We start from the raw sequence: 72089 nt of genomic DNA, 5'->3' as shown, positions 1-72089 counted from the left end.
TCTAGTCTTCGTTATCAGTTTAATGACGTGATAATGCAATTTATAATAAAAGCAAAAGTCACATTGTTTCTGTCCTGTAGGCGGCATACACCTCAGCAAAATGATCAAGGCCCAAGCTCGACTTTTCACAAGAAATATTAAAGAGCAGGGCGCAACGTTTGAGTATGTGGTGTTTGTCAATAAGGAGGAGAAGAGATGTGTTTGTGTGTTTCAGGCAGGACATTTACTAGAAGGTGCACCTGGGTAAGGAGTAGCTCTATTTTACATTTATTGCCTGAAAGTATACCCGAAATTAAATTACACATTTACATTTGTGAAGAATGGGAGAACAGGAAATGATGTTACACCTGTTTCCTTTTTGGCAGGTATGTACATGGTGGAGCTATAGCCACCATGATTGACACAGTGACTGGCACTCTTGCCGGTTTCCTCTCAGGACCTATTATGACTGCCAATCTCAACATCAACTACCGCAAGTGAGATACAGTCTTTCAAAGGCGGTTTACATAATTTGTTTTACCAATTGAGACTTGCTTTGGTTATCTGTGATCTCACCTGTTGAACTCTATTCTCCTGTACAGTCCAATGCCTCTGGGTAGTGTGGTTTTAATTCACAGTGCTCTGGATCAGATAGAGAGGAAGAAACAATTCATCACTTGCAAAGTGACCAGCACTGATGAGTCCAAACTCTACACTGAAGCCACAGGTAGAGAACGTAAACACTCAAACCTATGAATATTATGTATGTTTGTAAGAAAACAAACAGATTCATTAATGCAACAAGCGTGAAAATATGCATATGCAATGTCCGTCATCTCTTTAAACCACATGATGCAAATGTCCTCGTAGCATGCTGGTATACCAATTAGATATTTATCACGTGTTTTTTTATTTTATTGTATTATTGTTTTTGTCCTGTGTAATCTTACCTTCCAATTTTGACAAAACTTTGAAACGAATAACCTAACCAATAGAAAATGTAAACATTATTGAATAAAAGTATACAGTCAATGAAAAATATGAACAAATAAAAACATTACAAGTAATATAATGTAGCAAAGATAAAACTGAAATAATTGGTGCCTTTAGTTTCTCCTGTAGGTACAAATTCAAGAGAGTAATCAAATGTAAAACAACACTTCACAATCTTCACTTTATATGTGAAATGGTCATAAATGATTGTTAAAGCTACAAAAGTTATTCAGTCAAGAGCAGTGAATGATTCTCACTTTTTCTTTTGTTGTTTTATTAATATTAATGACATATTCCACAGCAGGTATTGAACAGTATATTAGGCTGCTGTGACCTGGTCCACAGATACAATAAAATGATACACATCCAATTTTATCCCAGCTGTATAAATTCACTTAAGATATAACCAGCTGTGTTTGTGAGCATACTTGCCAAGACAGGATTTTTGAGTTGATTTGTTTATTCAGAAGCGATAAGAAGAGAATGCATTGAGAATTTGTTGAGGATCTATCAGACAGCGTGTGAGTGTCTTTTTGCACTTGAAGTGGTATAAATTTGCTTGAGTGTTTAAACTAGTAAAAGTTAAAAACACTGGCCAATCTGGCCCTTGACAATTTTGCACTTTGGAAAAGGAGCAATATCATTTCCTCATTATCTTCAGCTGTGATGTTGACAGCAGATTCACAGATGAACATCGACATAAAAACAATATACATTTAATGGTTTAAAAAGTTTTATATATATTCGTTTTTATATATTATATAGCATATTTTTTAAACATATTTAAATATAAAATGTATGTTTATTTGCAATGGTTATGCTAACAACAATACATTACAAACATTTATAACAGTAAAACAGCGACATCTGCTGACGGACACGTGCTGCGCTGTCACAGGAACATGCCAGCTGAAGATAATGAGGAAATTATGTCGCTCCTTTTGCAAAGTGCATTTTAACGACTACTTAATGGCAACACATGCCCTATTCACTCCAAAGTCCCCACTCCAAGGGGATAGGGATGATCACTTCCATTTGGAATTTGCCCAGGAACCGTTCGGTACCGATACTAGTACCGGCACACCCCTAATATATACTATATTTTACTCTTCATATATCTCACTTTCTCCTTTTCCTCCTCTTTCTTGCATTGCAGCTCTGTTTGTTTCAATAAGTGTGGACCATTTATTTGGATCACAAAACTGAATCGATCACGAAACTTCCTGGAGCCCGACACGGTGTGTCATGGTGTGTGTGCACACGCGAGTGAGATTATGGAGTGTGTGTGCAATGAACATTAGATCAAGTTAATGTTTTTCCTCAGCTCTCTGAATGAGCTGTTTTTTTTAGAGTGATGCACTACATATGACTGCCTTATATTGTGTTTTTGTAAAATTAAATCATATTAACCCTGTATATTTATTGATACATTTTTGTTGCAAACACATTTATTTTCTTGAAAAGTATTATAAAAGGAAAATCTCTGTAATATATTTTTAGCAGTACTATTTTACATATTGTGTTTAAGAGAATTTCATTTAAATACATTTTGTTATAAATGTAAAAGGTGTGCCTTTAAATTGTTTTATTTCTAGTGAATAACAAAACATTTATAACGATCTTCATTCATGCCATTAAAGACAGTAAAGAGCCAGTAATCAAAAATGTGTGCTTCTGTTCTGAAATTTCTTTTTGTTTCTCTGAAAAATTACAAAATTTACACAACCCGTTGTGATAACACTACTATTGAATGAATGCAACTATCTGTTGATATTATCCTCTGTTTAAATCATCTTTATTCCTTGTTTTTTCATCGTATTGTTTTTTTTTTTAATGATTAATAATATTGTTTTATGAATAAGGTCAATCCAATCACAGCTGCCCAAGGAATGTCATAGAAAGAGATCTATGGGACCAGGCAGGCTTTGTCCCAGGCTCAATGACTTTGATTAGGTCCATTGAAACATTACTGGAACATTACTGGGCAAGAAGTTCATGCTGGCTATGATGGTTCACACACATATTAGCATCAATGGTTCTATAAATAACCTTTACCATCCATGGAACCTTTCCAGTCCAAACATTATTATAAGTATAAAAAAATATATATTTTAAGAACAGTTAACAGAAAGATTATTCTGTCAGAACAGATCTAACAGAAACCCAAAATTGTTCTTCTATTGCAATACAATGAACCTTTTGGAACCTTTATTTTAAAAAGGTGCACAGAGTTAAGCTTATACAGAATTGAGAACTCTTCCCTACAGTTAACATCAGTGATTTACTAAATTTGAATTATTATTTTGGTAGCACTTTATTTTACAGTCTTGTTCCTCATGTACATACTATGTACTTATTATAGTAATTACAATAACTATGTAATAACTAGGAATAACCCTGAACCTAACCCTAATCCTAACCCTACCCCATGTAGTTACCTTGTATTACCAGAACTTTCTTAGATAAATACACTGTATGTACACTATAAGTACATGTTTGTACACATACTGTAAAATAAAGTGCAACCATTATTATTATTAAGGATATCCTCTAGTCTAGATCCTTATACCTTTTTACTAACCACAAGTAAAGCAGGAATAAAACTAAGCTGCTTTAGATTTCATCACCTGTTCTGCGTGATATACTGTACTGTACCTGTATTCCTGCATTAAACCGCGCAAAATGATCAAATAATTCAAGGTGTTGCTATAACTAACTTTCCTTGTTTGCTGCTGTTTTACTCTGCTTCCTGTTAATTGTGTCTGCGATCAGTTTTGCACCCGCTCCTCCTGCAAGGGTTGCACCTCCTGTGATTAAAGCAGCAGGTAGAGCCAATCCAGTTCCCGCTGCCAGTGCTACACCTCCAATCACTCCTCCCACTCCTGCTCCCACCAACGCTCCCATTTTAGCAGTCTTTACAAGTCTCTTTTGTTCATCCTTCCTTATACTGGTCTCCTCTTCTTGCCTTAATCTCCTGTCCTCCTTTCTCTGACTCTCTTCTTCTTCCCAGATTTTCCTTTGAGCTTCCCGGTACATCTGATTTGTGTAATGCTCTCCCCCGTTGTCCTTCACCAGTGTGTCTACCTTCCATAACAGCTCTCTAACCTGTGCTTGATCTTCAATCGTGTTATCAAAAACCTGATAACCAGCTTTACACTGTTTGGTTAGCTCATTCATCTGCTTGTTTGTTGTCAGAAACTCCTCTATAGATGTTTTCAACTGATCCCCTCTAGTGAAAAGAATGATGGTGTAATGTAAAGCATCTTCTCCAAAGTTCTCCTGAATCCATTTCACTGTGTATTGCTCCTCAGCTGTGAATCTCACATCCAATCGGATGACCAGTAGAAACGCATGAGGACCAGGAAGAGACATTTCTACACATCTCACTACTTCGACCTTCAAGTCTCGTTCACACATTGACGTGTCACACACCCCTGGAGTGTCAATCACTGAGATGATTCGACCTTCTACCCGCCGCTGATACTGTTGGCATTTTCCAGTCACAGATTCAGAACAAAATTCTTCTTTAAAAGCTTTTTGTCCCAGGATGGTGTTTCCTGTCGCGCTCTTTCCAGCTCCAGTTTTCCCCACCATCACAATTCTGAGATCTGACAATGATTGAAGAAGATAACTTGTGTAAACAAATGCAATGTGCATTATAATTAATTGATTTGCCCACTATTTTTTTTTTTTATTCAGTGCTTGCAGAGTTATGCATTGTTATTGTTTTCTGTCAATAACTCAAGCAACAGATATTGGAGTCTAAATAGATTTCTGAAGTTAATTTATTGCAATTACTTTATTTGCCTCTGTAATTTCAACATGTCACATAGTCTATGATTGTCAACAATAATATTTTTATGAATAGATGTGCCTTACACAAAGTAGTGAATTCTTTAGTTCTGGGTCAAGATATATTATATTATTAAGATTTATAGACATTAGTCTAGATTCTCACCTGCTTGGGTGTTTCCCAGGTCGCATTTTCCTATACTGCTTATTTTCCAGCTTTCTGTTTGTTTTTGGATCTCATTTACTTCTTCCATTTGTTCATATGAGAATTTCACTGATCTTACTAATGATCCACTATCACCCACTTTAACATTCTCACATTCCTGAAAAACCCATTCTTCATCTTCGTGAGTTTTCTTTGTTTTTCTCAAATGAGAAATAAGAGTTTCCTTTTCTTGTTCGATGAAAGTATGTGTTATGCGTTCCTGTATTACACTTTTAAACGTCTTCCACACAGTTTTACTTCTTTTGTCTCTCTGTGTGTGTTGTCTTGTGTCTTCCTTTTTTTCTTCCAGTTTTTGCATTACCTTTTTAATCTTTGTTGGGGACTTTAAGTGAATGTCAGTGTTGTAATGCTGGTCACAATTCTGTTTGACGATGTCGTCAATCTTCTGTAGAAGCTTTGAGATGTGAGTTGCGTTGATTTCATTTATACTGTCGATTGCGTGATATTTATCCCTGCAGTGTCTGACTAGCTCCTGAAATTTTGTACTAAGCATAAACACCATCCATTCTTTGTTGGACATTTGTTCTCTTCCAATTAACAGAAGAAGGGTGAACTTAAAAGCCTGTGGTCCAAAGTTCTCCTCAATTTGTTCCACAAGGATCCTCTCGCCCTCTTTCATGTTCTCCAGATTGATCATCAGCAGGAACACGTGAGGTCCAGGGTGACAGAGAGAAACACTCTTTATCATTTCATGATGCAGCTCTTCATCGGTCAGTTCAGTGGTGAAGAATCCCGGAGTGTCAATGACTGAGATGATTCTGTCCTCTACTCTTCCTCTCTGTATCTCGCTCACTCTGGTTCTGGTCTCTTTAAAAGCCTTTCTGCCCAGTATTAAATTTCCTGTTGCACTCTTTCCAACACCAGAAACACCCAACAGCACAATTCTCAGCTCAGGCGAGTGAAATGTTCTCTCTGATTCTGCGTGAAGATAAAAAACAGTCACATAGTTCTGGCCTTTCCTACAGCAAGAGCTACAGTATTGCTCACACACAAGTAATACATTGTAAGGGGGGGTTGGTACAGGCTGATAAACATATCATATTTCCAAATACAAACAAACCCAAAGTTCACATTGCATAAATACAAAATGGGCTTTCAAAAGTGAAAACCATTTTGTATAGAAATGCCGGGATACATGAACTATATCACGCTGTAAATTCATGTAAATTATTTATCCTTATTTATCGATCTATGATGAGTTTATCTTAATTAAATACAAAATTTCAGCACCTTTTTAAATCATACTGCAAATAGTTGCATGTAAACAACATTTTAAGTTGTACTTGCAAACTCATTTTAAAAAGATACAAACGTATACAAGTACCTAATAGTGAAAAGTGCTCAAACATAAAAGTGCTCAAACATACTGTACAATAGGCACTGTTTTGCTGTATGTTGAAAATGTAGCTCACCTGGATATCTTGGTGGTGTTTTATAAAACCAGCAATCTGCAGTCTCCATGCTGAACTTCTAAACCCACAACAAACATTCCCTGAAAAAGCAATATGAATACTGTAGCTGTAAGGTGTTTTATTCAAAGTCAGCTGTTCACTCTCCAGTGTTGTTGTTTAATGTGTGTTGTGAAATCTCTCCAGAATTCATTGTGTGGATGTTTGCATGTGAGCTTGACTTATTTAACCAGAATCCGGTTCATTGCTCTTAACCACAACGTTTTTTTTTTCTTCTTCTTTAACAGCTTTGTAAGCAGAGTGTCACTGTTGGCTTAACAAGTATTATTTGCAGTATTTTAGATCACCTGTATAATATACCTGTAGTATATACTTTTATTTTATACATTTGTACATAATTTATATAGCTGCATGAAACAGAGTTGATAGTTACAGTATGCAACAGCTGTAAAACCTAAATGTAAAAAGTGAAACCAAGATAAATCATGTTGCATTTCCACTGTTAATGTGATAACACATAAAAACATAATAATTGATAAAAGACTTGCATTTTTAAGCAAGATATATTTAACTGGTTGAACTTTCTTGTTTTGTGCTTCTGGTTCGATCTGGTATGTGCACCTCTTGTGGTTCAGTGCCCACAAGTTACTAAGAAACCGTTTGTGATCCTCACACCAAAACACAAAACAAATGTGTGCTTCATATGGGAATCCTATATAGTGCTTCAGATTTTTGGCCATTTTTTATTTGTTATAAACATCTGGTACTGAAATTATCCAAATTTAAGATGTATTTATTGTGTGCAGAAAAACGTATAATTTCCTTTTCAAGAGAGACAGGATGTGGCACTTGTGTTTTTACATTTTGCTCAAAAAAACAAACAAAAAAAAATTCCTTATAAACAACAAAACTTTATTTTAAATCCTTTAATGCCAACTATCAGTCTCTCCAGTAATATACCATTAAGGAAATACTGAATTTCTTTTTCTTTTTGTAATTGTTGAATAGGAGTTACAATACAAGTTAACCTTTTTTCACAATACTTTTCACTAAATCTTTCATTTGAGCCATTTATTGCACGTTTTGAGGTAAGTGATCCTGATTTGGAATGTACTAAGGGGTGTACAAATCATTATAACTTTTAGGACATGCCCCTCTTGCTTTCAGAAATTACTATATTTGTTCTTATCTTCCTAAAAAACATTTAAACTGCACAGTGTTGTGATGAGAGGCTGATCTGATTTAAAATCTACCCACCACCCCCCACTCCCATACCATTGCAATACCTAGACTTGTGGTCTTCGTACTTAATGTAATGTAAGCAGGGACAAGATGATGTGAGAATCCTAATGCAAGCACAGATTTATAAAAAAAAACACAGACCTGAAACAAGAATACAATCCACAGACAGGAGGCAGGAGTTCAGAAATTGTCTCCTTGACCATAACAAGACAGGCAGTGTATTCAGAGATGGCCTCCATGGCCATGACAGGATAAGCAAAGGGTTCAGGGATGGCTTCCTTGGCCATTACAGGGCAGACTGAAAGTTCAGGGACGGCCTCTTTGACCATGACAGGACAGACAGTGGGTTCAGGGATGGCCTCCTTTGCCATGACAGAAAAGAGCTCAGAGATGGCTTCTCTGGTCATGGCAGGGAAGGCAGAGTGTTCAGAGATGGCCTCCTTTAGGCAGGACAGACAGAGAGTCCAATGATGACATCCATGGCTGTGACAGGACAGGCAGAGTTTTCAAGTAAATCCTCTGTGGCTGTAACAGGGCAGATTGAGGGTTTAGGCACTACCTCCATGGCTTTGATAGGACAACTATCTGTGGGGCTTGAAAGTGCAGAGGCTGCAGGACTGCATTCCTCCTCCATGATTCCCACAGTATAAATGCAAAACTGCTCAGCTACAGTACATGGTAATATAATGCTCCAGTGTCCAGTCAGGATGCCACAGAGACATACATGAACTGATCAGCTCAGATAGCCCTTGTCCATTTGTGTCAGGTGTGCCAGCTCCAAAAAATCCATGGCATCCTCTATAAAATTAGCTAATAAAGGGAATTAAATATGTTACAAACCTGATTCCAAAACAGTTGGGACACTGTAGAAATTGTGAATAAAAACAGAATGCAATGATGTGAAAGTTTCAAATTTCAATATTTTATTCAGAATACAACATAGATGACATATCAAATGTTTTAAGGGAAAAATAAGTTGTTTTTCTATTTTTATGGCATCAACACCTCTCTAAAAAGAGTGGGACAAGGCCATGTTCACCACTGTGTGGCATCCCTTCTTCTTTTTATAACAGTCTGCAAACGTCTGTTGATGCAGTATGTGGTCTGGCATTGTCATGTTGGAAAATGCAAGGTCTTCCCTGAAAGAGACGACGTCTGGATGGGAGCATATTGTATGTTGTTCTAGAACTTGGATATACCTTTCAGCATTGATGGTACCTTTCCAGATGTGTAAGCTGCCCGTGCCACACACACTCATGCAACCCAACACCATCAGTGATGCAGGCTTCTGAACTGAGCACTGATAACAAGTTGGGTTGCCTTGTCCTCTTTAGTCCAGATGACATGGTGTCCCAGTTTTCCATAAAGAACTTCAAATTTTGATTCGTCTGACCACAGAACAGTTTTCCACTTCGCCACAGTCCATTTTAAATGAGCCTTGGCCCAGAGAAAATGCCTGCGCTTCTGGATCATGTTTAGATATAGCTTTTTTTAACCTATAGAGTTTTAGCCGGCAACGGCAAATGGCACGGTGGATTGTGTTCACCGACAATGTTTTCTGGAAGTATTCCTGAGCCCATGTTGTGATTTCCATTACAGTACCATTCCTGTATGTGATTCAGTGCCGTCTAAAGGTCCGAAGATCATGGGCATCCAGTATGGTTTTCCCAGCCTTGACCCTTACGCACAGAGATTGTCTAGATTCTCTGAATCTTTGGATGATATTATGCACTGTAGATGATTGCAATATTTCTCTCTCAGAAACTCTTTTTTGATATTGCTCCACTGTTTTTTCGCTGCAGCATTGGGGGAATTGGTGATCCTCTGCCCATCTTGACTTCGGAGAGACACTGCCACTCTGAGAGGCTCTTTTAATACCCAATTATGTTGCCAACTTACCTAATAAGTTGCAAATCAGTCCTCCAGCTGTTCCTTATATGTACATTTAACTTTTCTGGCCTCTTATTGTTACCTGTCCCAACTTTTTTGGAATGTGTAGTTCTCGTGAAATCCAAAATGAGCCAATATTTGCCATGACATTTCAAAATGTCTCACTTTCAACATTTTAGATGTTAAATAAAATATAAGTTTTTGAGATTTGTAAATTATTCCATTCCTTTTCTACTCACAATTTGTACATTGTCCCAAATTTTTTGGAATCGGTTTGTATTTGTAGGGAATGTGGGCAGAATCACTGCTTAACAGCTGATCAACTGAATCGGCCAGCAATTCACTGAACGGGCCGTATATCATCAACTCTGCAATGGATATTAAAGGGGTCATATGATGCTTTTTAAAATATCATTATTTGTGTATTTGGTGTAACAGAATATGTTGTCATGCTTTAATGTTCACAAAACACATTATTTTTTAAAATACTATACATTATTGTAGGTCCTCTATGCCCCGCCTTTTTCAAATGTGTCGTCCCTTCTTCTGACAAGTGCAGACTGCTCTGATTGGCCAAATGACCCAGTGCATTGTTATTGGCCAAACATTGCAATCACACATCAAAAATGTAAAACCTCTTTCCATAATTGCGAGCTACATCTCTCAAACTAAATGTAAAGGCAGATAATAATGTCTTTAGTTTTACCTTCAGTTCAAGCCCTAAAGGGGAACAGAGTCAAGTGATAGTCACAGTGATGAAACTCGTATGTGATTGTAGTACACAAGCCACTGATGGTTAAGACAGCTAACTCCGCTGTCTGACCGTCTCTCTTTTTCTCTCATGCACAAGAGTGCATGCGAACACACACGCAACACGCAAAATTCCGCATTTGAACATTCAAATACTTTAATAACAAAGCATACTTACAATAGCTGATTCAGAAGTGTCAGATTGTTGTAGAAAAGTCAGAATTACCTCCTCTCCTAGCTCACAAAACGGTTGTCCAAGAAAGAATCTTAAAGATTCCAAAATACACAATTTAACTGGGTTGACGATTGAATCCAAGCCAACAATTCCAATGATATAAGATATTAAAGATACATTAAAGTGATTATTATGTTTTTAATATGAGTATTTTTTCTTACAAATCGTATCGATTTGCTACAGGAGACCTTTGTTCACCCTTTGTTCACAGTCATGTGAGACACTTTTTTAATAGATGGGCACTTTTTATTTAACTTATTTTGGGCTGATGCAGGCGACACCTGCTGAGTGAATCAAGATGGCAATGCTTGCTTCAGCTTCTTGTACGGCGGTGGCGCCCAGTGATGAACTCTCCCTGTTTCCTTATGATACTGATGTAAAACCTCCGGAGCTGGCAGCAACTGCTGCAAAACCTCAAGAGGTGTCAGTGGTATCCATTTATCAACTCTCTGCCTGTCCTGTCACAACTATGGAGACCGTCTGTGAATACTCTGCCTGTCCTGTCATGGCTATGGAAGCTGTCTGCGAATTCTTTGCCTGACCTGTCGCAGCTAGATAGACCATCTGTGGATTCTTTGCCTGTTCTGTCCTGTCATGGCTATGGAGGCCTTCGGTGAACTCTTTGCCTGCCCTGTCTCAGCTATGGAGGCCCTTCTTTGAACTCTCTGCCTGTCCTATAACAGCCATGAAGGCTATCTTTAAACTGTCTGCAGTCCTGTCAAGGCTTTGGAGGCCATTTATGAACATTTATCTCACTCTGAACTGGCCAAGAAGGCCAACTCTGAACTTTCGCTGCGTTCTGAAACAACCTTGGTGGCTGATTGTGAACAGTCTGTCTTGTCTTGTCTGAACTAAGGTGTCTGATTTTGAACTGTCTATCTTGCCCTTTTCTATTAAGTAACCTAAACCTGGGCTGTCTGTCTGTCCTAATGCTTCTGTAGAGTCCGAATTTGAATTATCTGTTGGTCCCTGTGGCGAGTGGGGCGGGGCCGAGAGGCGTGGGAACGAGGAGTGAGGCCAGGTGTAGTGATTGAAGATGAGCTGCCCCTACGCCCCACCGCCGGTATCGAATCCCACGTAGGAGATGGAAGGATATAAAACTGGAGCGACTATAGTGAAGGACGAGAGAGGACCAGGCCTGGGACATTATTTTATGTTTGCTTTTTATTTTGTGTTTTGTGTTTATTTTTGGAATTATTCAAATGTTTTGATTGTCCGCCGGTTCCCGCCTCCTTCTTCCCGATGATATGGAGTTTTAATATTATTACAGTCTCGATTTAATCAAGTCTGATGTTGAACCATCCATCTGTCCAGTTTCTACTAACACACCAGTTTGTGACATGTCAGTCTGTCCAATTCTAATCAGTGCTCTTGAATTTGATCTATTTTTTGCCCAATTTTGAATAATAAGCCTGCATTTTCTGTCAGTCCAGTTTCAGTCACTGAACTGATTGACTGTCCAGTTTCACTCAATGAGTTTAGTTATGAACTGTCAACTCAACCAGTCTTGGCCAAGGATTCCAATGTTAACTGTCTGCCCGTTCTGGCCTTCTGCTCGTTTGTGATGGTCTGCTGCTCCACCTGTTCTATCTGCTCCGCCATGGTGCTCTGCTGTCTGTCTCTGGTGGTCTTCTGCTCTGTCGTGGTGGTCTTATGTTCCCTCTGCTCTGCTGTGGTGGTCCTCTGCCCCACCAACTCCACCATGGTGGTCTGCTGTCTCGCTCTGGTGGTATTCTGGTCGGCTGTAGTGTTCTCCTGTCTGGCTCTGGTGCTCTTCTGCTCTGCCGTGGTGGTCTGTTGCTCCTATTGCTTTGTCGTGGTGGTCCTCAGTTCCACCCATACTGCCAGATCTGTCCTGGATTCCTGCTTTGCTGGTCCAGCCTAGGTACCCTGCACTGCCCCAGTCTCTGGTGTTTTGTACACTTCCACATGGACCCCCCGTTTCACCTCTTGGATTACCCCTCTCGTCTAACCCTGTTCTGATACTGATTACCCCTCGCCTGGACCATAGCCTGTGTTTTGAATTAACCTTTTGTATTACCCAGTTTGGACATTGTTTTGCCTGAGATCAACCATGCCCGTTTACTGGACTATATTTTGCCCACTATATACCTGTTTGACATTGCCTGACCCTTGTCTGTTTTGACCACATCTTTTAAAAAAAGCCTTGCATATGGATCTACACGCTTCTTCTGTTCACTCCGTAGCACTTACACATTGTGCCATAAATATTACTTTAATCCATTTAAGCACAAGAAGACTTTTCTGTACTGCACACACATCCAAAGTGCATGCAAAGAAATAGATTTTTTTGTGCAAACCAGGGTTTTTCTGTCAGTCATGTGCATGTAAGGCATGCGCTTTATTTCAGCTTTGTATGAAGCTTTGTACATTTGGTTAAACTGCACTGTTAATGAGGGTGAGCTTTACCATTCAATTATGTGCATGCATTTTACACACTGTCACATGTTTGTTTCTGTTTTGCTTATTTGGTTCTTCCTCTTCCTGTTCCTGTCCTTGTTATGTTAATTTGGTTCCACCTGTGTGTCATCAATTAGTTCATTTATTCCTAGGTGTGTCCCATTGTGTCATGTGTTTAAATAGTGTTCTCAGTTTGTGTTTTTTTTCACTCATTCTGCTGCGCATAAGAAGAATGAACAATCTGCATATCACTGGCTCAGGCGAGCCCTGACCCAATTGTGTTCGCGAGGGCATTCATGCCACTCGCCCTCACCAGCTCTATTGAGGGGGAAACCCTGAAGATGCAGTTCCTTCTTGGGATAATTTACCATCCCGCGGAGCTCCCAGACACTACCAACTTCGGCTGGAAGGAGGCAGTCATCCGGTGTCTGGAGAGTCTCTGATCCCAATCCGGAACCAATCAGCCAGAAATTCCTGTCTCCAAGATAAGCCCAGGATGGGCTCCTGTTCCTGAGTGAGGCACATGATGAGCTCCCAGTTCCCAGTTCAGCCCAGGAAGGGCTCCTGATCCCGAGTTAAACCCGCGGTGGGCTCCCGTTATCGAATTAAGCCAACGGTAGGCTCTCGATCCCCAGTTCAGCCCAGGAGGGGCTCCCAATCCCCAGTTCTGCCCAGGAGGGGGCTTCTGATCTCCAGTTAAGCCCAGGAAGGACTCTTGTTCCCCTGTTAAACCCACTGTCAGCTCCTGATCCCCCGATAAGCCCAGCAAGGGCTCCTGATCTCCAGTTAAGCCTAGGGAGGACTCCTGTTTCTCCGTTAAGCCCAGGGAGGACTCCTGATACCCCAATTAAACTCACGGAGGGCTCCTGTTTCCCCGTTAATCCCAAGGAGGGCTCCTGATTCCCCGTTAAACCCAGGTAGGGCTCTGGATCTCCAGCCAGCCCCAGAGCTCGCTCCAGTGTCGGCTCTAGCCCCAGAGTGCCCATAAAGATACCTAGTTTTCCCCAGGAAATTTTTTTTGGATGAGGGGCCATATGCCCATGGCCGAGTCGGCTAAGGCCACGGAGGATCCACCATGGCCTCCCAAGTCTCCAGATCATACATGCAATAACTGCGTCCTTCTATCACCTGACTTTTCTATTTACTTTACTGTTGAGTTGCTCTGGTAGTATCAGTGGTATGACCCATTTCAGGAGCTGTCAAAATTACAATTTAAAAACCGAGCGTAGCTCATAAATTCATTAAAATATTGAAAGCTAACGATGCATATTCAAAGCACCAACGCCAGTGATTGACTGTCAAAGCAAAGCACGGTTTGATATGGAAGTTATGATTGGTTTTGCAACTGAGTCAGAGCTGTCGACTGCCTGTTATTGCTTGAAGAGCAGGGCTCTACCCCAGTAGTGTTGAGTGAAAAGTGTTCGTCAAATGCTAGCTCATCCAGGTTCTCCATCAGCACCTTTGGCTGTTTGTACTTTTGATTACAGTTTGGTCTGCCCATTCAGTTTTAGGTGAAGAATGCTGACCTTGGCCATTCTAACAATTACAATAGGGTTTCAGTGCTAAGTGCATGAACTCCTATTAAGAGGACAAAACACAAGACAGGAGAACATAAACTGGGATTAAGACACCTACGCTTGGTTGTCAGCAAAAACGTTCAAATAATCTGTTTGCTCCTAGGACATGTGTGCTAGAGGCATTACCCCAAACCTGTTCTATCAAAATATCACACCACCTCTGATGCAAGTAGGGATAACTGAAGGCTGGAGCAGTGGGCATAGCAAAATATTAGGGCATGCCGAAAGGTAGGAGTGTAGATAAAGTTCTTTAATTGGTTTGGGTCAGGGTTGGGGTTTAGTTTATGTAAAAGCATTCACCTTTCGACATGCCACCTTTTGCCATGCCCTTTACTTCAACCTACATCTACCCATGTCAAGTCAGCTCAAGTCACCTTAATTAATATAGCGCTTTCTACGAAATACATTGTGTTAAAGCAACTGAACAACATTCATTAGGAAAACAGTGTGTCAATAATGCAAAATGACAGTTCATCATTGAATTCAGTGTTGTTATGTCTGTTCAGTTTAAATAGTGTCTGTGCATTTATTTGCAATCTTGTCAATGATATCGCTGTAGATGAAGTGACCCCAACTAAGCAAGCCAGAGGCGACAGAGGCAAGGAACCGAAACGCCATCCCACTCGAAACCAGGCTCAGTTGGGGAGCCAGTTCTCCTCTGACCAGACGAAACCAGTAGTTCAATTCCAGGCTGCAGCAAGTCAGATTGTGCAGAAGAATCATCTGTTTCATGTCTCCTCTGATGAGCCAATGACTGAATTTAAATGCAGAATTTGGAATCAGCTTCCAGGAGAGATCAGATGTGCAAAAACAGAAGCCACATTTAAATATAGACTCAAAACACAATTGAGCACTGTGCTGCATCATAACAATTGTGTATTTTAAATTAAAATTAAATTAAATAAAATTTTTGCATTTAGCAGAAGCTTTTATCCAAAGCGACTTACAGTGGATTCGGGCTATCAATTTTTACCTATCATGTGTTCCCAGGGAATCGAACCCCCAAACTTGCACTTGATAACGCAATGCTCTACCACTTGAGCCACAAGAACACATTATTTTATGTATCCTAATTTTTTTTTAGCCTTTAACTGTTCTAATTTATTTTAAATAATTTTTAATCATTTTAAATATTTTATTTTCTGCTTTTATTTTTGTGATTATTTTTTATTCATTTTTATGTACAGCACTTTAAATTACCATTGTGTGAATTTGCCTTTCCTTGTCTTTATGTTGTCTTCATCACCTGTTTCTTCGTCTTACCTGCTTATTGGTGGGCTGCATAGATTTAAAGGCCTGGACAGTAAAACATGTTTACATTTTATTATGCATAAGGTCAGTTCAATGCATGCATATAATTTACATTTTTATTGAGGTCAAGGGCATCTGAAGACAGGGAGATCTTAAACTAGATTTTCTTCAGACACTTGCTCTGAAGTCCTGGTCCTGGCTTTGGTTTAAGTCAGTGACAGGAACATCTAGGCAGTGATAAGAACATCACTGGGCAGCCTGAGAAAGCCTTTCTAAACTGGCTGTGCTGGCAGCAAAAGAACGAAGACAAGTCCAAGTACAATCTAATATAAGCAGAAATTGATCACTATTAAAAGAGAAATAATAATATATATATTAAATGTCAAGCACTCTGAGCAGTGTATTGCAGAGTGGCATGCTTCACGTTTTTTGAATTATTTCATATTTTATATTACCAAACTCATGTTAAATATCTTGTCTGCACTGAAAGTCCATGATGAATGTTTTTGAGGTATGGCCGTAAACTCACCCTTAATTTTCATCTCTGTCCCATTATTCTCCAACTGCCTTTTTAGATGTGATACAGAGTGGTCTGTGAGACAAATTGGAGTTTGGTGGACATCAGTGCTTCAATCGGACTCGGCGCAGTGCCTCAGTGCATCAATGCATCAATGCTTCATTAGTTTTACCAGCTTTCCAACAAGAGGAAAAAAAGGTGTCCCACTTTCTCCCTTTCTTCTTATTCCCACTGCTCTTTAACACCCAAAATCTTTTTCTGCTTACTTACGATGAGAGCTAAACTGACCCATGTTCACTGTTAAGATTTAGTTGCAAAATGAGCAAATCAGAGCTGCAGGACTTGTTGCAATGACATAATATCAATATGATTTCACAATTTACAGAACTATCACATTCTAAGGGGCCTCCCATGGTTACATTCCCAATAGTTTACATTCTGAGAAATCTAAATAGCCTTATATATAAATGTATTTAAACATTTAGGAAATCTATTTGTCTTCCAGAAGGTGTCGCTGTTTCCATTCTCAATTCAGCTGAATTTATCATCCAGAGATGCACAGAATACAACCACTTTTATGTACCTTGTGTATGAGAGTGACACTGGAAATTCCAGGACAAGATGAGCCATCTGTATTTTTTTTTTTTTTTCAGGCAGGATATTTTCTGGAGGGGCCATTTAGGTAAATAAGTGCTTTACACACTAAGTAATATTAGACTTAAAATAAAAAATCAAATAAAAAAATTGTGATGCATCAAGGATCCTCCAGAGTCTGAAATAATAGAGTTTCAAGTCCGAATGAACCCTGCCTAATTTGTGAAGGATGGGGGAGTCCCATGTTATGTCTTAGTGCAGGAAGTGATGTCAGATTATTTTCCTGTGTGGCAGTTATTTACATGGGAGGCGTACCCAATATGATTGACACAATGACTGCTAATCTTACTGCCCTCATTTGTTCAATGGATCGAGTGATTTTAGGGATTGGGCATCAGTGTGGGTCTTTCTGTTTCAGCGCTTCTGGGTAGTGTGGTTTTCATCCACTGCACTCAGGATAAAGCAGATGAGAGAAAGTGATGAGAAAACTGTATATATATATATATATATATATATATATATATATATATATATATATATATATATTATGCAACAGGTTGCAGGAATACTCTCTATTTATATTATGCAACAACAACCTGATGTCACTGATGCAGTAAGTGTGAATATATGCATTAATACACAACTAAATCTAACTACCTGAAACCACTTTATCCAAACACCCATGTAGACTCATTGCACATCTGCGGGTTATTCCCGTTACAGATTTCTGCTTAACACACAGTTATCTGTTTGTTCTGTGCTCATCATTCTGATCAGATGCTCTTTATTCTAGACACGTTTACATCGTACACTTCATTAGAGGAAATGCACTGCAGATTTCACCTAGGAACTTGTACCCTATCTACCCTATATCTATTTTTTTTTTCTCACACTCGTTCTCTTCCCCTGTTTCACTCCTGGTTGTTCTATTTGTGTCAATAAAACTGGGTTATTTATTTGGAGCACGAAGCTGAAAGCAGCCAAAAATTCACCACAGACCATGTGCATGTGCACACATCTCTATACACGTGAGTGAGATCACAGGTGTGTGTTTGAGGAGGGGTGTGTGTGTGTGTGTGTGTGTGTGTGTATGCAATGACCAACTGATCTAGCTGATATTTAATCTAATATCCGTGAATAAGGTATTTGTAAATGTGCACATAAGCACTACACTGAATCCACTCTATTGCACCTCTCACCCATATTCCTAAAAGAATTTGTGAGAAAAAAAAATATTTTTTTATATAAATGAAATTGTATTAAAAGTAATCTAAGTGATTTCTACTAGAATATATATAAAATATTCCCACTACCTGACAGCTATGGCTGAAATAAGTGTCCTGTGACTGTCTAGACTGAAAAACAGTAAAACGAAATGAAAAGTTGGAGCTGGCACACACTTTTGTAGCCAATTTAGTTATCATGTAGCAGTTATTTTTATTTATTGATTTATTATAATTTTGTGAGGGTGGAAGTTTTGAAGAGTTGTTATAATTATCAAAATGGATGAAAATGTTCATACCACATTTATTTATTTATTTATTGTGAGTTTTCGTAGGTTAAGAATGTTTCTATAGTATTAACAGTATTACAAATGTGTATTTTTAGCTGTATTATTAGGAATTACTTTTATTTTTAAAACAATTGGATTTCTTAACACAAAAATGTCTTATTTTCCTGAGTACTGTCTATATATGAGTCCGTTAATTTATCAATCAACCAATCAGTGATTTAAATGCATGGACTATGAAAACTAGCATGAACAATGACATTTCAAAATGAAGCAAATTAATCCTGTTTTATAGGAGTCCTATTATGTTCTTTAACAAAGTCTTGATTTTGTTTTGGGGATGTAGTAGAACAGGCTCTCACACTAGGTTGTTTGAAAAACACATTTTTCACATATTTTACATTATTACAACACATCTCTCCCCAGTCTAGCATGAACGGCTCGAATAGTTCCTGTACCAAATGAAGGCCCACCTTCTGAAATATGAAATGCGCTATGATTGGTTAGCTGGGCCAGTGTGTGTTGTGATTGGCAGCACTCAACGCCTGCTCGGGAAATGTCACACCCCTTACCAAAGCCGTCTGCCAGCTTCAGTGTAAATATTGTGTCAAAATCAAATCAATTTGAGCGCGATTTAAAACCAGATGATTGTAACCACTCTAAGTTCATCTTTGATGAAGATGAACTTAGCTCAAAATTAACTTAACTATGCTCAAACAGCATCATTACAGACTAACTAAAGTTGAAAAAGTGAAAAGCCTAATAGGACCCCTTTAATTTGGAATGGTACCAGTAATCTCTATGCCCTACGAACCTTGATTTTCCTATGGCGAGAAGCAGGGAGGATGGAGGTCCATCGTATCCATATTGTGCATGCATGAAATCAATTTGATCTAAGTTTCACATTTTGCATATATTCCAGTAAAGAGAACTGACTGACACCGCAGTGTTCCGGTAATGAATGACACATTGTCCACATCACAGGAGTGTACATTCATATGTGGAGACTCTAAACTCAGCATCTCTGTGTAAATACTGGCATGCGATACAGTGCGACTTCATTTGCCTTACTAGCACTCATGGGCATGTGAAGCTGGAGCTTTACAGACATATATATATATATATATATATATGTATATATGTATGTATATATATATATATATATATGTATGTATGTATATATGTATGTATGTATGTATGTATAATTTTTTTTGTCTTGTTAGGCTTGCTATCCTGACTTAGATTGAACGAACATCTAAGCCTGCATCTCTGTGGGGGTCTCTGTAGTCTCCCATAGGCCTCTCACTGATGTATGTAGGACACAGTCTGAGGTGGGTTTCTATCTATGGAGAGGTGTTGAGTGTCTGGTCAAGTGGGCTTTGCGTGATGGCTTCTGTGGGAACACTTCAACGTAGTGCTGCGGGGAGATATTTTCCACGTGTGGTGTTAACGTTCAAACCTGGGTCTAACCAAAATGCCATTTCCATTACCTCACCATTGCCTCTGCTGAGATCCATTTTAATGGCAGTTCAAACATTTTTGTCAAAACTTTGAACACTGAACATGTTTTTGAGACCTGTTGGCTTTTTATACTGTTAGCAATTATAACCGTAATTAATAAAAATAACAATAAACAACAAACTCTCTGTGGAGGACCCCTTAAGGTGTGATAATATTTACTGTTAATCAGCAAATTTAAAAATAAAAATAGATCACATCAGGGTCAAGTTGGATACGCAAAAATTTGCTGCAGTGACCAACAAAAACGGCTTGGTTTTAAAGTGAGTTCTCTGTGAGCTGCGCTGCATACATTTCTATTCTATTGATAATAGACAATGGTGCTTTTTTTGTCTGCTTTGTTGTTCGAAGAATTAGGAAACACGTGTTTAGAGTTTTAACACAACACAACCCATGATTTCTACACAGGGGGACACCTGCCCCCACCAATAGAATGTGATTGTTACTGAGGGGGATTCCGTAACCCACTCCACCCCAGAATGTGATTTCAAGGGGGCCCAATGCAATATACTGTACAAGGGGCCCAGTGATGCCATTGACTAGGGGCTCTTGTGGTCATTTGCACTGCTTGTACTAAGGATTCCTACACTGTAAAAAATTTCTTGTTGTTTTTACAAAAACTTTTTGGCAGCTGTGGTTGCCAGAATAATTTTGTAAAAATACAGAAAACTGTAAACACATTTACGTCAAAAACTGTTAATTTTACAATATAAAGCTGTAATTTACAAACAAGAAAATGTGAATATAAACCAGTAAATTCAACAACACACAAAATTAAATCTGTTTTGTACCTTGAAAATACTGACAACCACCATAATAATAAAGATGGTACTGTATAAGAGAAAGCCACATGAAGTATCAAAGCTCATCACAAGTAGCTTCACCACAAGCAGAAGTATATATTAACATATAGAAGGTGCACATTTATGGAAACACAAAACACCATCATGGTAACACACGTGATACTTAAATAATGCAAAAAACTTTCATTAAGCAACAGAAGATGTAACATAAAGCTCAAATGTACATAACTGATAACAAGAACTATTTAAAAACATGATTATTTAAACAAAATACTTTCAAACGTGGAGTGTCACGCAGGGAATTCTGGGAATATCAGTTTACAGTTTTAGACTGTAAATTATACATTGATTTGTTCTTTTTTTACTTCTAAAAGCTGTATAATTAACAGAATTTTACTGTAAATTTACATTAAATGCTTTGTTAGATCTTTTACAGTTTTTCCCTGTATATAGTACGGGAACTTACTGTTAACCTATTATCAGTTTTTTTCTGTAGCGTTTTTACAAAATTTTACAGTTAAAATTACACTTATTTTTTACAGTGTATGGAAATATCAATCATGGAGGACCATGACAGTTTGAAGGCCTGATCTCTGGCTCCACATAAAAGTCTGGAACAGGCATTTAAATAGAATACGCCAAAATTAAAATTCTATCATCCTCAAGTTGATGGTAGTGAACGGCATTTGAAGCTACTTTATTCAGCTAGATATAGAACAAATGTAGATTTACATGAGAGCCAGTCCGTCTGCGTTTTACACAAGACATCATCGTTTCACAAAATATACGGATAGATACAGTTAGCTGAATGGATGCATACCTGTTTATCAGAATGGAAGCGAGTTCGGCATCTCTCTGTAGTAGTTTCAGCTTGTCACGAAACTCTATCTTGGAAATGCAACTCCAATATTTACTCGTGTCTTGTTTCTTATCTTGTCCCAAAACCTTCTCGGGTAATTTATTTCATCCATACGTTTGCGCTTCACAGAAACGTGCAGGCAAAGCAAAATCATGATCCATAACTAAGTTATTGATTGAGGTATAAATACGAATATAAACAATATAAATATAAGATATAATAGTCTCGATCAAGGCTGGCTACTACTTTTTCTTCTTCGTCTCGTCTTTGCTTCTGTTCACCTTTGTATTTGGCGGTTCCGCAGGAAGTTAGATAAAGTTTATATGACGCCATAGACGGGCGACAAAATGGAAATAAAGAAACGTGGCATGTCTTCTAATTAAACTATAATTTTCTCCGGATTTGAAAGTTCGTGGAAACTGTCGGGATAATGTAAGTACACAACAAAAAAATATATATAACATAGATATAGTGATTTCTGCTAATTTTAAAGCAGAAAAATTACATATTGCGCCTTTAACTGCCATTGACTTCCAAAGTATGGAACAAATGCTATGGAAGTCGATGGCCATCAGATGAATTATAAAATGACAGAATTTTCCTATTTGGATGAAGGACTGTACATTTCTATGCCCAAGACCTATGATCATAAAATAGTAGGCTATATAGGGATAAGGATATGATGAATGTTACAAATATGAAATCGTTGAATAGTGTGTGGACACACTCACATAGTCGTCTCCTGTCATCCAGTGGCAGTTCAGTGCTGAAGGCACATTACATAACACAGCACTGACGGATTATTGGCCTTGTGTCCGCAACCAATGAAACTCCTCTCTGAAAAAGACACACAAAAAAAAGATGAACCATCTCAGAGATACATTGCAGTTTCATTAAAATATTACTATTATTGAATCAAGTTTCTGTAGTTCGGTAGTTATTGTAGGTAATATGAAATGACATGATATTTTTTAGCTGGAAAAAAAGTGTATTGTAGTGTAGTGTGATGTAATTATAGATTTAAATAAACACATAAAATCTAAGTGGATTGGCCAAAAAAGCGCATAAACTGCTCTTCGGTTAAAAGCATTACTCTCTCGCTTCCAGCGCCCATTACATAATGATTGATGACATAACACCGTACTGGCTCGGGACAGCGCGAGCGCAGCGCGAGCCTGGACAGAGTCATTGCGCGCGCCAGAGGCCACTCGCTCTATTTATCCAACAAGTGCCCGTCCGTTTCTCTCGTTCTCTCTCTCTTCTCTCTCTTTCTGGGACCGTTCAACGATTTGTCTTTGCCTTTGAAATGTCAATTACGCATGCTAGTTACTACATTAAAACGACAGCGAAGCGGAGGAACGTGTAGACATAATCCTTCAATGTTTAGTGACCAGACGCGACAACTTTTAGGGAATAATTGAAAATGGCAATGTGCTTGCTAAAACGTTTGCGGCGTCCTGGTCGTTAGTGTCAGCAGTTGTCTTTTTTCCCCTCTGTTTTTAATTTAATTTTTATTTTTTAGTTGAATTTTTAGTTCAATTGCTTTAGTTTACATACAACCACTAATCACAACTAAGAGATTCGGTAAGGAGGTGTTGGCGAAGAGAGTTTTGACAGGAAAGTAATGGAAGATGATGAGCCCGCATCGCCGGACCCGAACCACGACACGACTCAGAGTAAAAGAGGTAAGCGTGTCATTGATTAACCCATTACATACCTCAATACTGCTTTGGTGAGAAATAATCTCAGATTACGTGTGTGTGTGAGAGAGAGAGAGAGAGAGAGAGAGAGAGTGAGAGAGAGCGAGAGTTTCACACACTTGTGAAACGTGGAACAAATTCGCACACACATTCAGTCATAGATATGAGACCAGAGGCACTCTAAAAATACACCCTTTATGCGACAGAAGTGCCTGTCTGTGCGCCAGCAGTCCTACACTAACCCACAGCGTTTGTGCCAAGCCTGTGCCACGCGAGCCAGCGAAACCACAACGCTGTGACTTCTGTCACTTCTCCCTCTGATCCAGCCTGCATTCGTAAGAGTGTGTTGTGCTGGCTTATCTATTCTCGTTGAACGTGCAGTGTCACTTTCAACCATGTCCTCAAAAATTATTTTCACGGTGCTGTTGTCAGTTAGTATTCAGCAGCTCAGACGAATTAACTTTGTAAAGTTTGAAGAATTCTAATTAGCTACATTCTTAAAAATAGGTTCTTTATTGGCATTAATGAGCTCATTTAGAACCTTTAACATTGATGGAATCTTGCCATTGTACAAAATGTTCTGTTATAGTGTAAACATGTTCTTTAGATTATTATTTGAGAATCTAAAATGGTTCCAAAATCACCTTTTGGAATCTCTGTTTTTGAGAAGAATTTAAGAAAGTGTCCTCTCTAAATGTTTAAAAGCAAGTGTAAAAACAGTAGGCCTGTAGCCAGGTGTTTTTTTTTTTTTTTTTTTTTTTTTTTTATTATGTTTAACTTATATTAAAGTAATGTCCATAATATAAATGGACATTATTAATTTTGTGCCAGAAATGTAAAGGTCCACTTGTTTCTCCGAGAGCAGAGGGAAGAAACAAATAATAAAAAAAGAGAGAGAAAAAAAAAGTCAAGGAAAGCGATACCCATTGACCAGGTAACAAAGAGATACGACTATACTTTAGTTACTGAAATGAAGTTCCCTCAAGGGTGTCTTATTAGGATCTTGTAACCCAATAGGTCTCTTCAGGGCCTTGTTCAACCGAAAGAGTATTGCTTTAAATGGAAACTGGTGTATTGGGTTATCTGAAGTTGAACTTCTGGCCATTTCACTCTTACGAAATTCTTTCAATGAGATCAGTTTGTTCAGTGACCTTTTTCTGTGTAAACTAAGTTAACACAGACATGTAGTGTGTTAACCATTAACCCCTTTCATGCAATACATGCTTAGGCAAAATGTTGTGTGGAAAGTATCTTATTTCATTTGACTTAATTAACATTATTTGAATCAAGATCAGATAAACAGTTTGGCACAATATCATTGTTTTTACATACATTTTCAGTCTAAATCCCATGAAAGGTTGTTGCACTTTAATATATTATACTAGATTTGTTTGCTCAATGTTGTATTTTTAACTTTTAAAGCTACACAAACAGTTAACATAGGTTTTGCCATAAAGAACAATAAGAAATGCATATAATAAATATTTTACGAAAATATAAACCCTGTGTCATACACTCTTGTTACGCACCTCTTGTCTTATCACTGTTTACTCTGTCTTCATGCAGCCCTTTATCAAACATATTTATCCCTGTTCTCACACTTCCCCATCTGACACTCCCTTTCTGCTCTTCTCACTGAATCATCTAAACACACTTTCCCTCTGTTTTGAACTCCTCCACATACATTTTCTGTTCTGTTCTGTCTGCTTCTGTTCTTTGATGAGCTCCCACTTGCACCTGTGTACTTGCACCTCAGATCTCTTGTGTACATCATGTAAACTTTCTCATTCTGAGTTAGCATCTCATCCCTGTGTTCACCTGTGCACAAGCTAGCGCTTATCCGCGTCTTTGTATATTCAGTCATAGAAATGTACACTTTTAAAATCAAAGTTACTTTAAAGCTTTTTATGAAGAACCATTTTTTTTTTTGTTCTTAAATTGGTTAAATTGCTCTTTGGATATTTATTGCAGCTTATTCAGAGAATAGGTTAAGCCCCCGTGGGTTCTATAAAGGAATGTTCCGGGTTTCAGTACAAGTTAAGATCTGTCAGATGTGTCTGTGGATTAAGACAATAGTTTCAAGTCTTTCTTCATTGAAGAAAGCCCATGTAATTCCCTTATAATTGAAATATATAGGACAAGACTTTGGAATTACATTGATAAACATTGTTTCAAAATTATTAGTTACATTATATGTTAACATGAGAGCACTGTGACAGAATCTGACATTCCATTATAGGGACCCAGGAGGGTTTGACTTGTACCCTGTTAATTGTCGATTCGGAGAGTCAATATGGTGGTCTGAAGAAGCTACAAATTAGCATCAATAACTTCAAATAAGGGACAGTTCTCACAAAAAGAAAGTTCTGTCATCATCACCATAATGTCATTCCAAACCTGCATGACTTTCTTCCATTTTATGCATCTATAATATGCATTTATACGTCAAAGAAGATATTTAGAGAAATGTCTCAGTGGGTTTTTTGTCCATTCAGTTGAAGTCAACGGGAACCAAAACGGTATGGTTACCAGCATTCTTCAAAATGTCTTCCACAGATTAAATAAAGTCACATGTTCAGATCAGTATGAGGGTAAATAAATGGCAGAATTTTTTTTGGGGGGTGGAGGGGGTGAATTATTCCTTTTAGCTCATTTCTGTTCCATAGATGTCCATTGCAAATGCACTACTGTACTGTACATGAGATGATTGTTTTTACAAACTGAGCTTATACCTAAGCTTAAATCAAGCTTAACCTGTGTTGAACTCATTCTTTTAATGCTCAACCTTACACGATTTTCTAAAAGAACTAAAACAACTTTTTTTGGAGCTTATAAATGTTCTGCAGCATCAGGTTGTAAAATCCTTGGGTCTTTTCAAAACCTTTATGTATTTAATATTGTGGTCCCTCCTGAGAACTGTACATCACCAGATGCGTTCTGCATCTCTTTGCCTTCATGATTTTCGAATCTGTCTTCTTTACACAGTAGAGTCATCAAATAATTACTTTATCGGTCCTCTGACATTTTCTTAATGTTTTAATAACTGCCGCTTCTAATGAGAAAGCAAAGCACTCCGCTTTCATGAGCATAAGCAATATAAATTAGGCCTTGTGTGTGGATGTTATTACTGAGGGTTTATCCACCTTTAGTTTTTATATCATATCCACAATTTTCCGCTCCTGAATGCAGAAATCTCATTCAGTCTCTTCTGATGTTAGATGGCTCTGTGTTACTAACCCTAAAACTCATTTCTCATTCAGCATTTTCTCTTGCTTTTTCTGTCTATCTCTCTCACTTTCTCTAACCTACCCTCACATCACCTTGCCAGAAATACTGTAAATAATTCTGTGTGCGGTAAGAATGGACATAATCTGGATTAAAGGAAAGATTAGTGTTTAGCGAGTGTCTTTGGATTCCTGATCTATTTCCAGAAGCCGATTGGCTAATCTGAGATCCAAAAGCTTTACCTCCACTACCCCACTACACAGATTACCTGTTTTCACACACACAAACCAATCGTATAGATTCACACACATTGCAACACTCTTTCTTGCCAAACTAAAATGTGAATATGGTGATTACGAAGGTAGAGTGTGACATTTGACTAAACGCGGGGGAGATTTTATACAGGTGGGAGTGTGAACGAACTTTAAAGACTGAACAGAGGAAGAGATGGGTGCGAGACGAAAGGAAACCACAAAGTAATGAAACACCCAACGACGATATGGCATGTGTTACCTTATAGCGGTTATTGAATCTACATAGATGAGGCAAATCTTGAGACTCGTGATAATGTCAATGGCTGTCAACTGAAAACTGAAATAACTTTGATGCTCTGTGTTGTATCTTTACAGTTATTTATATACATTCAAAGCACTTTTTAAAAGTTATAGTCTCTCAGGATGGGTCAGTTTTTATGGGATGTTTGTTGACTTGTGGATCTCTCTTGTATAGCAGCAGGGGTCTTCAGAGACTTCTTGTTATAGAAGAAAAACAGAGGACTACCGCCAGCTCACAGTTCATGTTTCCAGCATCTTAACACCCTGCAGCTCTTGACTGGTTACCCACTGAAGCTAAGCAGGGTTAAACCTGGTTAGTACTTGGATAGTTGACCTCTTATTTCACTGTCCAGGGACTTAGCTGTGTTTAAGGGCTGCCCCATTGTCAAAACTCCTGTTCACTAAAACGTCGCTCCTCATAGAACGTCCCAGAATTCACCAGTGAGCACCTGCTCCTCACTCTACATCTTTTTCTCAAATATTTATAGGACTTTTTTCAGTCTGTTTAGTGATCAGATTTCGGATGAGCTTATATTTCAGCAATGCTGTACTTTTCATCACAGCTAAGTAAGATGCACGATAAACAAAATGAATGATGGTCCGCTGTGGTGACAAACAACGTTGATCAAGGTCCTTGCTAGTTCCGAAGTTTGTTTCATAGTAGACTGATTCATATCATAGGATGCTTCGATGCATCATAGATGCAGGTTGCAGAGGAAGAGGCATTAGAGAAGTCAGAAGGGGCCCTGCGGTCTGCATGGGTACTGGTCGTAATGTGGACACTGCCTTTTCTGGGGCATTATGAGGGTCATTGCATCATCTAGGTCGTCGAGGAGATTCCCACAACTTGTGCTACATGCAAAAGTAGAAGTAAACATCTATACAACTGCATAGACATTTCGTTTTGTCACCAGGATTGATTGACTATTTATTGTATTTCTTTTTTTATCAGATGTGTTTAAGTTTAGTTGTTAAGTTAGTAGGAATCCACTCCATACCTATCAAAACAGACGTTTTTTGTTCAGCATGAGTTCATCGACTAAGTACTGCACAATAACGAGTCCTTTCATTACTACCAACAAAGTGGATCACACAGTGAAATGAATGGGACAACAAATCTGATGTCAAAATAGATCTGTGCATTAAAATTTTGAGTATAAAAACTGATTTTAAGAGCAGTGTTTACTTATGAAATTATGTTGGTTTAATATATTATTATTTACAGATTAAAATACATTTTTACATTTTTAAATAGAGTACCAATAGTTTTTGCTATGATACTAAAACTGGTACAGTGAACTGTGATTTTTACTGGTATTGTGACAACACTAGCCAGGGCAATCTACAACATTTTAAGATGTTTAAGATGCTCTAGTGTAGCGTTTGCTGTATGTTCATGCACAGATATCTCCTATTCCTCCTTTATAATGAGTCTTGTTCTCTGTGCATGGTGCTTTCACAATACGCTCAGTTTTGGGGATGTTCACTGTTTACCTTTTTAATGCTTTTAAGCTTCAGTGTCTTCATAGATCCTGTTAAAATCACACTAACAGCAAAGAGATGGAATGCAATCACAAAATTATGTGTCTTGGAGAGGAAAAACTAAGTGCATAAAGATCTGTTAACTTATGGTTCCTTTCTGTAGCCCTATTCAATGTGTAGGAGAGCAGATGACTTGTTATAGATATTGTACACTGTAGCTGTCACCTGACAATTGTTGTTCAATGCAAGCAAGACAATGATAACAGAGGCCTACATGTCAGTTTGCCCTATCTGTGTTTTTCAGTGTGTCTAGACTATTACTTTCTTGTTTTAATGACTTGATTTGCTCATTTGTAGATATGTGGTTTTGTATTTGTATGTACATTTGAAATTGCTATTTTAACAATAATGCTAGACACATAGTCTGCATGCACACGTTTGATCGTTAAGTCAAGCACTCAAAATCTCTCTCTTTTTCTCTCTGTGGTCCTGTAATAGCTCGATCATGGTCAAGTACCTGTGCTAGGTGACCAGAAGGAAGCGATAATTAGTGTAATCAGGGCTTGGCTGTGTGATCCAACTGCATTTAGATCTGTTACCATGCTGCCTTATATCAATCATTCAGGTACCTCAGAGAATCCTTTAATCTGTGATCAGAAGATGAATGTCACTGCTCCATTACATCTATACTCATACATACACTCAAAAATGTGTAATTGTTTTTTGTAGAATGTGAGAAAATCCAGAGATTTGACCATCCCACTGACTGAAAATGGCACCGGTCATGGTTTCTTTCTTTTCTTTCTTTCTTTTTTTTTTTTGCTATTAGGCAAATCGTGAGATGGAGTTGTGAAATACCTGCTTTGAGAGTCTTTGTTTCCGAGTACGTCTGCAAGTCGCCACGCACCTATTTGTGTGTGTTCCGCTACATAAGCAAAAGTGACTTTTTCAAAAAGCCACAAAGCCCTTCAAAGAGGGAGAAAAAGAGTGAGAGAGACAGCCGGAGTGAGAGACAGAGAGAGAAAGTAAGAGAGACAGAGGCCGAGTCTTCTTCCCAGTGATGGTTATCGTACCTGCCTTATGTCTTCAGACAGGCACACTGCTAAAAATACCTATCGGAAACGGCCAACAAAGCATCAAATCTGAACTTTCTCAAAGTGTGGTCAAACGTCAGACAACGGAGATTGCCGTTTGTGCTCATGTGTGGGCTTGGATGGGGGTTGAGTGGGCTTTTTATGTAAGTGATAATGTGTGTTTGTGCTTTCATGCCAATAAAGGCATGCATGTGTGTTTGTGTACATGTGCTAGTGTGTGTACACGCATACATTTTATAATTTTAGTTGTTCAGTGTGTGTGGGTGTGTGAATAACACTGACACTTTCCATGAATAGGGTCTTAACTTAGCCCTGGTACTCTTTAAAAAATGCTGGGTTTTCTTCAACAAAGATATGCTTCAGAATGTTAATCATTACTGATATAGTGTCTTTCTTTTGATGAACACAAAATAAGATTGAAGAAGTTTTGGAGAACGTGGGTAACCAAACAGTTCCTGGTCCCCACTCACTTCCATATAATAATTTTTTTCCGTACCATGGGGACCATGAACTGTTTGGTTACTCACCAAATCAACAAATATTTTTATGGTCTAAGTATATATAAATTATATAACTATAATATAAACTGTAACTCAGTAGAGTCTAGCTAGTTTGGGACCAAAGTTTGGTTTGTAGTTATTGATAAACTTTAAAGGGGGGGTGAAATGCTCGCTTTCACTCAATCTCCTGTTAATCTTGAGTACCTATAGAGTAATACTGCATCCTTCAATCCTTCCATCCTTCAACTCCAAAAAGTCTTTAGTTTTATTATATTCATAAGAGAAAGATAGTCTGTACCGATTGTTCCCGGAAAACACGACCGGCTGGAGGCGTGACGTGTGGGCGGAGCTAAAGAATCACGAGCGAGAGTAGGCTTTTGCGTTGAGACCGTTTGGAAGCTGTGACATTACCGTGAGGAAAAAAACATCATCCAAAAGAAACCATGGCTAACAGTCAGATTCAGCCGTTTATTTATGATCCAGAATCAGATCCCGAGGCTGAAACTGAACGAGAGCAGCAGCAGCAGCAACGACGTCTCTATGTGGTATGTACTGAAACTGTATATATTTGCTTAGCGGTTTTGGAAAATGACTAAGTTCCACTTTTTTGCGTTTTTTTTATTATTATTTTTTTTAAGCTGTACATGTGGAAAGTGCAGTTTGATGCCAACATCGCATGTTGTTTATTTGATGTGCTTATGCGCTGATAGCTAAGTTAACAACACAGAGATATTCGAAGCAGTTTTACTCACTGCCTGCGGTTCCAACACTCGATCGTGACCCTTTTTCGCTGGGATTGCATCATCCTAAAGAAATAAACGATGTGCAAATCCGGCGTCAAACTGGGCCTTGTTTGTAAAACAAGCATCTTCGAAATGCAGGGAACAAACAAAAACACTTGCACAACTCCGTTGATGCTCTGTAAAAATAAACTCCATCCACTGGTCCCTTAATGCTGTTTTTTTTTGGTAATCTGTGCAAAGTTGTCTTGCCCTGGCAACCAAAAACACACTTCTTTTGTGACATTTCGCGACGCTCTCACTCTGATCAGTGAAGTCTGTTGTGCTCTCAGTGCTCTGCTATACGGGAGCGTGCACTCTTCCGGCAGAAGAGTGGACCCATATAAGGAATATATAAGGACCCTTATATGGACCCATATAAGGAAATTCCGCTCCATCTAACGTCACACAGAGCCATACTCGAAAAAAACTTTCCGAAACTTGTGACAAACCGGAAGGAGTATTTTTGGAACAGAAATACTCCTTCCAACGTACAACTTAATTTTTGAAACTGTGTCCATGTTTAGCATGGGAATCCAACTCTTTAACAGTGTAAAAAACTCAGTATGCATGAAATAGCATTTCACCCCCCTTTTAAGGAAAAATATTAGTTTGATAATTATGATCTATGGATTAACAGGGCTGAAAGCTTAACAAATGCAACTAGTTTAAAGCTGAATATAAAATATTTGGTGATTAAAATGAAACTGAATTTTTTTATTTATTTAAAATAATAATAAAAAAAAAAAAATATATATATATATATATATATATATATATATATATATATATATATATACACGTAGAGACAATATATTGTGATTTTCACTTTTTTAATGTAGTGACTGATGTAGTGACATGACAAAATCAACAGAGACATTTGACATGTTTACAGCTAGTATTTTCATGCTATATTACAGTTATGTTGGATTTTATATTTAACATATTAAGAACATGTATAGTTGCATGAAACATATTAATTGCCCATTACTGACTATTGTTTTCTGTCTCTCTTTAGGAAATCCAGTGCATAAGAAATCCCATCTAAGTAAGTACAACTGAGAATCTCAACCATCACTTATGCACTGTCTGTTCCCTTTGTGTAGCTGTGCTATTATGTTGTATAATAGAGTATAATATCAGTTTCCTAGTGTGTGCATGCGTGTTTGCATGCTTTGAGAGGTGGCTTGTTTAACCCCCATGCATGTTGTTTTTTTGCATATCAGAGAACCCCTCCATTGTGGTTATAGGAGGGGGGCCTATATCAGTGTAGCAAAGCGGTGCATTATTACACCTGTAAAGAACACACTCACACAATGCACCTGTATCCACATATATTTTTACTTCAGCCACAAAAGCTGTATGTTTAAATGTGAGCAAAGCTACCGTAGACACGCACGCACAGGTGCGCACAGCTATGGGTGTGTGCATCTGAATGAAGATAAGATCTGAGAGTATTTTGGTGAAAAGATGCTGTTTAAAACTTTTCCCGCCTCTGTGTTTGAATACAAGCGTGCATTAAGTATTTCTCATCTCTTTCTCTTTTGCGCTTTCTTTTTCTTTTTGTTTTTGCATTTCAACTTGACCTTCATGACAGCGTCCACATAACCTCCGTATCATTTTCAAAGTCTTATATACACATCGTTTAGCAGTCAAATTCATTTGATAAAAATGTTAGGAAAAAGTGTGTTTCATATCATATTAGTGTTCAGGCTTTGTTTGAGTGTGACTATAGGTGGATTAGAAAACAGGCAGAGCGTGGTTGAACCATGATTCATAATGAAAAGCAATAATAACACTCTGCGGCAACAATATCACATGACGATCTTAACCATGTTGTTTACACCAATACACTCTGCCACCTATGAGACCAGCCTCATATCCTTTCTCAACGGTTCGTCATTAAAAATAATAGACAAAAGACAAGTCAGCTCTTTACAATTAAAACCCTGCATGTCTTGTTTAAAGGGTACAAAATCTGTAATAGGTGTACAAACCTGTATCATTTAGGCACTAATATTTACCTTTGAGGTACTAATATGCACCATTTAGGGGTAAATAAGGCACAAAAAAAAAGGTACATTTTTAAAGGGTACCGTCCCAGAGACAGCTTTTGGCCTTTTTTTCCCCTGCGAGCACAAACCAAGGAACAGAAATGATTCAGGAGAGTTTGATAGTGTTTGAGAGTTTTTAATTGTGTGTCCACTTTTGGAAAAAGAGCAGGATAGAGTGAGGAATTCAGGATTTCAGAAAGACACATTGAAAACACACATACAGAGGTGAGCTGCTCACTGCTGAAATGGAAAGAGAAAGAGAAAGAAGAGTCCACCTATAGACGGACAGAGAAACAGCACATGAAGTTCTTCAGAAGAGACATCATGATCATGCGTGCGCGGTAGAAAGAGGTGTATCTATCTAGAGTTTGAAAGGGACAGGCCCTCTCCCTCTTTGTCACTCACGGATACAAACACACACAAATACTCTCTCTCTCTCTCTGTGTCACCTACGGACAGACAACCACCTAATCTCTCTGTCATCTCTCACCTTGCGACAGCATCATCTGTTTAGAAGTTTGATTAACTGTGACACAGAGCTGTCAACCATACTGAGTGATTTTGACCTGTATCTTCACCAGAGAAAGACAGCAGTTCACACATGCTGTGAAGATGATGCGAGGTAGGCATTCGTGTTTTTTTTTTTTTGTGTGTTTGGCCTAGTAAGTATGTATTTTCACTAAGGTTTGTGCTGGTGTGTGACAAATGTATGTTAACATCACGTTGGATGCATCCTCATGTCTTTGTAATTTCAACTTATATCGCAAAGGACAAGTTGCAAAACACCTTTGTGTCCGTTTTGTTCTTCCATCTTGCTCCTCAGACTCTAGTTTAGGATGTAGTGATTATATACTTTCAGATTGACCTTTTTGGAGTTTCGCTGTGTTGTTTGTAGTTGTACGTGACTCGTTCCACCATATTAGCAGGGAGATGAATCGTCCGAGGTGTCGTGAACCACTGAAGTCAGAGCTGGATGATTCACATCATGGAGGATGAGATCGTACGATATGCAGGACTTTGTAGGAATACAGAAAAGCAGTGTAGATCGGATTTTGAGATCAGGATTTTGATTTATAATTTCTTATAAATTCAAAATGCCTTTGCATTGCCTGATGAACCTGATGACCTCATGACGGATGAAAGATGGCGTGAATGCACAACATAATAATCAATGTTTGTAATAGAATCAATGTGCCTTTTATAATTTAAAATGCTCTTAAAATATTCAAATTGACTTGATAAGACGCTTGTGCAGGTTTAATATATTAGAAAAGTACTTAATAGAAATTTTCCATGCAGCTACATTTGTTCTTATTCTATTTTTAATACTTGCTTCATATTTACCTTTACCTTATTTATTAATTTATTAATGGCTTTAACAGTAGACTCATGGGTAGTGTGTGTGTGTGTGTGTGTGTGTGTGTGTGCTTGTGTGAAGTGGATCCAGCGTGGGTGTGTGACTCTACTCATTCTCAGAGTTTAGTAATAGGGATTTTCACACATTTAACATCAAGTATGCCATTTCCATTTTCACAATTCATATTAAAGCACAACATTAGTTTAGTCTTAAATATGGCTTGACATGAAAAAGCCAATAATCAAGTTGATATGGAAAGTACCCTGTTTAAACTCAACTTTCTTCAATCTGTACAAAATCTTAAAAAATAACAGGACTTTTCTGTGCAAACATATGAAAAACATAATCATAATATCTCAATTAAGCGAAAATAACCTAAATTATGTATTTATCAGTACTTTTACAGTGTTTCTTGACAAAAAAAATTATAAAATAAAATAAAAATGATGCAGATAATCATTTAGATTTTTTTTTTTATAAATATAAACTTTAGATAGATCCATGCACTCATAATAAATTGAGACAGTATCAGTTCATCTAGATTGGTAAACAGTTAGTGAGGAACCTAGCAGAAGAAGCCACAGTATCAGTTGATTATTAGTTTATCTTGTGCTTTGTGGCTGTTATGATTAGTACCACAACTATAGATATGATGAGGAGCCTACAGATAAAGGCCTTTACATGCAGATTATCTCATTTATAAAACGAACACTGCAAGATATGGTCTCGCTTTCAGAAACTGCCTCAATATAACATCCTCAGTTCTGAGTCACTGTGTGTGGCCGTAACAGAATAAAGGCGAAGTAACTGCTAAAAGGATAAAGACGAACTTTAACTCTCCCTGTATTTTTGTTTACTTTATCCTGAAACCCACACAGACAAAACCTGAGGACCCCGAGAGTATCAGATGATGTTCGTTCATGAGGCTTGTGGATGTGGACACCGTTCAGAAATGACTCTTTCACAGGCATTTTTGTACAATCCCCTAAAACTGAATTTTCCGTAGCAGCCCACATATCGCATGCGGTTAAATATCTACTCATCAAAATTGCTACAATTCAAGCAGAACTTGCTGAACTCAGCTGTGCTGTATCTTATCACTTTGCATTATCTGATGCAGGTTTGCACTGAAGCTCTCGCTGTAGTCCGGCACCCTACTGAAAGCACTGAAAGCGTGTGTGTTTGTGTGTGATTAAGAAAAGTACTTAAGGCACTATAAAAGAATTCCAGATTCCAACCACAACTGAGAGTGTCTCACCTCTTGCATTGATTTTCATTTTAAAAAATTACATTTTCTATTGTGTACGTACTCGTGCAAATTCATTTGTTTCTCATGATCTTAAAAAGCTTCAGTGCTGGATAGATATACGTAAACTGTCTACAATACTTATCCATTTCTTTGCTAGATACATTTTTTACAATTTATAAACAAATACTGTTGAAAAACATCCCAGGATGCACCTCATGAAGTTGAACAGTGTGCGTTGTAAGTTGTAAAGTAGGCGAGTTTCTTTGTAGAAACTAAAAGATAGTTTTGATTTTATTTCATATTTTAGTCATTGCATCATTTCCACACCTCTATATGTTACTTCATATTTTAATAACTTTAGTATTTTTATTTTTATAAAAATTATGAAAACTAATCATGTCCAGATTGCAAACGCATGTGTTTTTTGCCATAGTTATGCCAAATTTTTGTGTATCAGAAAATATCCTTTCAATACAATAAAATGTTTAAAGATTTGTAAAGACAGTCCTTAGTGATATTTTTTTATTTATTTGAATTTCTTTATTTATATTTTATTAAAAGCAATAGTTAAACTTTTTTTTAAGAATTTGTTTTGATGATATGCTTATTAAATTGTTATACAACTTATTTAAGATATTTAAGAATAGAATCAGAAGATATCTGAACCTTATGAGAACAATTCACTCTTGTTCTTCTGCACAAACGCCTGAAAGGTCTTGTTTTTATTCTGTATTAGACAGAGAGAAGCACTCCTTTAGTCAGTCAGACTGAGGCAGAGAGGAAGGTGCGAGCAGAAAGACCTTCCGGGATAGCTGTTTTGATCTCTATCCGATGAACGCAACTGGAAAGAAAATTGTTAGTTTTTATTGAATACACTTTTTGGTTTTATACGCACATTGAGAAAACATGCAGATGAGGCATTTTGCAACGTTGCACTAGATTCTAACTGCACACACACACACATACTTTCTGAATTTACTGCCAATGAACGCTTCGCCAGCTGCAAGACTATTCTGCGCTGTGGTCACCCGTTCAGTCCCTGTGTGTGAGTCTGTATGTCGACACACACACACACATGTGTGTATGTGCACAGGTGTGCATGCAGAGCTTTTGTTTGAATGCTATTTTTCCATCCCCTACATTTTGGCTTGTTTTTCTTCATTGTTACCAGGTAAAACAGTGCAATCAAAAAGTTCAAAAGTTTATGAACTGGCTTATGTTTAAAAAAGTTTAAAAACATAATGGAAAAAAAAATCAGTCTACATGTGTTTTCATATTGACCAAATGCTTATGAAACTGAATGTTACAAAAGGAAAGCTGAAACTCATAAATGTGCTCAGCACACTGATATATGTATAAATTTGCCGCTTTTTTTTTTTTTTTTGCCTTTTTCACTCTTGTTCTTAAATGTCTTATTATATCCAACTTATGACTCTGTGACTAAAGCCTTGAAAATCCAAAAGATATTCTTTCCCTCTGAATTTACCAAGCTTTTTCAGACCGATTAAAAAAAAAAGAATAATTCAATGCCTTCAAGACCTAAGATCATATGTATTATTAATTTAGACAATGAAAAAAAATATAAATGTGCATATATGTTTTGTGTGTGTGTGTGTGTCTGAAACCACATGCTAAGCACATCTCTCTTATCAAGCTCAGCTTATTTCATCTTATCTTCTGGCACTTTCCTGTGACAAAAGATGTTTTTGTGGGTGTGCTGCTGCTTTGTGAATTTATATATATATATATATATATATATATATATATATAGAGAGAGAGAGAGAGAGAGAGAGAGAGAAAGAGAGGTAATACTTTAATTACTAATTCATATTTTATTTTAGAAAAATAAATATTTCTTTCATAAATAACTTAAATTAATTATATGTTAGTACACATTCATTTTTTTTTTCACAAAAGCTTGTGATTTTTAAACATTGAGCTGTTGTAGTGAAACAATAGTGTTCTAGCACTTTCTTAGCAAGTCTTAGCATCAGATATGTTATTCAGTTAGATATGAATCAAATGTGCTGCATCAAATAAGGATCCTGCAGATTTGCTCAGTTTGTCTCACCAGTATCTGTTTTTTTTTAACACTATAAAGCTCTTGATGTTTCCAGGTTCTCTCTTCTTCTCTCTTTCATTCTTTCTCTTGATGACTCTTTTTCTTTTTCTTTTTTGTCCTGTCACAGCACTCTTTTGTTCAACTCGAGGATTTCCGTTAGTGGAACCTTGAGGTTTTTCACTAGTTTACATTGCAGAATGCTGTTTCTAAAGAAGTACAATATGGGCTCTTAAATCCCAACACTATCTTTAATATGAGCTTTTGGAGATTCTAAATTTTCTGCTTTCTTTCTCCAAATTAAACATTTCATTAGACCTTTGTTGTCCCGAGAACAGGTATTGCATTTAGCTAAAACAGTAAAATAACATGCATATGTTATTACATATCAAATCCAATAACTTAATATCATAAAAACAGTAGTTTAGTATAGTATAAACTATAGTTTTCTATGTACTGTACATTTGTAACTGCTTTTTATGTTTGGCTTCACTGTCTTTATTGTGTGTGTGAACAGAAGAGTGAGAAAATGATATATAAATATATATATATATATATATATATATATATATATATATATATATATATATATATATATATATATATATATATATAAACAAAAAGTGAATAATTATGTTTGTTTGTGTAGGTGATTTCCATCAACGGCTATTCAAATTTATTTTATGTGAGATATTATGTATATGGATCTTTTTTTAATTAGAATACTATTTTTTCTGTATTAAATTATACTAAGTATTCTGTATATCCTCACACAATGCAAAAAGTTTTATAAGTAAAAAAAAAAGAAAAAAAAAAGAAAAAAAGATCATAAAAAGTAGGAGGACCTGCACCATCTGCAGTGGCATTTTCAGACCTAAATACTGAAGTTGCGGTATAGTTTTATGTAATTTTTCTCTATCAGAGGTACATCAGAGATAATCATTTACGACATATCTCAGCTCACATCTTACTTACAGTCAAGCAGCAATATATATATATAGGTGAGATAGTATCTTCATTTCTGGAAACCTGCATGATCTGAGAGATATACATGTAGAAGTCTCTCACAGTTAAAGTGCATCATTTAAGTACAATTCCAAAAGTTTGTTCAGTTTTAAACTTTGAAAATTGTTTAATTCAGTTTTTCTCCGTTGCGACATTTGCCTTAATTTTTCAGCAGTTTTGTATGGATACGTCAATGCCTTGTGTTGATCTTCATCTGTGGTGAGTACCTCAGGGATTAATGACTGCTTATAATTACTCATTTGTGGTTATACTACATTAATTCACATTAGCAAATGTGATCATTGTTATTCATCTAATGTAAACAGAAAAAAAAATGGCGATATTTTTTAGAGGCCTAATATTCAAAGTCGTTATTTTGAGAATCCGTTTTTTTTTTTTTTTTCAGAACTCTGTAATAATTCTGAACTCAAATTCACAGAAATTTAAGCTATTCTTCTCTCTTTTATTTTTATTTTCTGGTATATTTTTCATCATCTGAGCAGAGGAAATGAGAAACAAGAAGCCTCTTTTAGTCAGTATCAGCATGTGGTTTAGGTGAACAGATAGCAGAGAAGAGAAGAAGAGAAATGTCTTTATCAGCATGTGGTTTCAGAGCGATATCATGAGAATGAGGAGCTTTTTGTCTCTAGGCCGATATTTCTCTTTTGTTGGAGTTTATGTGTGCGAGGGAACATGTTGGTATCAGTGTAATTTAAACACCCTTAGACAGAAAACACAAGCCAGGCACCCAGGAAGAAATAGTTTTTTAGATTATGCTTGTGTGTGACAGAGACCAATTAGTAAAGAAATCCCTCATGGAGATGTTAAAAGTGTTGTGTAGCATGTAAAGGTACAAACAATTTTCTGCTAGGACAATACGAATTTCCTTTAACTCTAAAACATAACAAAATGCAATGAACAATTCAAAATACAGTAAAACACAGGTGAAAAATCAGTTCCTTTAAATCTAGCGCAGTACATTTTGCTCCATTTTTCAGGCTTTTCCAACGAGCGCACAAGAAAGAAAAGAAAACGCTGAAAATGAGGCGGGAGATAATAAACGTTTGTCGTTATTGGCTCTCGTTTCAGTACGCAGTTACAGGAAATGATGTTTTCTTCGATCTTTTCCATCAACGGCTATTCAAATGTAGCTGTATGGCCTTATGAAATACATTTTTTGTTTTTTGCAAAATCATGAGCAGGGTAATCATAGTTAACGAAAAAAAAAATGTTCTTCTCAAATACTTCTCAAAATAAAATACATTTACAACATTTTTAGAACTAAATAAAAAACTTTTCATTTAGTTTACGTTGATTTTAAGTTGATGTACTAAAATAACAATAATGGAAAAAAATATGTATGAGAACTGAAATTTAAAATTATAATTAAGTCTCATGTTAGACATTTTAGCTGCTGTCTTTAGGACCCATAAATGATTGTAATGGACTGTTGCAATGTAAATCAAACACTGCCTTACATCTCAGGCTCATCAGTGGTGAAAATAACTATGTATGCTTATTTCTTTGGTGTCATCTGCCAAACAGAATTGTGATGCTGTCGTTTACCTTGCTCAAGAGTTATTAATCATATGGCATTTAAGTTATCGACTGACTCAAAACTACAAACAAACATGGCAGTAATGTCACATGCAGTAGGACGTCAAGCCACATTCACCCCTTCTTTCCAGACACACACACTCTGACATGAGACACACACTCATGCAAAAACTGTTGCAAGGAGTTTCCTTTGTGCCCTAAATAAAGACACCTTGACACAGTGACATAAACACACACTGACACAGAAACATGCACACTCGAATTATTGTATGCAATAATTCCTCCTCTAAATTCTCAATGCGATCTAAACTTCGCTGAAAATACCTGTTATACACAACCCAGTATGTGTCTTCTGCTTATGGTTAATAGATCATACTTTCTTAACTATTCAAAGGCCTTTTATCATAAAAAATGTCCATGTCCAGCTTGTGACACTTAGGTTAGCAATTTGATTATCTGTACATAATTTTTTTTAAAGAAAAATCTTGTTAAATGTGTCAGATATGATTTCATTTCATTATAAACAGAAATTTCAGGCTTTTGAGAAACATTTATTTGCACATATCTCAATGATCATTGTATTGTATTGAATTGAATTGACTGTTTTGGGCCCCCCCCCCCCCCCAAAAAAAAGCTACACATTTTGGATCATAAAAATAAGCATTTAAGATAACATATATTACAGGGTGACAACTGATATTAACATGCATTATATGCAAGTAATCTGTTATAGAGTAAATTGTTGTAAATCCCACTGATTTACAAGCCACATGAAAAATAGAAAAACACATATCAGCAACCGCACATATTTATTTCATTTTAATTCATTAATTTCTTATTTCTATATTTTTTCAGTTTTGGTCTGACTATCATATGCCAGGCTTTACACTTATAATAACACGTTATAAATGTGCATGATATTGCATGACTAATGTTGCAGTCAATTTCAGACACGAAATATGAGATGTTTTGATTTCTTGTGATGTATTTTTTTTAATATATTTCTTTTATGAGTGCCGTATCAGATTAATATTTCCATCAAACTTCCTTTGGGAGATGGAGAGGAGAGGATGAGAAAGAGAGGGGCGGGGTGAAGAGGGGGATGGACATTCCTGGCAGTACAAAACACAGATGAAAGAGCATATTACTGGCAGTCGCATCCTTTGTGAGCGAGACAGAGAGAGGGAAAGACAGAGCGAGATAATGCATGAAAGAGGGAAAGTCAGAGTGAAAGAGAAGCCAGTAAACCACTTAAAAAGACTCTGAGGTTGACACCTTCGCGTCCACCTCCTCACACTCAATATTCCCCCAGTCTAAGTCAGTCACGGTGAATCTCCCTGTTTTCTTGTGACGTGTTATTTGATTTTGCTGTTTTTGTGAGAAAAATGCCCTTCTTTGATTCACCCACTGTAAGGGCTTTGATGGACCAGGTGGGAAAAGAATAAAAATCAAAAGAAGCTTGAATTGACATGAAAAGGGCAGGCTGACGAGACACATTCAGATTCCACTTGAACTCAGATCACCTTTTTATGAAATACATTCATTTCAGAATAATAGCATAATCCATTATTGTTATAGACTGTTCACACTATACTCAGTTAGTAAATGTCTTCTTTAACACCAGGTTAAGCCCTTTTTAACCCTGGGTTAAGCAGCATTGCACTGTTATTCTGAAGGGCACCAGCAGAGGTACTGGTGTGAATTAATAATGCAGGGTAACGCACCAAAAGTGTTGCAAAACAAAAAGTGAGGTAGATTTATTTTATTTAAATTTTTATTGGTTTTAAATAATAATTTAACATCTATTTTTATTTTATTTCATTTTTTGGTCACCAGCCAATTTTAAACAAGTCAAAATATTAATTATTTTAATTATTTGACTATTCATATATTCATTCATTCATTCACAAAGACCACCTTAAAGAAATAGTTCGCCCAAAAATGAAACTTCTGCCATCATTTACTCACTTTCCTGCATGAGTTTGTTTCTTCTGTTGAACACAAAATAAGATATTTTGAAGAATCAAACAGTTGACGGTAGCCGTTGACTTCCATAGTATTGTTTACTTTTTCCACACAATGGAAGTTGTTGGGGACCATATCTTCCCTTGTGTTCAACAGAAGATACAAACTCTTACAGGTTTGGAACAACTTGAATAAATGACAGAATTTTTATTTTCCTTTTAAGAGATCTAACTATCCTTTTAATTTCTCTCCCCACAGATTTTAATAAGTAAAAAAATAGCATTAAATATGGTTTAATTTAATAATTTCAATATATAATATTTAGATTAGGGCTGGTAAGCGATTACATTTTTTTATCTAATTAATTACATGATGTGCTGATTAATAAATCGAATTAATCGCGCATCAAATTTGTAGAAATGACTCCCAAAAGATAATTTAAAGTCATTGTTGTGCAAAGCATCAGGCATTACAAAAAGTAGGTTCAGCAAGAAATATATTGTTTGATGAAATTTATTTCATATAGCCCACTCTTTTGGACAATGTGAGTAAATGATGACAGAATTGTCGTTTTTGGTTGGGTGAACTATAACTTTAATCATTTATTTTCTTAATTTTATTATTATTACTATGAAATTATTTCTTTAATGAAATGATATTCTAAATAATAAACTAAAACTGCCAGTAGGTGTTGGTGAATGTCTTAATGATTAAGTCATTGAGTCATTTATTCATTCATTTGATTCATTCAGGAGTGAAGTAAATGGTTCTTTATGAATGGTTCATTGAATCATTAGGCTTGTTCGACTAGTGATGATCTGTTCGGTGTGTGACATCAAAGAACCGCAAGAGCTTAGAGAGCAGACGACTCCTTGAGCTTTTGTGTCATACACCGATCGGTCTGTGCAGCGCCACTTCAAATCCAACAAGACTATGGCCAATGAATCAGTGCGCCAAACGGTTCACCAAATTCAACGTGGATTAAGACAATGCATGCAGCTGTGGGCTGCTTAGAGATGAACAGTTCTGCTTTATCTTTGTCTTCTGGTGGGCAAAATTGAGCAAAACAAAACAATTGATAATCACACTATAAAAATGGTTATTTCAAGAACTGTTCACTGACAGGTTCTTGGGGAATATAAAATGGTTCTTCTATCGTGATAGAATGAAAGCTTCATTTTTTTTGTGTGTATTTGGAAAATTCAATGAAGAAAAGAATTGTCAAGGTAGAAAGAAAGTTATAAAGAAATTAGATCAACACAAAAGCCAGAAAGAGGACTTGCATAAAAGACAAATCTTTTACAGATGCAGCATCATATGCTGCAACAAATGATGATGACTGACAATTCACCTGACATTTAACCCCAATGTTGTTGTGCTACATTCACAGATATTGAGAACCGTGCCGTATCACAGTAAATCCAGAGAGCTTTGAGTTCATGTTAACATTATAAGCCACCCTCACAATACACTCTGACTTCCCATGAGACAAAATCACTGCTGGCACAAATAATGTGCATGAACAGCAGAGCACCACTGATGCATCTTTAAACTTATGAACTTTAACCTTGTATCATTCTCTGATTCACTTCCCTTTGCACTGTATATGTACTTCCTCCCACCTGCATGTGTGTGTGTGTGTGTGTGTGTAGGTGTGTATGTATGCTTGAGGGAAAGGTACTCATGTTCCATGGTACTGGACGATGTGACCACATCACATAGCCACACACACATTGCTGGATTCCAAGAAATAAGTAGGTTAGATTTACTGTCATTTTGACTAAACACACACACACACACACTCTCTCTCACACACACACACTAATGTACAGAACACATACATTTTGGTCAGCATGACATACAAATCAGCATGAAATGATAATTCATTCTATTTTCAAAATGCATATTGTTGATCTTATTACAAATGATTTATCAATGCATACGTTTTTTTTACCCAACGGATCACAAGTTGCATTCAGATCCGTCCCCATCCAGTCAACAGCCTGTGTATGGAAGTCCCCGTTCTACAGGGTTTTCTTTCTGATAATCTGTTTCACCTGGATGTAAACCATAATTCAGAAGACAATATCTGCCACTACTTCTGTTATACTGCAATTTAAACTAATGGGTTTTAAGACCTGTGACTGTGCGTTTTGTGTTTCTGATATTATTGTTAAATACACTATAATCTCAGCAGCTGTGCACGCCTGTGTGTCAGGTTTGTGCTACATTTTCAGACCAAATGTCCCCACTATGAAACCTGAAAAATAAATTATGTTTTCATTACAGTCTTGTATATCATTAAAATATCATTAGCCTAGTATACAAACTATAATAATATGCGTCTATGTGCACGTGTGTTTGTGTCCGTAGCAGAGAACAGCACAGCTACACTTCATTCATACCTCTCTCTTTCCTTTCCGTCCTCCTCCTCCTCGTGCCCCCTCTGTTCATTAGATTAGGATTTCTTAATGTGGCTTTCAGGGATTATCTTCAGTCTGTTACAAAACCAGTGTGTGTTTGTGTTTCAGCAGGCTTGTGTATATCTACTTCTGTGTATTTGTGCTTGTACACTTGAATACTTTGAGTTTGTATTTAACTGCAAATACACATAAGGACATCTATTACAAAAAAAAAAGTAAGACTTTTCTCTGACCATTTTAACATTTGAAAGCACTGACACTGATGTCTTAAACTTAACTTAAAACGTTTTTCCCCCTTGGAATGCATGTGCTTTAATTGCATATAATTATTGATAAATAGTTCGGCTTATTTTGGGTTAAGCAGAAATGTGTCTCTATAAAAGTATCTCTATACTTTTTAAAATGTTTATATATATATATATATATATATATATATATATATATATATATATATATATATATATATATATATATATATATACATATACGTATTTGTGTACATTTTCATGTGTGTGTTTTTGCATGTCACCTATGTTCACCATGTCTAAATTTATTAGATCAAAATACAGTAAAAATTACAACTTTCTGGTATTTTCATATCGTTTTAAATCAGCCATTACTCCAGTCTTCAGTTTCACATAATGCTCCAGAAATCAGTGTAATATGCTGACTGGTTCTCAAACAATTCCTCTCATTATCAGTGTTATGTTAAAAACATACACTGCCCTCTGCTGGCTAGCATTTTAATCTGATTAATAGCATTGGGTGTTATTTCAAACAACTGTGAAGTCTCAACACATTTGTGGTAAAGCTCACGATCAAGGCTTCATTGTTTGTGTCGGTATTGTTCTGTTTGCGTCTATAGCTCAGATTGAGGTGATCCCATGCAAGATCTGTGGAGATAAGTCATCAGGGGTTCATTATGGAGTCATCACTTGTGAGGGCTGCAAGGTAAGGAAAAGAAAAAAAAATACTTTACTAATGTAAAATAGTCATAATTTAAGATGGATGTAAGGGATTCACAAACAGGATGCAATGCTTCCTTAACACATCACATGTAATTGTTCTTAACCCCATCCGCCTCTCTCTCTTTCCCAAAAGGGCTTCTTCCGCAGAAGTCAGTCCTCCAGCGTGCAGTACTCGTGCTCCAGACAGAGCAACTGCCCCATTGACCGCGCCAGCCGCAACCGCTGCCAGAGCTGCCGCCTCAAAAAATGTGTCGCTCAAGGAATGAGCCGCGACGGTAAGAAGCATGGGTGGATCTGTGATTTATTTCACAATTGTGATGCTCAGTTTGTGCATTAAAGCAGTTTTTAATTCAATCAAAATGTTACGCAGTCTCACAACTGTGGTTATGTTTTCTCATCTCCCTCAGCGGTGAAGTTTGGTCGTATGTCAAAGCGCCAGAGAGACTCTCTGTTTGCAGAAGTCGAGAGACATCGGCAGCAACAGCGTCTTCAGGCCAACTCAGTCCAAGAGCCCCAGCCTCTCCCAGCCTACCGATCCAGCAAAGAGCCCAGAGAACAGTCACCACATCTCATACCACCTCTACCTCCAGCTTACCCTTACTCTGTAGAGCCTGACCTGCAAGGCTGCCCCCCAGAGGTGCATCCATACCTGGAGTGTCGCATAGGCGAGGCCCAGGCTCAGAGTCTGGCCTACAGGAGCTCCCACAGAAGAGGGGACAGCAACAGCTTGCCAGCTGGGAGAGGTGCGAAATTCAACACCGCAGGAAGTACTTTTCATCTTGTAGATAAATCTCATACGATATAGTTTTTTTTCTCTTTCTCTCTTTCAGGATTTGACTCCACTGGGTCTACACCAGAGGCTATTCTGAACATGAGCGGCAGTGAAATGGGCTTTCGTCCTTTTGACCCCGAGAGCTTGTTCTTTTCTTACCAGACGTCTCTCCACATAGGTGAGAACCACAAGCAGTTTAAAGATTCATGTGTAATATGTGGTGTTATAAAGTGGATGTGATCACACCTTGTGGTGTTGTAGTAGTGCGGTTTTGCTTTTGAATTAACATGTCTCCGTTTATGTGTGTGTGTTTTTGGTTGTTTTTTTGACAGAGGAGCTCTCTGCAAGTATCGTACGTTCGCACAGAGAGACGACTCAGTATCGGCCGGAAGAGCTCCAGGCTCTCAGATGGAAGGTTTTTAGCAGAGAGGAGATCCACGCTTACCAGAGCAAAGTACATGTTAATTAATTAATTAAAAATCTCAATTGTGAGATGTAAAGTCAGAAATAAGTGAGTCATAATTAAGCAAAATTATTTCACAGCAGAGAAAAAGTTTAGCATCTTTTTATTTATTTATTGTAAAGGCTCTGATATACTTCAAACTAAATCGAAGAATTAATAAGTGTTATGTCATTTCAAACTAAATCAAATAAAATATAGTTACATTTATACAGTAAATGTAATTTAAATTCATTTTAAATGTAAACTAGCATAACTACTTCTTTATGATCATTTATTATCATATTATTATTATTTTTTCTTTGAAATGTGGTTAAAGTATACCGCCGAATGTACTAGAAAAGATTTATAGTAAACTAAAATATACTTTAATGCAATTTCTATTGAAACTTGTATGTCATGTATTTAAATATATATTTTAAATATGAATATATCTGTAATAATGATGAAGTTATATAAAATATATTAACTTTATATTTAAAACCCTTTAGTAAATTAGTCACACGTCAAAATACAATTATGAGATGTAAAGTCACAGAAAGAAGTTGTGAGAAATACAGTCAGAATTAAGCTAAATAATTTCACAGCAGAGAAAGGGTTTTGCTTAGGCTCTGATATACTTCAAGCTAAATCGAATAATTAATAAGTGTGATGTCATTTCAAACTAAATCAAACTAAATGTTTTGAGGTTTTTTTTTTTTTAATCAAAACCACTCGTCAGTGCAAACTTTCTGTTAAACACCCTCGAACGGCCATTCTCTTTGATTTATTTTTCAATTGTGATGTAATTTCAAAGAGTTTTTCGGTTGATCAAACAAGTCGTCAGTGCAAATCTGACTGTTAAACACATTTGAACCGCCACTGGTCCATTATGATGATTAAAATTTTTCAAGTGCAATGTTTTTTCGAAACTAATCTTGACAAACGAAGTGTTCTGAATGTTAAAAACCTGTGAACTGCCATCAGATACGAATAAAAACATGAAGTTCTGAACTGCAGAACTGACAAAAACGTATCCACATACAGCTTTAAAGATTCAAAGATGGCCTGTAATTCCTGTAAATTCCTGCTATTTTATAACGTGTTTGTTGTTATATTTAGGGAATCACATGCCTCACATTTAAATATTAATCCCAGTGTTTCAGAATGTTTTTCTGAAATGTTTCTCTCTCTTCTCACGCTCTTGATCTCTCTCTTCCTCTCTCCGCAGTCGGTGGATGAGATGTGGCAGCACTGTGCGGTGCGGCTGACCGATGCTGTTCAGTACGTGGTGGAGTTTGCTAAACGCATCCCAGGATTCCGTCAGCTTGGTCAGAACGATCAGATTGCTCTCCTCAAGAGTGGTGAGATATAGCTGTCCGTGCAACATACTAGTTAATCAGTTACGGCTGGTAAGGTTTACAAGGTTTATAGCTCCATTCTCATCTCTCTCTCTCTCTCTCTGTCCTGTGTCTATCTCTCAAAAACCTGTCACCTTTCTGGCTTTGTCTTCTCCTCTTCCATTCTCATTTCTCTTTCTGTTATTCTGTGTATTTTGCTCTCTCCTCTCTGCCTTTTTCTGTGCGTGCCTTTCTGTCTTACTAGGGTCCATGGAAGTGGTTCTGGTTCGGATGAGTCGGATGTTTAACACAGAAAACAACACAGTATTCTTTGACGGCAAATTTGCAGGAACAGAACTTTTCAAATCCCTCGGTGAGTTAAAGGGATATTGTGGTTTACAGCGATCACCCTTAGTCTTCAAGAGGATTTTGGTCAGCTTATTTATAAAAACTTGTGTTTACCACATTTATCTTATCCCTTGTGAAAAAGAAGTCCTTCCTATGGAAAAATATAGTTTAAGAGAATATACTTAATTGTGAACTGAATGTAATGTTTTCAGAAACTTAACTGCATTGCACTTTAAATTAAAATGTAGTTACATTTATACAGTAAATGTAGCTTAAATTAATATTAAATGTAACTAGCATAACTGCATGAGTGCTGATTTTTTTAATCACCAACTAATTTATTGTTATGTTATAATTATATAATTATCAGAATTATTTTTTCTTTGAAATGTGATTAAAGTATACCGCCGAATGTACTAACAAAGATTTATAGTAAACTAAAATATACTTTAATGCAATTTCTATTGAAACTTGTCATGTATCTAAATATGAATATATTTATAAAAATGATGAAGTTGCAATTTAGTGTATTTAAAATATATTAACTAACTTAGTAAATTAGTCACATGTCAAAATAAGCAAACAGCAAAAGATGATTAAAACGTTTGAATCTAAAAATGCAAGAAAAACATTTAATTTGACATTATTACAAAGTGTTGTAAAGTGTTTTTAGAAAGTGTACATTCTTTTAGTACACTTAAAGCTGCAGAAGGTAACTTTTGACGCTCTAGCGGTTAATAAACAGAACTGCTTGCGTCTTTCGGAAGAACATCGTAGCCGGAACTACTTCTCTCTGTTTATGTCTATGAAGAATCACAAAGGTACTGGGTTACTCCGCCGCGGTACCCCCGAAGCAATCTAAAATAGTCCAAATATAAACACTTATTATAGGTGCACCCTATTGATTCAGGACAGGCTAAAAACACGGTTAGGAAAATGGATTCATGGTGTACTAGCTTATTATATACATTTTTCTACATTTTGAACACAAACAAAGTTACGGACCGCAGCTCTGATTGGTTGTTTTTTACCGGGAGCGGATGAATTTCTGCAAATGGCAATAGGACCACTGGGAGGAGCCAGAGGAGCTTGATTTTTTTCACAGATTATCTGTCTCATATTCTACTGTCAGGACATAATGACAGGTTTAACAAATATGTAAAAACTATATATTTACAAAAGTTACCTAATGCAGCTTTAAGTGGCCTTTTATTACATTAATTTTATATGCAAGTGCACATTCGATACAATTACACTTCTTTTTTACAAGGAATAATTGCTCTCTGATTCACTTTTTTCATTATTAACTTATTTTCAGTCATTTTACCCTAATGACAACATGGTTCAAACCCTCTTTTTTTTTTTTCAGCATGCGGTGATCTAATAGCGGCTCTATTTGAGTTTGCTCACAATCTGTGTGCGCTGAGACTGACTGAACAGCAGATGGCCGTGTTCACTGCACTGGTCCTCCTCAATGCAGGCGAGCACAGCAAAACCACATTACTGCAGACACCCTGACTCCGAGGTAGAACGGGCTTAATCAATGAATCTTTCTCTACATTTTGAGTAGATCGACCGTGCCTGGAAGACAGAGAACGAGTGCAGAGAGTCAGAAGAGATGTGGAGCTTGCCCTTAGTCACATTCTGCACAGAGACAATCAAGAGAGTCTACTGCATAAGGTAAAAGAGATGGAGAAGAAGAAAGGACAAAGGATTTCAATGCAGAAAGTAAGGAGTTGTACAGGCTGGAATGATTTTTTAACTAGTAATGTTGTGTTTTTGTGTGTTTCCAGCTGTATCAAAGAGTCCCAGTGCTGAAGTCTCTGTGTGCGCTGCATATTGAGAAACTGCGATGGTTCCGGCAGCTTTACCCTCTCACAGTGCATTCCCACTTCCCTCCGCTATACAAAGAGCTGTTTGGCTCTGACTCAGATATACTGACACTGACTACTCACTGAACACACACACACACACACACACACACATTTCATTTGCAGATGCAGAAATGAAATGACATCGCACACATCGCACCCGCAGTTACATATAGTGTAAGCAGTCTAGATCTAAATAAGAAGTTAAATATATTTTTGTAAATCTCAGAAGATCAGAAAATAATATTAACAGAAGTATGCAGTATTTTGTGCAAATTCTATTCTGTAGGCAAAAAAGCTAAATATTACTACAAATGCTATTCAGTATTCCTAAACTTGGTTTTGTCCGAGGATGTGTTTTAATGTTTTTGAAGTTTTCAGTGATCTTAGCTGGTATCATCATCATCGTGTGATTTATAGAGCCGGATCGGTTTTGATACAAATAATGGTATTTGCAGATCTTAAAGCATCTTTGAAAAAGGAACTGGTATTTTAAAACCAGCATCATCAGTTAGCAACTGTGGATTTTCAAGCTTTATTTACAACATTAGAGTCCCCTTCTGTCCTCCCTCTTGACTTCTCAGGCGGTACAGAGACGTGACTGCTTAATAAATCTTGCTACTTATAGCCAGTTACATTATTGCATTAATTTAAGTTTGATTATCTATTTTGTGTCAGCGTTTATTTTTGTTCTCCCCTCCCGTTAAAGCTTGTCTTGGCACTTATAATGCTTTTCTTTCACACGGATTTGAAAATAACCTGTTGCTTCATGACGGATTGTGTTCTTGAAATCACCATTCCCTTCAAACAGACCATCTTAAGATGTGTTTTTGGATTTTCTCTGTTTATTCAAATAATTACCAAACTTTCTCAAGGTTCTAAAATATTATACAATACTTCTATAAAATAAAATAAAATGCTCTTATTCAATATGCTTGTGTAGACCCTTAGATTGACAACAATTCTATTTTGTCTTAATTGCACAGTTGAATTTGTGGAAAGCTATAAAGAGATGTCCGTATGTTTATTTGAAGGAGGATGTGTGCTTTATAAATCCATGTTTAACAAAAGTCTCTGTGCATTTTCCGTAAAAGTGCTAGTTTTTATTTTTTTTTAATTTTTGGCACAGTTTCTGTTCCATGTTGTATTTTGTGTCAGCTTTAACTTATAACTCACACAGTTCATGAAACCCTGTTATTGTTTCAGTTTTGAAGCATAAACACTTGTTTGCTATCTGTTGTGTTGCTTTGCAGAAAAGGCCTCAAATAAACTTCTGAAAAGTCTAAAGTGTTTTCCTTTATCCAGGAAAATATAAAGTTGTTCCCCATTCCTGACTCTGAATGGTGAGCAAAGTCTGAAATCTGTTTCTTTCCGAGTGTTTACTCACTCATCTGACTCACACATATGTCATACTGCCCTCACGGCTCACTTTCTAATTGTTTTTACATATTTATAGATCTCATAACAATTTTAGTTGTTAGAATTGCACCAACGTAACATGTTTCATCATTTCTCATATAAAGAACACCAAATTCATTTGGTTTTCATTATAAACACCGGATCATGTGACTCACAGCAATTGGAAAGGCTTTGTCATACGCAAACACAACAGGGTGAACTTCTCCCTACAAGACCTCAAAACACACCAGGGAATAGTAGGGGAACAGAACGCAGTGAGAGACCATCTATATCTTAGACAGTAAATGACTTCACATGATATGAGAGGACTCTGGTAACATGACAACAATTCTGATCTCCTAACTAGAATGTAGGTGTGCTTTAGTCATAACCAAGCAAATATTTAATAGCTGCAATGCTTACTTCTTGGGAGAAGCTGAGTCATAATTCCTTTAATCACTCCTAACAGTCGCTATTTTTAATTTCACACAAAACTGCCCTGTGCATGCACAGGATTGTTGGATATCATAGACAGTGAAGGATATATATGCCGCAATGAGATAAAGGCGCTTCAAAAAAGATCAGATGTTACAGAAACATTGGATTTGTGTCTTGATGTGGATGCAGCCAATGTTTAATCCAACAGCAATGGGATTTTACATTTACATTTTAAAATAGTACAAAATTACATTTACATTAGCCTACAGTCACTTTTTTAATGATTACATATTATTCACACGATAGCAATAAATTACCCATCATTTATTGATACTCCCTTCAGTAGTTCCTCTTTCCCATCTTTTAATGATACTTTCTAAAATAGCCTACTGCTTATATACATTCAGAAAGTCTTCCAGTTGTGTGCGCATTCACACGAAGACCAGTCACTAGTCGGGTGGCTTTACAGCATTTGACCGCTGGATTTACAAAAATCATTTCAATGATTCAACATGCATCAGCTACTGATGAACACATTCATTTTTATTTGAATTATCCCTCAGTAGGTTATTTAACCATGTATTACTATAGCTTTTGAAGGCTTTCATCTTTCAAGCACATTAAATTGCACTCATACACGTTATATCTTATTTATAGGCCTATGCAAAGTAGGCACTCACAAACTTTTTTGTCATCTGAACCTCTTTTACCTAATATAGGCCTATTTTCTCAAAGTAACCCCTGAGATTTTAAAATAAATATTTGAACAGTTATCACATTTGCATGTTCAGGGTTCTCTGGAATTGGTTAATGGTCACATGACATGCAGGTAAACAAATAAAATAAATTTGTTTTTTAGGGTTTTGTTTTGACTGATGTTATTTTTAAATGAATTATTTAATTTTTCTTTATGTTTTAATTATTAGCTTTTCATATTATAAGCCTATATTACAGCATTATAATTATATTATATTATAGCATTTCCAATATCTCCTTTGATGCAGTAATGTAGTCGTATGCGAATGTAAACGATCTGGACGATAAATAAGGTTATTGTCTCCCAAAAAAAAGAATCGACTCTGAACAGCCTAAATGAGTCTTCAGTAATTCAAATTCCACTTCTGTTACGGCTGAATGTCACGGGTAACATATTAGGAGATACCAGCTTGAAAAAAGTGTTCATGTCTTCCTATATCTGTGAACTGGGAGTTTTCTGATAGCTACAACTTGTACTACAGCCAGAAGCTTTTCTCTTTTATGTGCTGTCTACCACAACAGTGTAAAAAAAATAGCAAGGATTTTGTTGCCCGTGTTACGTGGGTAAAGACTTGCCACAAACTGCAAAAAAGACAAACATAATCTTTCTGGGCTCACTTACAGTAAGAATGCCAACACCTAAAGGAGGCAATTCTGTTGAGAGATGTGAGTTGTATTCAATAGCTATAATTAATGGAAAGAGGATTGATTCAAAGACAAGCTGACAGGAGAATTAACCATGCAGTTGTAACAGAACCAGGCACAATGGCACTGGTGAGATCACTAGTTGATGCTGAGGGGCTACGCCTTTATTGATCCAGTTATTACAGCCAAGTTTAAAATGGTTTAAGATAGACAACCAGTAACTGCTTTCTCCAGGATAGTTAGGGGAAATTATATTTCACCTGATGTTCAGTTAATCAAGTGCAATGAGATTACAACATATTGTGTTTCCTTAAAAGATGTGGGACTTGTACAGAACATACTTTGGATTCAACCCAACAAAAGGGAAGTTGACTGATTATTATTCTACCTTCTTTTTATTATTCTACTATTCTATTGTTTTGAAAAGTATATGCATTTTAACATGATTAGTCTTAAACATCTGCAGTTAATACATGTACAGTGATAACTCTGTTTTATATATGTACACTGATCTTTTTTTATATGTACAATGATAAATAGCTCTGTTTATATATATATATATATATAGAGAGAGAGAGAGAGAGAGAGAGAGAGAGAGAGCACAGTGCACATCTGAGGTTGTAATGGTTACACCTTGGCTGAGCATTATTTTCTAATAATTCAACTTAATTATTCTGTTTATACTCCTGAAGACATTTCCTTTAAATCATTTGTCAGGTTTTGGAGACAAAACACTATTGAATGTAGCATCTTATCTTAAGCCTCTGGTAGTACAACCCCAATTTATCCCAGGAACTGCTGCAATGCTCTATGAGAGTCGGGGACTGGCCACTCTGAGAAGTCCCTTCCCTTACCATAACCCCCACCACCAAGATTATATGTCCCAGGAACGGAACTGAGTCTGTTTGGAATATGCACTTCTCCGCCTTGACATAAAGCTGGTTCTCAAGTAACCTCTGCAGCACCTGACGGACATATTGCGTACCTACAACAACAACAAAAAATCAGAATTTCATCAAGGTACACTAAGACAAATTGATTGATCATGTCTCCTAGCACCGTCCTTCAGATGAGACGTTAAACCTGACTCTCTGTGGTCATTTAAAATCCCAGGATTTCTTTCGAAAAAGAGTAGACGTGTGACCTCGGCATCCTGGTAAAATTCGCCCATTGGCCTCTGACCATCATGACCTCCTAAAAATCCCCTTATCCGTTGATTGGCTTCATCACTCGGTCTACTCTCCACCAGTAAGCTGGTGTGTGGTGGGCATTCTGGCACAATATGGCTGCCGTCGTATCATCCAATGTAAAGTACTTTGAGTGCCTAGAAAAGCGCTATATAAATGTAAGGAATTATTATTATTCCTAGCACATAGTTAATCAGGGCCTGGAAGACAGCTGGGGAATTAGTAAGCCCAAAGGGAATCCCTCGAATTTCCCAGTAGGGGTGTTTATCAGCTGCTTTTTGCCAGCCCCATGATCACTCCTACCCCACCAAACACGGCCGCTGAACACCAACAAGCGTCATCGCCTCAGCTGCTCTTTTCGCCAAGCCACACACTGTGGCCCATAGACCGTGCAAAGCCCCGAGCTCGCCTCGTTTGACACCCATCCCGATCAAGACCGGACTCTCTTCGAGTGCTGGATCGCAGAAGCAGCAGGCATTCACCAGCCTGGACCACACCCCAGTTCTCAGCGCTGCAAGTCTTTCTTACTTCCCGCCACGGGTCAACCTTTCACCGCAGCTTTTCCGGCCATGGCACAGTTTGAGGCTGCCTCCACTAGCGGTGAAGACCGTGCGTTGTACTGATGGGTCGTTCTTGAACAAATCGTTCTTTTGAACTAATCTTTTGGGTAAACTAATCATTCACGTAATCTACTGACTCATATTTCCCGTTCGCAGCACGGCGAACCGGGTAGTTCTGTGAACCGTTTCATCCGGTCAGAGTTACTCAACATCGAGCCAATAGCCTTCGAGCATGACGAAGCATGCAATTTGTTGAATGTAGTGAACGAATACGCCCTTCACTGAACAAGTCTCATGCATCTGAACGTGATCTAGATATATCGTTCGTGAACGAAATGACTGAACCAGTACACATGTTGTTTGCGAACGAGTTGAATGAACAGACACTTGTCTTCTGTAGACGAAATGACTGAACTGAAACCCATGTTGTTCGTGAATAAGTTGAATGATTTAGTACATCTCTTCGTGAATGAAATGACTGAACTGGTACACATGTAATTCGTGAATGAGTTGAATGAACGGATATATGTCATTATTGAATGAAATTAATTGGTACATAGCTTGTCTCGTTCGTAAACAAAATTTATGAGAGTAAACCAGGTCAGTTGGCATTTAGCATGTCAATCTCGCAAAATGCAAAGCGCAGTTATAGGTACTTTGCACATACGCTTGTTTTCATATTTAGCATAATTCAATATTTAGCAAAACATAATTCCACGTTTAATCCCCGATTTATGAATGTGAATATATAGGCCAACATATGAACTGTCTGACCAAATAATTAAAATGCTAATTATGCAACAAAAGCTTGTGCTTTGTTCATCTGAATAACTTAAATAGACTTTATACATTGAATGCAATTATGCACACATTTTAATAAAGCCAAAACAGTTTATGATGCTTTTTTGCCACCTGCTGTCATATTTTGTGTAATACGAAGAAATGGTAACTGACTGAATCATTTTGGTGAACGAGCTGAAAAGGAATGAATCTCTTGAAAGAATCATAATTTCGACAACTAGTGCACTGTAAATCAATACATTTTTAGGTGAAGATGCTAGATGCAGGTTTCAGAACTAAAGTTTGTTAAACGACATTATAACATAACTCCATGCCATTTTTAACTACGAAGCAAAGGCATTTTTCTAGTGTTGTCATCCACACTGAAATGTCTGAAGACATTACATTTGCCTTACCGTGCATGTTTAAACCTCACTGAGATGATACAGACATAAATTTCATGCAATTATTCTGGCAGGATCAATTTATTTAGGGACATATTTCACCATTTACTGGTGTGATTACTCAGAATTTTTCTAAAAACGCAAGTACCCTCATGTTTTGCCACAGGACAGCAACTGAGTAAATTTTCTGTTGTCTTTTTAGGACTGTAACATGAAAAGCATGCCAAGTAAATATCTTTAGAACCTGATTGAATTTGAATAGCACATAAATGCAATTAACAATACTGCTATCGACATGTCTATTGGTACAATGTTTTTCAAAACATGCTTTATTGTTTTCAAAAGCCTCTGTTCCCACAGTCCATACTACAACGTGAAAACAGCATCCCAAATTTATCCGCTCTGGAGGCCGTTTAAAACGAGAGGGAAAGATGCTTCTCCAACAGGAACGTATTAATGCGGACAAGGCTTGAGCAATTGTCAAATCACCCAACCAATTGCTAAGCTGGCAGCACAGTAGGCTACCCAGGCATTTTTAGCATACCTCATCAAATGTTACTACCCCTTCTACTTTCCCGCAGCCATCAACTACAGCAGCCGAAGCAAGCACGAAGCTACTTCTACTTGCAACACTGGCCTGCACATCCCAGTATTTCCATCCTGTTACTTCTAACCTCCTTTTTCTTTGTAGTGTCCTTCAGCTCACGTAGCAGACATTAGCATAAAGCTGCCTCTGCTAGCAGTGAAGGCTACACAGGTTCTTCAAGATGTCATGCACCACAGCCCCATCCCATGACCCACAGCTACAGCAGCTGAAGCAAACGTTAGGCCACCTCCATTCGTAAACACGCCACAACTCTTCCGCTACCTCATGCTACTAACCATTTTTCTGTCCAGTGGCCTCCAGCTCCAGATCTTGTTAAAAGGCAGAGGGCACCAAGACCTATAAATGGTCAGACCGATTATATAGCCAAAAATAATAATAATTAACCGAACCCTCATCAGCCAACCCCTCTAACACCAGCCCATCCCCATTCACACAAACTTGTTATCTACCATAGCTAACTTTCCTGTATCTCCCCACTGCTGCAGCAGTGTCTGCTCCCACAGGAGCCTTTCCTGTATCTCCCCACTGCCGCAGCAGTGTCTGCTCCCGCAGGAGCCTTTCCTGTATCTCCCCACTGCCGCAGCAGTGTCTGCTCCCGCAGGAGCCTTTCCTGTATCTCCCAACTGCCGCAGCAGTGTCTGCTCCCGCAGGAGCCTTTCTTTTATCTCCCCACTGCCGCAGCAGTGTCTGCTACCGCAGGAGCCCGTTCTGTATCTCCCCACAAAAAAATAAATAATAATAATCTCTGATTCGTCTATACTTGATAGCAAAACGATCGCTTACTTCATTACATAAAGTAAGATGGCTCAAGAAAGCAAAGGCCACTACATACATTACTTGATTAATCGGAGGCTCTCCTTCCCAATGCAGGCGGTTATCGCTTCTTTGGTCAAAGTAAGGGCCCACCAGCCATCGTTACAAATCTCCTTGCCTATTTAGCATCGGACCGGGCTCTCCCTTCCGGTACAGCAGGGCACTGGCTCCCTTCAGTCGTTTTGGATGTTTTCTTGCTTACCCCGCATCGGACAGGGCTCTCCTACCGGTGCAGCAGGCCCGTCGGCTCCCTTCGGTTGCAGGGTCATTCTTCAGTCTGTCGTTCTGAGAATGATGCATGTTCAGCGGCAGCAGAGCCGTTGGCTCCCTTTGGTCGCAGTGGGAGCCCTCCATCCGATGCATCAAATCATGCCTCTTATCACTGCTTATTCAGGATCGTACAGGGCTCTCCCTTCCAGGGTCACACGTGGCTCCCTTTGGTCACTGAGAGAGCCCTCTATCCAACGCTTCAAATCATGTCTCATATCCAGTTGCAAAGGCAGCAGAGCCGCAGCTCCCTTCGGATGCAGTGAGAGTCCTTCCATCAGCCGCATTTTCTTGCTCACTCAACATTGGACTGGGCTTCCCTACCGATGCAGCAGACCCACGGCTCCCTTCGGTCGCAGGGTGAACCCCTTGTCTGAGTTATGTTGCATGCTCAATGCTGGACAGGGATCTCCATCCCAATGGAAGAGACCACTGGCTCCCTTCGGTCGCAGCAGGAGCCCTCCATCCGATGCATCAAACCGTGGCTCGAATCTCATTGCCTATTCAGCAATGGTGGCTAGGGATCTCCCTCCCGATGGGGTAAAGCCGCTTGCTCCCTTCGGTTGCATTAGGAGCCCTTCATCCAATGCGCCAAACCGCAGCTCGAATCTCATTGCCTATTCAGCATCTGACGGGGCTCTCCCTTCCGGTGCAGCAGACCCACGGCTCCCTGCGGTCACAGTGTGAACCACCCGTCCGAGTTATGTGTCATGCTCAATGGCGGCCAGGGATCTCCCTCCCGATGGGGTACAGCCGCTGGCTCCCTTTGGTCGAAGTGAGAGCCCTCCATCATTTTATATGTTTTAGACACTTTGTTTAGATCGTTTCTATTTTGCAGGAGTCCCGTGAATCATTTTTTTCTCCCGCATCCCTCACGCATAAGTCTCTTCCGACCCACCCATCAACAGTTGTCCTACTCCGCACCATGCTGCGTTGGGTCCCACAGTACTCCCACGGGAGTGCAGGTCTCTACTCCAGACAAGCAAGCACACATCACATAAAACCCAGATCAGACCAGCACCTAACACTGCGTTTTTATTGCATTTTACAAAACGTCCCAACTTTTCTGGAATTAGGGTTGTAATTCCAACACCTCATTTAAGAGATAGTAAAATAGTCTTGAGGCACTTATGAGAGACAGAAAGAGAGAGAGAGAGATTGGTTAAGCATGTGTGAAGTAGTTCTCTAGCGAAACTGTAAGTTCACCTACTTCAGGAACAGCAACATTTTGCATCTCACTACTATGAAATGTCATGTAGCTTTTCAGTCCTGAAACTATTTTATTTATAAAGTTGCTGCTTTGCAAACCACTTTGCATAAGTGGGGTCATGCAAATAGTTTGTAATTTTTTATCCTGTTGTTTCATTTTTTTTTTTGCTTGGTAAGTATCGTTGTGTGTTTTGTTTCTTTTGCTGTAAGGACCTTTATTATATAATTACCATCTTAATCCGTCTTGAGTCACAGGTGATTTGCACTGTGAGTGTAATCAGTTGTGTAATTATGACAGTATTTTGGATATAAGAGTTTCTAATATTTGTATATCTAAACATCAACCATTTTTCTTCATTACAATTTTTAGGATTTTTATATGTAAATTAATATATGTAAATTAACTCTTTATTTTAACAACTCTGTATTTACCATATGTACTGTGCATTTCCCTTCCTATACTGTGAGTTATTTTACTTCTCTTTTTCTTGGTGACACAGAGTTTTGATTCATACTTTGATCTATTTATTTAGTAAATAACTTTCATTTAATGTATTTATCATGACAATGGTCTATCTAAGATATACCAGAGAAGTTGAAAACAATGTTTTTTCTATAGCTCATTTCCACATCTGAGATATCCCCTACATGAAGCCAAAAATCAGTAAGCCATCACACTGTAACCAAAGCAGAAGTATAAAGCAGAATCTTAGAAAGAATTAATGGTAAATGTAATCTTCTATTCTACTTGACATTGGTTTAAATCAATTAATTATTGCATAATGTTTCAACTTGTTAGACAGGAATTCAATGTATTATAGAGACAGAAACATTCACATTATCACACCACCCAAAATACATTCAAGACCTGACAACCCAACCCTGCTGATGTCGTATGTGAAACGTGTTGTGTCTCGAAACTAGCAGTCAACAGATCTTCACTGACTGACACTGATACAATAACTAGAGTGTGGGGTGGCTGATGATGACCAGCAGGAAGAGAAAGGCTATAGTTGTTATTTGTCACATTCACAAGGTCATCCAGTATCTACAGTAGATTATGAGTAGATTATCAAAGGTCCAGTTACACAGATGTGCTCTTTTTCGCTAGTTTTGGATGTCAGCTTTAAACTCCTTTTCAAAAATAAAATTACCACTTATTAGCTATTGGATAAAAAAAAAAAAAAAAAAAAAAAAAAAATAATCAAATTAAGTGTATGATGGAGGTTGATTTTAATGGAAGTGTATGAAACTATGGTTCATAAATTTTTCTTAAAGTTTCACATTTTGTTTAATTTATTAATTAGTTGGTAGTGTATAGTCACCTTTAACATGTTTACTGTTATATTAAAATGTTTTTGTGTTTCAGAATGTTGTAGATCAGACTAACTGATTTTATGTTGTCACAGGACATCAATGTGTGTTCAATAAGCTACTTCTTATTCTGTGGGGAAAAAATGGAAATGACAGGCATATATATATACTTTTTTTTGTAGAAAAGAGATATATGCATGAACAAAAATATTGGGTAAATTTTTGAGAGGCCTATAGTAAATAATCAATTAAAAAACTCATAAGCGTCATGGCCATCATAAACGATTCCTAGAAAGTAATCTAGATTTCTAGAAAGGCAACTTTAAATCAAATTTGGTAAAATAAATTACATGGAAATTAATGTATTTCTGCTAGTAAACACTGCCCTCCTTACCGCCTTTTCGTCCTCACCCATTATTTTGTTTGGCTGGTAGAGGATAGGACGGGGCACGTAGGGTAGACTACTTGAAAATAAAAAATAAAAAACATGGAAGCAAACTCCTGTGAAAGGAGCTAAAGTGTCAGCAAGTCTGAGTGAGAAAGCAGAACATCCTCCTCCTCCACCGTAGGATCTCCTGAACTTGGCGCGTTCTGGCTCATGGACAGGAGGCTCTGCCTTTAAAAGCGGACAGGTGAACACAGTCAGAGCAGAGGGCTTCCCGTCTGAAACACGTTAACTTCAACCGAGAAGCGTTTGACTGAGGGCACATCACCGACCATGAGTTCTTCACGCGGCGTGGGATGTTGTTTGATGCTTTTACTCGCTCTTCTGTGCGATGCGTCGGAAGGTAACGTTAAATGCAACTTTTCAGGCGTGCGTCACGCTAATGTTTTCGTGTCGCAATTAGTCAGACACGAATCACTTTTGCATATTATATATCTTCTGATCAAGAATTAAGCGAAAAAATATAAGTTATTGGGGCATTCACGACAGATGTGTTGTTTATTTAGCATATGGCATGTTCTGTATGTGTTTGTGAACCGAGTTACATCAAAACATATGCAGATGATCTGGATCTTCGCCATTTTTTTTTTTTTTTAATCCTTTATTTTCCTATTGACTAATGCTAATGTGTCCTACTTTTCCAGACCCTACTGTCCAAAAGGACGTTACTGACAAGGTGGTTCATAAAGGTCTGTTTGATTTTATATTTTCAGCTTTATACCTAGGGACCCTCAAATCTGGCCCACGAGATCCACTTTCCTAAACTTAGCTCCAACCCTAATCAAATACACCTGAGCATGCTAATCAATGTCTTGAGGATCATAAGAAAACCACAGGTAGGTGAGTTTGATCAGGGTTGGAGTAAACTCTTGGCCCTTCAGGGAAAGATTTGAGGAACCATGCAAGCACTCAGCGATTAATCTGCAAATGTTTAGTTAAGCATGATAGAGAGTATGATATAAGCCTATCTGTTAAAAACAATATAAGTGGGAAGTTACTATTAAATGATCTTAGTTAAAGCCTACAATTCAGACAAAAATGGCCATTAACATTTTGTTCCTAAAAAGCATCAAATTTTGCTGTTGCGAGTCCCCAACGCAACCGATTGAAAGCTGGTGTCAAGTGGATGTTTGTCTAATGTATTAACTGTGCTTCATACATGGCCTTTTATTTTATTTTTTTTTGTCAGTAGTAGACCGAGAAACTTTATTGCTAATGAAGTTTCGGTTGTTTTAATTCACCCTTCAAGCAAACTATTTTGTGGTCTCCTCACAAACCGTTCTGTTATCACTTGTTCCTGGCTCTGATTTGGGGTTTCTAGTTCTCCAGGTGATAAAAAGGATTGAAAATCTCCCAACACTCATCCAATCCAACTTCACCACCAGAAGTGTTGTATAAAGTTTATTTTAATCAGATTAATCATATCCGCTATACTGTGAAGTAAAAAATGGTCAGATTTTGTCCAAAATTGTTATTTTTACTAATGCAAAACCATGCGGTGTCAGAAGCCTGACCTGATTGTGTGTGTGGTGGGGTGTTTGTTGTTGGGTTTTTATCAGTTTATTTTTTTGCAGATGGCCTTCAGCGAGAGTTGCCACCTAACCCTGATGGTAAGGCCATGCAGTGATTGATTTGTCCTGTTGATCAATTCATTTGGTTTATATTTCTAATGGATATATTTTGTTAAAATGTTAGCATCTGTAGCTGTTAATTGTTTCACACAATCCAATTTAAAAGTTTGTTTTGTTTTATTTCAGGGCTGAACGTTGTGATTATGCAGGGACTTTTTGTACCTGAACTTTCCCATGTGATTGGTGAGTGATTGCAAGCTGTTTTCTTTGCTGTTTCTTAATGAAAAATCTATTTTAATTAGTCGCATGGTGTTTTACGTCCTTCCCCCGGGTTTCTTTGTGTGTATTTGGTTGCAGGCTCTTCAGACGTGACCCAGGAAGAAGTCCCAAATGTTCACTCTGAGACCGTCCCAATAGGTGCAGTTGCATGCTATGTGTTTGGAGTTGCCAGTGTGTATCAAAATTTGAGGAAGAAATTAGAGTGGTCTTTAAATGAACTTTTTTTTTTTTTTTTTTTTTCTGTCAAAATCTTGGGTGGGATTTGGGGTTTATAAATTTTTAAAATCTCTCATCAGATCACCCAGTGTTTAGCCCTCGCTTCATAGCACCAGTGGTTGATTTCCCCCCAGCCTTTCCAAATACCGGCAACCTGCAAGATATCTGTCAGTTCAGTAAAGCTCCGGTCCGGTACCCTAAGGACATGTTTCCTCTGGATGGCTTTGGCTATGAGACTCGACAGGCTGATGCTATCAATCAACTCCAGTCCTGGTACGGTGTCTGCTGTGGCGTTAATGGAACACCGGAAGAGAAAATCTGTTGTGCTGAGCAAGCGGTGAGTCTTGACATTTATTATACTTTCTCATGATCTGCTTCCAGCTTTCAAAGGACCTTCTATCCAAGCCCATTTGTACCTCTGGTACTTCTGTTGTAGTATAAATTAAATGCTAAAACTTATTTCTAGAGGTAACATGTCATTCCTGAAGCACTCTGTTGCCTGTTTCCCAAATATGCCTTTTTTTCTTTTTTTTTTTTTTTTGTCAATCCAGCACCAAACTTCTGTTATTGTTTGAAGCAGCATTACCCCTCTCAAACAATGTTTTAGTGTTACAATGTTGGTTTACACTTGCATCTGGTTTAAATCTTCTGACTTTGGTTACCCTGCTTTATATTAATTTTGTAAAAATACTGCAACAACGTGTGGCTTTTTTTTTTTTTTTTTTCTTAATTCTATTGTATACTTTGTCTTTATATGGACATTGGGTGCACCAGGGAAATACCTGTGCTTTCGAGTACATTCAGAGTCTTTAGACAAATCTTTTTGTTTTCCTTTCACCATTTAGTCTTTGAGAAGGTATCCAAAAAATTGGGGGTCTGAAATTGGGTTTTTTTGTGTGTGTGTGTGTGTGTTTCATTGCAGATGTACTTCATTGCAATCACTGAGTTTTTACTTTTTCTGCTTATTGTCTTTTCAATCAGTGGAAGAAGAGTCTGGCTGCCTACTGTTTTCATGAATTCTCTGTTAAGACCAGTCACTATGTCTGCTGCAAGATGAGCGAGATGGCCAGATGGAGCTGTTTTGATAAAAGGGCTTCAAATACTTCATATAACATCTCCTCTGTGGTCTCCTATAACGTCTCCTCCGTGGTCTCAAATGGCAACAGTCCACAAAAGAGTCAAGACTTCAAATATAACTCCAGCGCTTGCAAAGGGTAGGTTTCTACTGGAGTACATGCAGTGTGACTTTAGTTTAGTGGGGGGTGTTTTTTTTTTTTTTTTTTCTACATATCTTTACCATGCTTGAGGTTTTGATGTGAGGTGAAGATGTTAAGACCTTTTTAACATTTTATTTTATGTGTATATATTTCTGTAAACCATATTGGTTTCATAATGGCTCCCTTTTTGTGTAGTTTACAGATCTGAAAGTCTAAAAAATGAAACCGTTTTAAATTGGTTTTTTATGCCACTTAATGCAGGAATTAAATGTGGTGTTGATATGATGTACCATTTTAAGCTTTAACTTTAAAATGCACATACAGTATTTAGTAATGTTCAAGCTTTTTCATAGATATTGAGTGCGAATATGGTCATAAATGCATGAAAATGGTTTACTTGTTAAAAAAAAAAAAAGGTACTACTAGGAAAAATGCATTTAAATACGAATTATACGAAGGGGAACAAGTGTCAAAGCAGTGTCCTTTTAGGGAGGCTTCAACCTGCGCGGTGATTCACCGCAGGCTGCGTCTAGTTTTAAAGGGGTCACATGATGCGTTTTTATTTTTTTTTATTTTCCTTTTTCTTCAGAGTATTACAAGATCTTGGTGCATAGAGAAGATCTGTAAACTTGTAAAGACTAAAGCCTTAAATTCTAAGATTCTTTATTAAAGTTAAGTCCTCCACGCCCTCCTAAAACACCTGGTTTAAACATGTCCCCACATGTCCACGTCACGATGTGGGAAGACGGCGCCAAAATGTTCAGACAAAAAAAGATATGACTTTTTTTTTTTTTTATTCTTGCTGCTGCCGCCATGTCATGGAGACACACTTTTTAGTGAAAGCGAAACTTTGTTTGGCCTTACAACTTTACCGTGGATTTCTAGTTGTATTTACAACACTTCCAGAATCGTTCAACCCAAATATTCGGGTGTGTGCAGCGCACTTGACAGAGGACAAGGACTGTTTCCTGGGAGAGCAGCTTACAATACGGTGTTTATTTCTGTACAGTTGCGCTATTGCAACTTTGCAAGAAAAGTCTGGTGCTTCTGACTGTCTAAGTTTTCATAATAAAAAAAAAATTGCCACTGATTTAAACATGAGTTTGAGCGGTGTAGAGTAGGCTACTGCTTGTTTTGGTTCTCAGATCACAAATGTAAAAACCCGTCGGACGTTGCGTACGCTGGGATGTTTTCAGAATTCGAAAAATAGGTTGTATGTAGTGGGGTTTTTGTCAAAATTCGGGCTTCATTCAATTATTATTCTATAACATCTTGTCTAACATCTCTGAAATATCTTGGCAAAATTCGCTTGTTTAGTACAGTAAAATGGTGATTTTTATTGCCGTAAGCAATGTTCTTTCAAGTTAAGAACATGCTGCAGAGGTGCTTTAACAGCAAGCGTCATAATGGACTTTCACATCCAGAGATGAAGGATCGGATTAAATTACTTAAACGTGTAGTATGTAATTTTTGGCCACCAGGGGTCACTCAAAATAATAACATAAGACGTACTTTGATGACGTCGGGAAAGAGCGTAAGGCTCATGGGAGTTGTTGTTGTTGTTCATTGGAACACGTGCTCTGTCAAAATACTAAGTTAGAATGAGTGAGGAATGATAGGGAGCGACAATCACGTCTTTTCGAACGGAGAGATATAGACTGTTTCAACGGCAACAACATAAACAAACGTTACTGCGCATGAGCGCTTTTTTGGACATAACTTAACTTCCGGTAGACTTTCAAATAGAATCAATAACAACAAAGTCCCTCTAGAGTAGATATTTTTTTGATTAACAAACAAAATGTTTGCTGCGTGGATCAGGCGGACTTAATGAAAATGCAAATTCATTATTTGCCAACAGGAGATGTTTTAAAGCACAGACATAAAGCGCCAGAAATAGAGGTTTCCCCAGTAACAGCTGTAAACAAAGCAGAGCTGGTACGCTTACACGCTGCTATCAGGCATATAACATGCAAGTCTTCAGAAATACAGCGATATAAAAACACCTGTGCCTCGTTTTGATATTTAAACATAAATGTAAGGAATTATTATTATTAAACGTGCGGTACGCAACGTTACTCAATGAAGCCTTTTTGAAAAAAGATCAGTTTTAAAATTGTGGCGAGTCTCAAAAAATGTATGGGAAACACATCCTGCAGCAACAAACACCTAAGCCCAACTTCAGTCTACTCGTAACCTTGCCTTTAACTGCGTTTGTAGAAGGCACCGCAGCCAGACCGATATACACGACAGTGCGCCCGATGAAACCGTCTATATGACTTATGAGACCCCTATCAAATCAATATTCCATCTAGCTAGTAGTAATATGTTAAAAAACACGGCCGCCTTTCGTTAATAATTAGAATTACGTTATACTATGAAATCGAACAAGTTAGAGAACTGCATTTGAAGCTACTTTATTCAGCTAGATATAGAACAAATGTAGATTTACATGAGAGCCAGTCCGTCTGCGTTTTACACAAGACATCATCGTTTCACAAAATATACAGATAGATACAGTTAGCTGAATGGATGCATACCTGTTTATCAGAATGCAAGCGAGTTCGGCATTTCTCTGTAGTTTCAGCTTGTCACGAAGCTCTCTCGATCTTGGAAATGCAACTCCAATATTTACCCGTGTCTTGTTGCTTCTCTTGTCCCAAAACCATCTCGGGTCATTTATTTCACCCGTGCGTTTGCGCTTCACATAACGTGCAGGCAAAGCATAATCATGATCCATAACTAAGTTATTGATTGAGGTTTAAATATGAATATAAATATAAAATATAATAGTCTCGATAAAGGCTACTACTTCTTCTGCGTCTCGTCTTTTGTTTCTGTTCACCTTTGTATTTGGCGATTCCACAGGAAGTTAGATAAACTAGAGGGGTCAAAGTTTATATGACGGCACGTTTCTTTATTTCCGTTTTGTCGCCCGTCTATGACGTGTCTTCGAATTAAACTATAATTTTCTCCGGATTTGAAAGTCCGTGGAAACTGTCGGGATGATGTAAGTACACAACTAAAAAATATATAAAACATAGATATAGTGATTTCTGCTATTTTTAAAGCAGAAACATTACATATTGCGCCTTTAAGCGGAGGAGTCCAATGATTGTCTGTTATATGCACCGGTGCACTGCGCTCACTTTTCTAACTACAAGGTAGCCTACACTATTCTTGCAATCCAAACATACAAGGGTTGACCAAAAGTTCAGAGACTTTGCCCATCATGATAAACAATGAAAAACTGTCCTCTTCAGGGTAATATTAGTCGGTTTGTATAATGAAGCAGTAAAGCGCTTCTGATAGACCGTGATCAGTAAGTAGAAGTGAAATCAGTCTCCCTTTAAATCCGTTTTTCAAAATTAATTCCAGAAAATCATAGCTATTAGCCAACATCAGATGTAGTGACCCATGAAAAGCATTGTCCCCACTGGATGCATCCAATTCCTCGTTCATAATGGTTTTGTTTTTGTCTCGTCATGCCAGGACATTGCATCACATTATGGTAAGAGCGTAACATTTGTCACATGCTTGAGGTATTCATCCAATCACAATGCACTGGATAGCTGGCCAATCAGAGCACACCTCACTTTTCAGAACGATGAACTTTGTAAAAATCGGGTTTCAGAAAGGCGGGCCATAGAGGAGCAACAATAATGAGCAGTATGTGGAAAATGTTTACATCTAGTGGATGCATAACGCAAACCCAGTCAAATGTTTGACTGCAGTATCTTCTATTCTATGCGTCTTATAATCCGGTGTGCCCTAGATATGAAAACGGTTCTAAAATAGGCCATTCATTGAATGTTACTTTAAGCAGTGGGATGTAAGAAAATATTGATTACATGTGAGTATTGCGATTTCATTTTGTTTGCCGATACTACTGGATTAAATGGAATATATCTAAAAATTAAATCCTACAAGAATCATGGCAGTTGTTTCGTTTTAAGTTTTTTTTTTTTCCTGACTGCTAGATGGGAGTCTTCATCTCTGAACTAATTTTGAGTAACAGGAAATACTAGCATTAGGATTCAGCTTTCTCTCATTTTGGGGCATTTTGTGCAATTGGGGTGGTGCTTGCGTTGTGGTTTTGGTGATTCCATGCGGAACACAAAAACTGAAAAAATGGTGAAATCCAAGTGGAAAGGCTCTGGTTTGGGGAGGAGAGAGAGAGAATTATGTTTGTTTGTTTTCACATAGGTTACAATTATGGCACTTCAACAGAATTCTTTTTTTTTTTAGTAGCTATAATAAAAAAAACTTTACATTTCAAATAAAAATTCCCGCCCGGCAGCGCCCTATTAGTAGGTCTATATATGCATGCAAAATACATTAATGTATATTCGATGTCAAAACTAATAAAATCATCTGGTCATGAGTAATCGCCTGCGTGGAAGAGCGCTTTTCGCTGCTTGGAGACCATGGCGCCCATGGTATTTGGAATTTTATGACATCGCATCTCTCAAAGAAAAGGAGAATACAATAGTTCTTCAGGATTGCTTGGGACTGGAAAGGCCCTGACTCATGAAGACTCGCAGGATGTTGATGGGCATGAATTGTTTGAAGAGCTGCCTGCTTTGGGCAGACGCCTGGTTGCTGGATCTAAACCACTGGATGCGCTTAAATTCATCTGTGAAAAAGGGATGGAAAACAATTTTCAAAATGTTTTTGTAGCATTGAGCGTGCTTCTCACTCTCCCCGTCACTGTGAGCTCTGGAGAACGCAGTTTCTCAAAGCTTAAACTGATACAAATTATCTCCAAAGTACAAGTTAAACTCGAGGACGCAATCAAAGCGTTTGTCGCTGCGAAAGCCCGACGCGCACTCTTCTGAAATGTAGGTGTGTGTATCAATAAAGAAAAAATCGAAACCTCCAGTTTTGTGAGCTAAAGAGTTGTGTGCATATGTTTAATTTTATACATTATCTATTAGCCTTTAAAACAAATTATACGCAGCTGTTGCATTGTGTCCCTTCTCACCTTTTTGCAGAATGGGAAAAAAAACAAAAAAAAAACTCCAACACGTTTTTATTTTAGTGTAATTTCATACATAAAAAAAAAAAAAAAAATGTCTTGCATGCATCCCTAATTGTGAATGTGAGGTGGGGTGGCACGATTGTGCTCTGCCTAGAGCAGCATTTGAGCTTGAGCCGGCCCTGGTTGTAGTTGATGTAACCAATACTAAAATACTTGATCCCACCAGAAGCATTTATAGGGTTGCAAATTGGATAAAAAGAAAAATGAATGAATACTTAAACATGCTCAACTTCCTCTCTCATTAATCCTCCAGCTCATCTGAGGCTTCTCCAGGAGCACTTCCACAGCAGACCGAAGCTCTGAACATTAGCTTTCCACCTGGCCGTCCTGATTCCTCCAACATCGCCCAAATCTGTGCTCCACACAAGACCCGACCACGGTACATGCCCAAGCATCTTCCTAACACTGGCTATGACTGGCTGATCCGTCAGTCGAACGCCATCAATGTCCTGGAGAGAGAATATAACCAATGCTGTGAGGAGGAAAAGGGCAAGCAACTCTGCGCTGAGAAGAAGGTGAAGACGAAAAGAATAAGAAATGGTTTACGGTTTAATTCTGAACTCATAAAAACACTTCCAGATTAACTATTTTAATATAAGGTACCTAAAATATAAAGAATAAGCTACTTATAAATATGAATATACAAATATTATTCAGCAGAACTATGCCGTAAATCTAACCATTACTTTAAGCTGATAAGAGAGGGGAAAAAAAACTGGCATTACCTTTTCTTGTTTAATGGTTGATTTTTGTCACTCCATAAATGGTTATTATCTCTTCTTTAAATGGTAACGTTTCTCTTTTTATCTATTTCAGTGGAAGATGATGGTTGATGAGTTTTGTAAGGATGAGAAGAAAGCCGAAGGACATCAGTTTGAGTGTTGTGCAAAGAATAAGGAAGAAGAGCAGTACTCCTGTTTTGCAACTTCTGCACCAGATCCAGAATATGTCCACTGATGGAGCACTTCTGCTCCTCCTCCAGCCCCCCCAGACATCACGTGATCCACATACAACTGTCCAGGGCATGGAAGACCCGCTTCACTCAAACTTGCACTTGCATGTGGTTTGTGCGAACGTACAGTAAAATACAATAAAAACCACTTAAACTCTTTCCATTTTAATACATTTTGAAGTTTGTTTTATTTATTTTTTCTGTAATGACACAGCTAAACTGTCAGCAGGCATTGCTCTAGTCTTCAGTGTCACATAACTATGACCGTAATACGATTTTTAGGTAACTCTTTTTCTTTAAATATTGAAATGAGACCGTGCTGTTTTTGTGCTTTTATTATCCAAGTTTAGGTTTATCCATTTCCCTTCAGACATCAGTGACCATGAAAGCCAGTCAAAATAAGAATAGTTAAAAATAAGCAGAGCGTGTGATATGGTTAGCCTTGTGCATGGCAAAACATTGATTCAGGACCATGAAAATCCAAATATATATTTAACTAAAAGCTTTTATTTAATTCTAAGATGGCTCATTTTAGTTTTTACTAACATGCGGCAAACTGTAGGCTCTGTGAAATTGAAATATTTCAATAATTAACTTAAATCGAATTATCCCCACAGGAAGGTTTCTCCTTTTCTGTAGATCAAATAGTGGAACTGTGCTGCCCTCCAGTGTTACAAGAAAGACCTGCATGTATACAGGCTGAAGCAAGGCCGACCTCGTTGGTTAATTTGCTCCATATATTGATAATTTACACATGATAAAATCGGTTTAATCTTATTGTAACTTTTTAAATGGTCTCTTTTTTTTTAAAAAAAAGTGAATGACTAAAAGATTAACGCCACAAAAATGCGAATTTTCTTCAACTTTTTACATCAAAACGGTCTATATATTTTTTTTTTTTGTAGCTTGACAGCCGCCTGAATGAGAGTTGCAAAGCCAAGGAGCTGCTGACGCCTCATTGTTGCGCACCCAAAATCAAAAACCGTGTCAAAACTGTTCCTGCACTACATGAGCAAGACAAAGAATGACAGTGGGAGGAAGAACTGCCCCCAGCTTCTGTTGATCGTGGATCATTATTTGCAGAGCGCACATAAATATTATCAGTATGAGTTGAACCAAACCTCTACCAGTTCTTGTGTGTCTTTAAAAATGAATGTTTTATGCAATTTTCCTGCAAAATGTTATCGAGAGACGTTTTGAGCATTTTTCATAAAAGTTGAACTGCTTGGACCGTTCAGAATGTTTGGTTCCCTCCCGACAATATAACACATTCTATATTAATATAAATATAAAGTCTTAGGATTGTTGTTCCCCCAAAGCATCATTTACATTCTTCTGTATTATATACAGGTTGCGATTTGTGGGGTGGGGGACAGAGGGCGGATGCTTTTGAAGTTCTTAATGAAATGAAATGCTACGACGGAGACTGTTGTGTTCCCAGTTTAATAAAAACATTTTAGACGTATTAATTGTAATGATTAAATGTCCACTGTTATTCAAACAACAAAATATATAGAGAAAGCGAGCAAGAACACCACAAGCTTTTTGAAACTCCGAATATCAGTTAAAATATTGCGAATATTGCGTCGCAAAGCGATTCACTGTTTCGAAGCGCTCTAATCGGATCGCGTATCACGAGTCATTTGTTTCAGATCGGGACTTCAAAGTGTGTATCGCGAATCA

At 37.6% G+C, this 72089-nt stretch overlaps 4 protein-coding genes across 7 annotated transcripts in view; 3 read left to right on the top strand and 1 right to left on the bottom strand.

Moving 5' to 3' along the window:
- Nucleotides 1-2718, top strand: part of LOC113059639 (acyl-coenzyme A thioesterase THEM4-like) — a 4304-nt gene extending 1586 nt beyond the window's left edge. The window contains exons 3-6 of the mRNA XM_026228179.1: nt 81-243; nt 366-476; nt 582-706; nt 2129-2718. Coding sequence (XP_026083964.1) covers nt 81-243; nt 366-476; nt 582-706; nt 2129-2178 — 449 coding nt within the window. The 3' untranslated portion in view covers nt 2179-2718. The remainder of the gene's footprint in view (nt 1-80; nt 244-365; nt 477-581; nt 707-2128) is intronic.
- A 792-nt stretch (nt 2719-3510) lies between these two features.
- LOC113060131 (uncharacterized) lies at nt 3511-8006 on the bottom strand. 2 transcript variants are annotated; one of them, XM_026228980.1, is made up of 4 exons: nt 7783-8006; nt 6403-6482; nt 4931-5908; nt 3511-4580 (listed from the first exon to the last, which is right to left on the bottom strand). In XM_026228980.1, the coding sequence occupies exons 2-4, from the start codon at nt 6449-6451 to the stop codon at nt 3685-3687; spliced, it is 1923 nt and encodes a 640-aa protein (XP_026084765.1). In that variant the 5' UTR covers nt 6452-6482; nt 7783-8006; the 3' UTR covers nt 3511-3684. The 2 variants fall into 2 exon arrangements, with proteins under 2 accessions (XP_026084765.1, XP_026084764.1); XM_026228979.1 differs by lacking the exon at nt 7783-8006 and having other exon boundaries at nt 6403-6534.
- A 14775-nt stretch (nt 8007-22781) lies between these two features.
- Nucleotides 22782-51657, top strand: LOC113060128 (nuclear receptor ROR-alpha-like). Of its 3 annotated transcripts, none has more exons than XM_026228976.1 (12): nt 22783-23251; nt 31919-31948; nt 45435-45520; nt 45671-45812; nt 45945-46280; nt 46368-46487; nt 46642-46763; nt 47980-48112; nt 48354-48461; nt 49806-49916; nt 50007-50116; nt 50230-51655. In XM_026228976.1, exons 1-12 carry the CDS (start codon nt 23191-23193, stop codon nt 50392-50394), a joined length of 1524 nt encoding a protein of 507 aa, XP_026084761.1. In that variant the 5' UTR covers nt 22783-23190; the 3' UTR covers nt 50395-51655. The 3 variants fall into 3 exon arrangements, with proteins under 3 accessions (XP_026084762.1, XP_026084761.1, XP_026084763.1); XM_026228978.1 differs by lacking the exon at nt 22783-23251 and adding an exon at nt 33536-33576 and having other exon boundaries at nt 50230-51656; XM_026228977.1 differs by lacking the exon at nt 31919-31948 and having other exon boundaries at nt 22782-23251; nt 50230-51657.
- Nucleotides 51658-61103: 9446 nt separating this feature from the next.
- Nucleotides 61104-70575, top strand: LOC113060127 (extracellular matrix protein 1-like). The gene is made up of 9 exons (XM_026228975.1): nt 61104-61473; nt 61775-61819; nt 62705-62740; nt 62888-62944; nt 63059-63118; nt 63277-63533; nt 64178-64410; nt 69708-69969; nt 70271-70575. The coding sequence occupies exons 1-9, from the start codon at nt 61404-61406 to the stop codon at nt 70409-70411; spliced, it is 1161 nt and encodes a 386-aa protein (XP_026084760.1). The 5' UTR covers nt 61104-61403; the 3' UTR covers nt 70412-70575.
- Nucleotides 70576-72089: the final 1514 nt, after the last annotated feature.

This window comes from Carassius auratus, chromosome 41 (genome assembly GCF_003368295.1).
Source record: "Carassius auratus strain Wakin chromosome 41, ASM336829v1, whole genome shotgun sequence".
NCBI lineage: Eukaryota > Metazoa > Chordata > Actinopteri > Cypriniformes > Cyprinidae > Carassius > Carassius auratus.
The sequence above is the reverse complement of the archived record's forward strand: the minus strand, read 5'-3'. Positions and strand labels throughout refer to the sequence as shown.

Coding starts and splice junctions, on each gene's coding strand:
- LOC113060127 (XM_026228975.1), top strand. CDS start 61,404: ATGAGTTCTTCACGCGGCGTGGGATGTTGTTTGATGCTTTTACTCGCT. Junction 63,534..64,177: donor TCTGTTGTGCTGAGCAAGCG/GTGAGTCTTGAC, acceptor CTTTTCAATCAG/TGGAAGAAGAGTCTGGCTGC. Junction 64,411..69,707: donor AACTCCAGCGCTTGCAAAGG/GTAGGTTTCTAC, acceptor TTAATCCTCCAG/CTCATCTGAGGCTTCTCCAG.
- LOC113060128 (XM_026228976.1), top strand. CDS start 23,191: ATGGAAGATGATGAGCCCGCATCGCCGGACCCGAACCACGACACGACT. Junction 45,813..45,944: donor TCAAGGAATGAGCCGCGACG/GTAAGAAGCATG, acceptor CATCTCCCTCAG/CGGTGAAGTTTGGTCGTATG. Junction 46,764..47,979: donor TCCACGCTTACCAGAGCAAA/GTACATGTTAAT, acceptor CTCTCTCCGCAG/TCGGTGGATGAGATGTGGCA.
- LOC113060131 (XM_026228980.1), bottom strand. CDS start 6,451: ATGGAGACTGCAGATTGCTGGTTTTATAAAACACCACCAAGATATCCA. Junction 5,909..6,402: donor AACACCACCAAGATATCCAG/GTGAGCTACATT, acceptor ATCTTCACGCAG/AATCAGAGAGAACATTTCAC. Junction 4,581..4,930: donor CCTGGGAAACACCCAAGCAG/GTGAGAATCTAG, acceptor AATCATTGTCAG/ATCTCAGAATTGTGATGGTG.